This window comes from Jaculus jaculus, chromosome 2 (assembly GCF_020740685.1).
Source record: "Jaculus jaculus isolate mJacJac1 chromosome 2, mJacJac1.mat.Y.cur, whole genome shotgun sequence".
NCBI classification, from domain to species: Eukaryota; Metazoa; Chordata; class Mammalia; order Rodentia; family Dipodidae; genus Jaculus; species Jaculus jaculus.
Genome location: NC_059103.1, coordinates 65,528,355 through 65,600,443, shown reverse-complemented (window position 1 = coordinate 65,600,443; position 72,089 = coordinate 65,528,355). Strand labels below are relative to the sequence as shown.

The 72,089-nt window shown below is 40.8% G+C and overlaps 1 protein-coding gene across 1 annotated transcript; it reads left to right on the top strand.

Annotated features, from left to right (window-relative positions):
- Positions 1–35,701: 35,701 nt before the first annotated feature.
- Positions 35,702–61,341, top strand: LOC123458609 (zinc finger protein 26-like). Its single transcript, XM_045143033.1, has 5 exons — positions 35,702–35,928; positions 54,966–55,046; positions 56,550–56,676; positions 58,002–58,084; positions 58,306–61,341. Exons 2-5 carry the CDS (start codon positions 55,044–55,046, stop codon positions 59,734–59,736), a joined length of 1,644 nt encoding a protein of 547 aa, XP_044998968.1. The 5' UTR covers positions 35,702–35,928; positions 54,966–55,043; the 3' UTR covers positions 59,737–61,341.
- Positions 61,342–72,089: the final 10,748 nt, after the last annotated feature.

Genomic DNA, 72,089 nt, shown 5'->3' with positions numbered 1-72,089 from the left:
CAGTCAGAATTACTAGCAATGAAGAACACAGTTAATGAAATTAAAAACTCTGTAGAAAATCTCACCAGTAGGATGGATGAGGGAGAGGACAGAATATCTAAGCTAGAAGACCAGGTGGCAGACCTAATACAGTCCAACAAAGAGAAAGACAAACTTATAAAAAAGTATGAGTGGGAATTTCAAGATATTCGGCACGCTATAAAAAGATCAAACATAAGAATTCAGGGCATAGTAGAAGAATAATTCCACTCCAAAGGCATAGTAGGCATCTTCAACAAAATCATAGAAGAAAATTTTCCCCAACTTGGGAAAGAGGTGCCAATGCAGATACAGGAAGCCTTTAGAACCCCAGCCAGACAAAACCTGGATAGAACCCTCCTCGCCATATTATAATCAAACTTCCAAACACACACCAAAGAAAAAAATATTGAAACCAGTAAGAGAGAAAAATCAAGTTACCTACAAAAGCAAGCCCATCGGGATTACAGCAGATTATTCAACACAAACTTTAAAAGCCAGAAGGGCGTGGAGTGATATATTACAAGTTCTGGAAGATAAAAACTGTCAACCAAGGTTACTTTATCCTGCAAAGCTATCCATTCAAATAGACGGAGAAATAAAGACATTCCATGACAAAAGCAGGTTAAAGGAGTATTTGAAGACAAAACCATCACTACAGAAAATACTTGATAGAATCCTCCATGCTGAAGAAAAGGAAAAGCACACATAAGGAACCTAGAAAAAACAGTTAATGCTCAAATACTAGTTAACACAAGAGAGCACAGGTAGAACCAGAACTACAATAAATAAATAAATGGCAAACATAAATACACACCTTTCAATAATATCTCTTAATATCAACAGCCTCAATGCTCCAATGAAAAGACATAGGTTTGCAGACTGGGTTAAAAAGCAGGATCCTACAATTTGTTGTCTCCAAGAAACTCACCTTTCTACAAAGGATAGACATTATCTTAGGGTGAAAGGTTGGAAAACGGTGTTTCAAGCAAATGGGCCTAGAAAGCAAGCAGGGGTTGCTATCCTAATATCTGACAAGGTAGACTTCAGTCCAACATTAGTCAAGAAAGATAAGGAAGGTCACTTTATATTGATTAAGGGCACACTCCAACAGGAGGACATTACAATCCTAAACATATATGCACCTAACATGGGGGCTCCCAAATTCGTCAAACAAACACTATTAGAACTAAGGTCACAGATAACACCAAACACAGTGGTGGTGGGTGACTTTAACACCCCACTCTCATCAATTGATAGGTCATCCCGGGGGGGAAAAAAAAAAGAGGCATGTGTACTAAATGAGGTCATAGAAGGAATGGACCTAACAGATATATACAGGACATTTCATCCAAAGGCTGCAGAATGTACATTCTTTTCAGCAGCACATGGAACATTCTCTAAAACAGACCATATATTAGGACACAAAGCAGATATTAACAAATTCAGGAAAATTAAAATAATTCCTTGCATTCTATCTCACCACAATGTAATTAAACTACAAATCAGTAGCAAGAAAGGTATAGAGCATACACAAAATCATGGAAACTAAACAATATACTACTAAATGATGAATGGGTTAATGAAAAAATCAAGAAGGAAATCAAAAAATTTATAGAGTCATGGGCTGGAGAGATGGCTCAGCGGTTAAGTGCTTGCCTGTGAAGCCTAAAGACCCCGGTTCGAGGCTCGGTTCCTCAGGTCCCATGTTAGCCAGATGCACAAGGGGGTGCACGCATCTGGAGTTCATTTGCAGAGGCTGGAAGCCCTGGCATGCCCATTCTCTCTCCCTCTATCTGTCTTTCTCTCTGTGTCTGTCGCTCTCAAATAAATAAATAAATAATTTAAAAAAATTTATAGAGTCAAATGAAAATGAGAACACAACATATCAAAATTACTGGGACACAATGAAAGCAGTTCTAAGAGGTGAATTTATAGCCTTAAGTGCCTATATTAAGAAATTAGATCATGGAAAATGCTAATAAAAATTTTAAAAAATTAAAAATAAAAAAGATATTAGAAAGGTCGCAAGCAAACGACCTAATGCTTCACCTTAAAGCCTTGGGAAAAAAAGAACAAGGCAAACCAAAAATCAGTAGACGGGAAGAAATAATAAAGATTAGGGCAGAAATTGATGCAATAGAAACAACAACAAAAAAAAAACTCCAAAGAATCAATAAAAAAAGAATTGGTTCTTTGAATGGATAAACTAGATTGATAAACCCTTAGCAAATCTGACCAAAAGAAAGAGAGAAGGGATACAAATTAATAAAATCACAGATGAACAAGGTAACATCACAGGAGATTCCAGAGAAATTCAAAAAATATTAGGGACATACTATAAAAGCACATACTCCACAAAGTATGAAAATCTGAAAGAAATGGATGATTTCCTTGATTTATATGACCTACCTAAATTAAATCAAAATGAGATTAATCACTTAAATAGACCTATAACAAACATGGAGATCCAAACAGTCATCAATAATCTCCCAACTAAAAAAAGCCCAGGCCCAGATGGATTCACTGCTGAATTTTACCAGACCTTTAAGAAAGAGCTAACACCATTGCGTCGTAAGCTTTTCCAGGAAATAGAAAAAGAAAGAATTCTACCAAATTCCTTCTATGAGGCCAGCATCACCCTGATACCAAAACCAGGTAAAGATAAAACAAAAGAAAAAGAAAATTACACACTAATTTTCCTCATGAACATAGATGCAAAAATTGTCAACAAAATATTGGCAAACAGAATACAAGAGTATATCAAAAAGATCATTCACCCTGACTAAGTACACTTTATTCCAGATATACAGGGATGGTTCAACATACGCAAATCTATAAATGTAATACATTATATAAACAGGTTGAAGGACGAAAATCACATGATCATCTCATTAGACACAGAGAAAGCATTTGACAAAATCCAACATCCCTTCATGATAAAAGTCCTACAGAGACTGGGAATAGAAGGAACATATCTCAATATAATAAAAGCTTTTTATGACAAGCCTACAGCCAACATATTATTAAATGGGGAAAAACTGGAAGCTTTTCCACTAAAATCAGGAAAAAGATAAGGTGTCCACTGTCCCCACTTTTATTTAATATGGTACTGGAAGTCTTAGCCATAGCAATAAGGAAGAGACACATATAAAAGGGATACAAATTGGAAAGGAAGAGACCAAGTTATCATTATTTGCAGATGACATGATTCTATAAATAAAGGACCCTAAAGACTCTACTAGCAAATTGTTAGAGCTGATCAAAACCTACAGCCATGTAGCAGGATACAAAATAAATACACAAAAATCAGTAGCCTTCATATATGGTAACAACAACACACAGAGGATGAAATCAGAGAATCTATACCATTCACAATTGCATCAAAAAAAAAATCAAAGTACCTTGGAATAAATCTATTGAAGGAAGTAAAGAATCTCTACAATGAGAACTTTAATACACTCATGCAAGAAATTGCAGAAGACACTAGAAAGCAGAGAAACATCCCTTGTTCCTGGATTGGAAGAATCAATATTGTGAAAATGGCAATCTTACCTAAAGCAATCTACATATTTAATGCAATCCCCATCAAAATTACAAAGGCATTCTTCATGGAAATAGAAAAAAACAATCCAAAAATTCTTTTGGAATCACAAAAAAACCTTGAATATCTAACATAATACTGAGCCACAAAAACAAAGCTGGTGGTAGCACCATCTCTGATTTTAACCTATACTACAGAGCCATAGTAACAAAAACAGCATGGTACTGGCACAAAAACAGACATGTAGATCAGTGGAACAGAATAGAGGACCCAGATGTAAGCCCAAGTAGCTATAGCCACCTGATATTCGATAAATATGCCCAAAATACTCATTGGAGAAAAGACAGCCTCTTCAGCAAATGGTGTTGGGAAAACTGGATATATATCTGCAGAAGGATAAAAATAGATTCTTCTCTCTCGCCATGCACAAGAATTAAGTCCAAATGGAATAAAGATCTTAACGTCAGACCGAAACTCTGAAACTGCTAGAGGAAAAAGTAGGGGAAACCCTTCAACATATTGGTGTTGGCAAAGACTTTCTGAATACAACCCCAATTGCTCAGGCAATAAAACCACAGATTAATCACTGGGACCTCATGAAATTACAAAGATTTTGCACTGCAAAGCACACAGTGATAAAAGCAAAGAGGCAACCTACAGAATGGGAAAAAATCTTCACCATATATATATCTGATAGAGGATTAATATCTAGGATATACAAAGAACTCAAAAAGTTAAATAATAAGGAATCAAGCAAGCCAATCAAAAAATGGGCTATGGAGTTAAATAGAGCATTCTCAACAAAAGAAATATGAATGGCATGTAGGCATCTAAAAGAATGTTCTATGTCACTAGTCATCAGGGAAATGCAGATTAAAACTACATTGAGATTTCATCTCACTCCTGTCAGTTTGGCCACCATCATGAAAACAAATGATCATAAATGTTGGCAGGGATGTGGAGAAAGAGGAACCCTTCTACACTGCTGGTCGGAATGCAATCTGGTCCAGCCATTGTGGAAAACAGTGTGGAGGATCCTAAAACAGCTAAAGATTGATCTACCATATGACCCAGCTATAGCACTCCTAGTCATATATCCGAAGGACTCATCTATTCCTTAGAAGTACATGCTCAACCATGTTTATTGCTGCTCAATTTATAATAGCTGGGAAATGGAACCAGCCTAGATGTCCCTCAACTGATGAGTGGATAATGAAGATGTGGCACATTTATACAATGGAGTTCTACTCAGCAGTACAGAAAAATGAAGTTATGAAATTTGCAGAAGAATGGATGGACCTGGAAAGGATTATGCTACGTGAGGTAGCCCAGGCCCAGAAAGCCAAGCGCCACATGTTCTCTCTCATATGTGGATCCTAGCTATAGATGATTGGGCTTCTGCGTGAGAAGGAAAATACTTAGTAGCAGAGCCCAGTAAGGTAAAAAGGAGACAAGGGGAAGAGAAAGTAAGGGAGTTGTGTACTTAATAGGTTGATATTGTATATATGTAAGTACAATGATTGAGTTGGGGAAGTAATATGATGGAGAATAGAATTTCAAAGGGTGAAGTGTCAGGGGGGAGTGAGGGAATTACCATGGGATTTTTTTTAATAATATGGAAAATGTTAATAAAAATTTAAAAATTTTAAAAATTTATATATATATATTATACACACACACATATTTATTCTGAGCCAGGTGTGGTGGCACACACCTTTACACCTAGCACTTGGGAGGCTGAGGTAGGAGGATCACCATGAGCTTGAGGCCACCCTGAAAGTGACTACGTAGCGAATTTCAGGTCATCCTGAGCTAGCGTATGACCCTACCTCAAAACCAAAGAACAACAAAAGATCCTGAAGCTATAGAGATAATTAAGCTGCTTAAGGCACTGACTTTGAAGGCCTGACAGTCCAGGTTCAATTCCCCCATATGCACTTGAAGCCAGATGCCCAAACTGCCACATGTTTCTAGATTTGTTTGCAGTGTTGAGAAGCCCTGATGTACCCATACCCTCTTTCTCTTATTCATTCTCTCTCTGCTTGCTAAATAATATTACATATGTAGGCTCTGAAGTGAATTCCAGGTCAGCCTGAGCACAAGACCCTACCTCAAAATAAAAGTTTCTTAATAGTAGCAAAAACATTTTGTTTTCTGGGTATGGCTTATTTCACTTCATATGATTCCCATTTCTGTTTACTTTTCTGCAAATGGCAGAATTTTGTTTTTTATGACTGAGACCATTTTCTCAGTATGTATTATCACATTTTCTTTTTTTTCTCAATTTTTATAAACATTTTCCATGACAATAAAAAGTATCCCATGCTAATGCCTTTCCTCCCCCACTTTCTCCTTTGAAATTCCTTTCTCCATCATAACCCCTCCCCATCTCAATCACTCTCTTTTATTTTGATGTCATGATCTTTTCCTCCTCTTATGATGGTCTTGTGTAGGTAGTGTCAGGCACTATGAGGTCATGGATATCCAGTCCATTTTATGTCTGGAGGGAACACTTTGTAAGGAGTCACACCCTTCCTTTGGCTCTTACGTTCTTTCCACCACCTCTTCTGCATTAGACCGTGAGTATTGCAAGGTGTGATTGAGATGCTACTCAGTACTCCAGTCACTTCTTTCCAGTAGTATGATACCTTCTGAGTCATCCCAAAGTCACTGCCATCTGAAAAGAGATTTTCTACCCAAAGTGAGAGAAGTGTTAATATAAGGGTTTAAGTATTAAGAGAAGTGCTTACTTCGCAGTTTGATAAGCATAGCATATACATTTTTCCAGATATCAGCAGATATTACACCCCTAGGGTTTATGACTACCCCTGTTTTAAGTTTTCAGTATCAGGGATGTGTTTGCCCCCATGGAGTGGGCCTCCAGTCCAATTGGAGGGCAGTTGGTTCCCACCATGACAGTTGTGCCATTATTGCACCTGTTGACTCATTTGAGCTGGCTGGCCAATTATAAGGCTTGCAATATCCACTGTTTAGTATCTTCACTGGTGGTATCTCTTTCTCCCATTGAACTACATGTACAATGGCTTCTTCCAGCTTTCTGTCGGCTGGTCTACATGGAGGAGGTTATCAGCTCAGTTCCAGCAGGATTTCTCAGTGGCCTTGCAGCCCATGTATGTGGACTCTTCAGCAGTAGGGTCTTATCATCTATTCCTGGTGGGAAACCAAGAGCCTTGGCAATGGCCTATAATGTTTTGGGGACATCATGTACCTCCCTGGCCAACAACTCACTGGAGGTATCCCATCCCTGGCACTGAAAATTTTTTAACAATGATCTATGGCTCCTGAGTGTTCCATTGTCCGAAACCAGAGGATTCCATATGATTCATTTGCATAATCAGATTTTGATTAGCCCTCCCTCCACTTTTCCTTTACTCAATCTCTTCCCCTGACCTCACTTTGGGCCTTTTCACCCCCATTAACCTATTCTTCTACTTACATATGTACAATACCAACCTATTAAATACCATCCTCCCTTCCTTTCTCTTCCCTTTATGTCTCCTTTTTAACTTAATGGCCTCTGCTACTGGGTTTTTTCCTTCTCACACAGAAGCCCAATCATCTGTAGCTAGGATCCACATATGAGGGAGAACATGTGGCACTTGGCTTTCTGGGCCTGCATTACCTCACTTAGTATAATACTTTCCAGATCCATCCATTTTCCTGCAAATTTCATAACTTCAGTTTTCTTTACCGCTGAGTTGAACTCCATTGCATAAATGTGCCACATTTTCATTATCCACTCATCAGTTGAGGGCCATCTAGGCTGGTTCCATTTCCCAGCTATTATGAATTGAGTGGCAATAAACATGGTTGAGCATGTACTTCTAAAGTAATGGGATGCCCTGGCCAGCGGGGCATCGAACAAAGAAGTGAGGTGAAAATCAACCTGAATGAAAGTAGGCAAACAGACACAAGAAGGAGACCATGCTAGACATTTGTCACGGCCTCGAGAGTTTATTCTTACATGTAGGTTTATGAAGGGTTGTAGGGGGAAGGGGACGTGGTCAGGGCAAGGAGTTGTAGGGGGTAGGGGACATAGTTAGGGCAAAGATCACAGAGTTACTGGTTAAACCGCAATGCCTTTGTTTCTTCATTAGCTACCGGCAGGATGCGGGAATGTTTGGCCAGGTGTACGATCCCATTGTTTCTGGTAGTTGAATATTAGGTGAGGAAGTAGAAGCTTAACTTGCTATATGGCAGTCTTTGTTTCTGGTAGTTGAGTATTAGGTGAGGAAGTAGAAACTTTAACTTGCTATATGGCAGTCTCTGTTAACATGGCCAAGGTTTGGTTCATGGCTCCCAACATCTCCTTCCTTCTTTTATACAAAAAGAGGGGAAGGCCCGCTTTGCAGCAGTGGACATTAACTAACTGGGGGAGTAGTGACCTGACTCCTCCTGTGGGATGTCTTTTTCCCACAATCTTTGGCCCTTGGTACCTTTTGGGGAGGGGAGGCAGGGACTATGTGGCCGGAGAGCGAGGCACGGCCTTAGTGATAACAGTTTGGTACCATCCTCCATACAAGCCAGGTATATCTCTCAGGAAATTCAGAAGCGGTCAGATAGGGACCTTCCCTTGCAGTGCTTTGCCTCGCACCCACATTGGTGCCCATATCATATTCACTTTATTGTGAGCTGATATGTATAGGTCTGAATCCTATGCAGCTCCTAAAGGAGGGGTAGCTATTTGGCCAAGACAGGAAGACCACAGTGATAGCAGAGGTGTAGAAGACAGCGGTATAGTAAATGAGTACAGAATGTATGCAGTATAGAATGTAAGATCAAGGGAGAGTGACAACTTCAGGTGGTAGGTCTTCAGTGGCAACGCCTTGATCCACTAGCTCCAGTCTGTGATAATAGACCTAATGGCTTCAATCTGTTGACGTACAAAAGACATGATTTTATTTATAATAACAGGTCCAATTGTGAGAAAGAGGATTAAAATAAATACAGGTCCTAGTATTGATGGCAACCAGGAAAGGAAGGGGGAATTGGCCCAAAATTGAGAGGAGGAGGGATTATATCAGGAATGTAGCTCTCTACTAAGTTTTTGTAGGTTGTTTATGTTTTCCTCAATGATTCCAGATTCATTGACATAGAAACAGCACTCCTCTTGGAGAGTCATGCATGTTCCTCCTTTTTCTGCTGTAAGGAGGTAGAGAGCACGTCGATTTTGTAGGGCCACCTTGGCCAGGGAGGTGATTTGCCTCTGGAGGGATTCAAGACTATTAGTGGTGGAGTCAATCATCTGTTGTAGCTTTTCTAAAAACTCGCTGGCAGAATACAAGGAGTGCCCCAATGCTCTGCCTGCCACCCCTGCAGAGACAACTGATGTGGCCAGGCTTGCACCTACCACTAATGGAAGGAAGGCTGCTCTTTTAAGAGTGGTGTGGAATAGCCATGCAACTTCATCAGGGCTATACATGGTGAGTTGGGGGACCACAGCTACTAGAATACAGGGTCCCGTGGTGTTGCTATTAATGCGAGTAAACAGGGTTTCATTGCACCAGAAATAAATCAGTGGGGGGGATAAGTTCTGTAGTTACAGAGGTGCTTTGTGTGCAAGTAAAGTCAGTAGGTAGTGATTTGTTAGTAAGGAAGCAGTGCAACGTGAAAATGTTATTTATATAATGAGAGAGTAGTGGGACTGGGGAGACAGGAGGAATGGCCTTATGGTGAGACTGATTAAATGAAAGGTTGAGGGTAGAAGCGGCATTTAGGGGAGTTGCAGCAAGGATTGTACGTGAAAGGGATGCACAAAGCAAGCAAGAAGAGGCATTTACCTGGGAGGCATTAAGTAAATTGACAGCATATTGGAGATATATTGGCCAAGAGTCCCATTTTACCTTGTTACTATTTTGGAGGGCAGAGTGGAGGTTTTGTTCATTTTCTAAAATTATTTGATTTGCTTGATCCTTGGGGTCTGCAGGGACTAATTGCCTGGAGATATATATATATATATATGTGTATGTGTATGTGTATGTGTATGTGTATGTGTATATGTATATGTATATGTATATGTATATGTATATGTATATGTATATGTATATTTATTTATTTATTTATTTCCTGTGGGGTAGGAGGACCAGCCATGATTGTAAAGTTTGCCCGCGACTCCCTTTTCCCAGCGCTCATGCCAAGGGTCAGAGATAACAAGGATGAACTTATTTCCTTGGAGGTGGAGAATACCATTTTTAGCAAAGACATTATGAGTTCTGCAGCTCCAATATCTACAACCTCCATAGGTGGGTTCGTAATCTAAACAACTGCCCTTATTGTCATCAGAAAAGCAGGCAAAAGGGCTATATGTAGTAGTAATCATTTTGGGAGTGATTTTAAAGGTGAGGGCAGTCTGGCACCCTTTAAGAGGGCAGTGCCCTGAACCGATAAGGGTGGTGGAGTCCTGGTTGATGGGACTTTCCTTTACTTGAAATTCCCATTGAAAGACGGTAGCAATAGTTAGGGGGACGATGGGCACCAAGGAGCAGAGGAACAGTAGATGTCGAGGGTCGGCTGTTTTCATCTTGAATCTTGGGTATTGGAAACCTGGAAAAGAAAAGAGGGAGTTGCCTCAGGAACAGGGTGCTCTTGGGCGTATATTACTGAGAACTTATAGGTTCGTTGACTTGTTTGACTAAATGTTCTGGTAGCCATCTTGCGGCATCATTTTGAGTATCGAACATACAGACTGACCCGCGGCCCCAAATGAGGACTGGGTCGGGGCCATTCCATGATAGAGTCAAAGGGTCTTTCCACATAGCTTTGTTCAAAAGTATTTTTTGTGTTTGTGTGCCAAAAGCGATCAGCTGCTGACTTTCCTTGAGCGTCAAGAGTTAAAAAGTTTAGGACAAACAGTAAATGATGGAGAATGGTTTTTGGGGAGCCTTTTGTGGGGTATAAATCCCCCATTTTTAACTTTTGGAGGGTATGTTTAATAGTTTGATGGGCTTGCTCAACAATTCCTTGACCCTGGGGATTGTATGGTATGTCTGTAATATGTTTAATTTGTAATTGATGACAGAAAGTTTGGAATTTTTTTCCAGTATATCTGGGACCATTATCAGTTTTAATAATTTGGGGCTTTCCCATGACACCAAGGCAATTGAGTACATGAGCAATGACATTTTTTGAAGCTTCTCCAGCATGGAGGCTGGCAAAAATGAATCCACTAAAGGTATCCACAGTAACATGGAGGTACTTAAGATTACCAAATGAGGGAACATGTGTTACATCCATTTGCCAGATCTCATTGGGAATTAAACCTCTAGGATTTATGCCTAAGTGGGGAACGGGTAGGAGGGTGACACAGTTTGTGCATTGTTTGACTATCTGGCGAGCTTGTTCCCTAGTGATTTTAAAAAGAAGACGCAAGGTTTGAGCATTAAAGTGATGTACAGAGTGAGCTGCTTTGGCCTGGGCCACAGGATCGAGCTCAACAAGGAAGGCAAGCTGGGTGGCTTTATCAGCCATGGTTTTGCCTGTGGCTAGAGGCCCAGGGAGTCCAGAATGAGCACGAATATGGCCTATATAAAAAGGGTGTTGTCTAGAATGTATGCACTGCTGAATGGAGAAAAACAGAGGGGTAGCATTTGTAGTGGGTTTTATGTATGGCATGGTTTCTAAAAGGGGGATGGATTGAGCAATATAAGCACTATCAGTATACAGATTAAAGGAGGTATTTGGAAGTTGTTGGAAAACCTGTAAAACAGCAAAAAAGCTCCACCAATTGAGCAGAGTGGAATGGGGCTTGTAGGGAAGTGATTTGATTGTCTATAGTGAAGGCTGCCACTCCATTAGAGGAGCCATCAGTGAAAACTAGAGGGTCGGGGAGAAGTTAATGTAGGAAAAACAAAAGGCTGAATTCTTAGAAAATGTAGAAGTTTGTTAGTAGGGTAGTGATTATCAAGGGAACCCTGAAAAGAGGTGCAAGATATTGCCCAGTCATCATCATTCTGTACTAACCACTGTATTTGGGTAGTGGAATAGGGTAGAACGATTTTATCAGGGTCCTTACCAAATATTTTTCTGCTTTGGTCACATCCAATTTTTATTAACTCTGCCACCCATGAGGTGTAAGGGGTAAGGGCTCTGGGTGGTGAAGCGGGTAAATGGACCCAGAAGAGGGGCCCCTCTTGCCAGAACACTCCAGTGGGTCTAAAGTCATTGGCACAAATGACGAGGAGAAGAGGCTTTTCATAAGAGATAAAAGTGACCTTTTGGCTCAGAATTGCAGCCTCCACTATATTTAGGTATTCTAGGGCGGGGGCTGTTAATGAGTGGCCTGAAGCAGGATCTGGGTCTCCTTTTGGGATGTCAAACAAGGGTTTAAGCTCTCCAGTAGTTAGCTTAAGATAAGGCCTGAGCCAATTGATATCTCCTATGAGTTTTTGAAATTCATTTAAAGTTTTTAGATGGTTAGTCCTAAGTTGAATCTTTTGTGAAAGAATTTTGTTATGAAAAAGTTCAAAGCCTAAGAATAAGTAAGGGGGTTTTAATTGAATTTTATCAGGAGCTATCTGAAGACCAGCCCCAGTAAGGGCCTCAGAAAGCTCTTGAGAGCAAATAAGGAGTTCAGTGGGATCAGGACCGGCCAAGAGGATGTCATCCATATAATGAATGATATACAAAGAAGGCCATTTATGTCGAAATGGATCTATAATTTGGGCCACAAATTTTTGACACAGCGTAGGGCTGTTAGCCATCCCTTGGGACAACACTTTCCATTGCAATCTCTGCATAGAGCCTCTAAAATTTACCACAGGTAAACTAAATGCAAAATGCTGTCAATCTTCAGGGTGCAGGGGAATTGTAAAAAAGAAATCCTTTAGGTCAATAATGATTTTACAATATCCTGCAGGAATTGCTACTGGAGTGTGGAGGCCTGGTTGTAGGGCCCTCATAGGTACCATGGTCTTATTAATTTCTCTGAGGTCCTGGAGCAATCTCCATTTTCCAGACTTTTTCTTTATAACGAAGATAGAAGTATTCCAAGGAGAGGCAGTAGGTTCAATATGTCCTGCAGCAAGTTGTTCCTGCACTAACATCGTGGCTGCAATTAATTTTTCAGAAGCCAAAGGCCATTGAGCAACCCAGACTGGCTTTGTTGTTTTCCAAGATATTTTATCTGCATGGGGTACAGGCATGTCAACAGCCATTAGGATAAATTTTTATAGCCTATTCCAGCACGATCAGTCTTTATAGTAACTGCTATTGGCTCTTTTGTTCCCTGTGAATGTTTGCCCAATCCCTGTCCTGGGCGGAAGCCTTGGTTAAGCATTTGGTGAGCTACTAACTCATTAGGGCTGCACATAATAAGTTTCATTTGAGAGAGGATGTCTCGGCCCCAGAGATTAATGCGCAGGCCTGTAACCACATAAGGCTGAACAGTGCCTCGGTTTCCTTCCTCATCCTCCCATTGAATGACTTCAGATCTTTGTAAGGGGTTAGAGCCCTGTCTGATTCCTTTGAGATGAGTCATGGAAGCAGTGAGAGGCCAAGATGCAGGCCAATTTTTACTGGAAATAATTGTGGCATCTGCACCAGTGTCTATAAGACCTTCAAAGGTTTTTCCTTTTAACTTTAATTTAAGAAGGGGCCTTGCTTGAGTGACCTCTTATGCCCAATAAATGTCTGATGACCCAAACCCATAGGGACCTCTCTTTTGTTTCTGGCAGGGTGCTTTATTATTGAGGGGCAATAGTATTAACTGAGCAATTCGTTGTCCAGGAAGAATGGTAATAGGCCTCTGAAGGGCGGTGGCCATGAGTTTAATTTCCCCAGTATAATCATTATCAACGACCCCTGGAGAAATGGCGAGGCCCTGAATGGTTGAACTGGCACGTCCCAAGATAAGGCCAAAACTGTTTTTTTGGCAAGGGACCAAAAACTCCTGTGGCCAGGACCTGAGTCCCCCCCTCTGGCATTAGTATTGCTCTGGAGGCAGAACAGAGGTCCAGTCCTGCACTGCCAGTGGTTGCCTGGGAGAGGGCAGAGATGTCACACTTTGGGTAGACTGGGGGACGAACCTGATAGCCCTAGGGTTCTGTCCGGGGATCATCCTGGGGCCCTGAGGTAGGCCCTGTGTTAAGTTTCCCTGCTTTTGTGATAAGGGGTTTCCCTGGATATTTGTTTTAGAATGACACTCAAAGGCCCAATGTTTGCCACGCTTACAACGTGGACAGAGGGAGGAAGGAGGCGGGCATATAGCCCTAGGGGTGGTACATTCTCTGGAAAAATGACCTGGCATTTTACATTTAAAGCAAGTTTTATTGTTGTTTCCCTGTGTGAAACCTTTCAGGGCGGCTCCTATTGCTAACCCAATGCTGCGAGAAGTAGGGTCCATTTCTGCACATAATTGGATAAAGTCAGAGATACTTTTATCATGGCAGGAGAGGCGGATGGCTGCCTGGCAGGCTGAATTGGCATTTTCAAAGGCGAGATGTCATGAATTCATTATCTGTTTCTCCCCTTCCCATAAGCTGTTCTGCAGCCTCAGTGAGCCTCGCGACAAAGTTGCTATATGGCTCATTGGCTCCTTGTTTTACTCTGGTCAAGGAAGTCATAGTTCCTTTAGATGGGAGATTTTGCCATGCCTTAAGGGCAGCAGAATGTTGCATTTGTGAGAGTAACCCAGGGGAGAATTTTGCCTGGTCCTGATTAGTATCATAAGGAGCATTGCCCAAAAGTTTGTCTAGTGTCCAGGACTTAGAAGAGGATCCAGCAGACGCGTTGCAGCAGGAGGTATCCCGACATCTCTCAGTATAATCAGTCTGCCACAGGAGGAAATCTCCTTGTGTCAGGATAGCCTTGGCAAGCATTTTCCAATCATTTACCAAAAGCCAATCATCACTAAGGGCCTCTAGTAAGGACATGGTAAAGGGAGCAGTCGGTCCATAAGAGGAAACAGCATTTTTTAGTTCCTTGATATGTTTAAATTTTAAAGAGTGATACTGTTGGGGCTTAATAACAATATTTTTGCCAGTAGCTGGCTCACTGTCCTCATCCAAACAGGAAGATTGTTCAGAGGGTTCCTCTTTTTCAGATTCTTTTTCCTCTGATCCAGATTTAGCTCCGCTTGATTTAGGTGGCAGGCTGGCTAAGGAATTGGTTTTAGTTTTAGCTTGAGCACGCGTCATAGGAAATGCATGAAGGGTCTTAGGAGGTTTGATTTTAGTCTTTGTATGTCGGACGGGGACAGGAGCAGGGCAGCGGATTTCTAAGTCTAAGTCATGGAGTTGTTTAAGTAAGGTGGCCTTTTCTTTTTTAACTGCAAGGAGGGTTTTTAGTGATTGGGCTTCCCGGGAGAGTTGGTGGATCGCCTGTTGAGTTATTGCTTCTAAATCACAGTCAAGGGTTACAGAGGCACAAGGCTGATGTGGCTTGGGTATGCAAAGATGAGGTGGGGGGTCTGCTATGGGGGCTGTAGGAGGTGACCAGTCAGAGTTATGATACTTGGTGGCTTCACCCTCTGGCGCTGATTCCTCATCTGGGGAAGGAGGAACATTGGGGGAGGGGGTAATATTAGATTTGGAGAGAATAGGATAAATAGATTTAGGAGCAGGTGGATCATCCTCAGACGTAGGAGTAATGACAGAGGGGCTCTGTGCAGGGGGACCATTTGTCCCGCCCAGCGCCTTTGCCTCAGGGCTGTTGCTGCTTGGCAGGCGAGGTGTTTTGGGGGAGGGAGGTGTAGCTGCCTCTGCTGCAGCCGTGTGGAAATCCTGAGGGTGAGGAGTTAGTTTATGAGTGGAAGGGGTATGGATAGTTTTAAGATTACTTTTAAGAAGGAATTCTCCATCCCTAACAACTTTTGTAACGTCTGGTTGACTCCGGTAAACTTGGAGAACATCGTTTACTAAGTTCCAATATGAGAAGATCTGAACCGGGACTTTCTCAGGGCCAAATGTCCAATAATAATCTATTAAACAATCTCCCACTGTCTTCCACCTTTTTTCATCAATGGTACCTTCCTGGGGAAACCATGGACATAAGTTTTCTAAGAAGAGGAAAAAGCAAACAAGATCTTTTTTCTTAACCTTTACCCCACGAGTCTTAAGGGAGTGTTTAAGTCCCTGGATAAAAAGTTCCTGTTTACTTAGGGTCTGTCCCATGATAGAAAGGGAAAGAGGAGAAACGGCAAGACCAAAGAGCAACATTCCTGGCTGGAGAACCAGCACGGGGGGGTTCCCCGGTGGGCCTACCGAAGCCTAACTGCAATGTTAAGAGCTGGCAGCCACTCTAAGAGCATTTACTGGCTGTTGCGTACCCAGTTTTGTTGATAGGAAGAGAGGCTAGATAGGAGGTCTTTGCCAACACCCAAATGGGCTGTCGGGATTCACACAGGGAGCTAGGGGCCTTCAGCCAATGCCAGAGGGTAGACCTGGCCAAGAGGCTTCAGTTGCCCTGTCGCTGTGTTGCAATTCCCCGCAATGGCGCCAACCAAAAGTAAGAGGAGGAAGAGAAGTGCAAAAAGGAAGTCCTGCAGTTCTTGTGCTTTGAAAAAAATGACTCAATAGTCTTTACTTTAATTGCCTAAAATTTGTCGCTTACCTCAAACGGATCAGTTTCGCAGGTGGGCTTTTTCTGCGTCGATCGCAGTGCAGGTCTGTTTTACAGGTGTATTGCCTGTAGTGACCTCTATGCAGACCTTCATTCACCCCTCCGGTGGGGTGGCGGTCTAATGGCTGGGACAGCCGTCCACTCCAGCGATGTTCAGGTCTTTCTTCGTACCTCGGGCCTCATGTTCGGGTGCCACTTGCCCCAGCGAGTGGGGAGTCAAACAAAGAAGTGAGGTGAAAATCAACCTGAATGAAAGTAGGCAAACAGACACAAGAAGGAGACCATGCTAGACTTATGTCACGGACTCGAGAGTTTATTCTTACATGTAGGTTTATAAAGGGTTGTAGGGGGAAGGGGATGTGGTCAGGGCAAGGAGTGGTAGGGGGTAGGGGACATAGTTAGGGCAAAGATCACAGAGTTACTGGTTAAACCGCAATGCCTTTGTTTCTTCATTAGCTACCGGCAGGATGGGGGAATGTTTGGCCAGGTATACGATCCCATTGTTTCTGGTAGTTGAATATTAGGTGAGGAAGTAGAAGCTTAACTTGCTATATGGCAGTCTTTGTTTCTGGTAGTTGAGTATTAGGTGAGGAAGTAGAAACTTTAACTTGCTATATGGCAGTCTCTGTTAACATGGCCGAGGTTTGGTTCATGGCTCCCAACAATGGGATGAGTCCTTAGGTAGTGTCAGGCACTGTGAGGCCATGGATATCCAGGCCATTTTGTAACTGGAGGAGCACATTGTAAGCAGTTCTACCCTTCTTTTGGCTCTTACATTCTTTCTGCCACCTCTTCCACAATGGACCCTGAGCCTTGGAAGGTGTGGTAGAGATATTGCAATACTGAGCATTCCTCTGTCACTTCTCAGCATCATGGTGCCTTCTGAATCATCCCAAGGTCATTTATATCTGAAAAGAGAGCTTCTATAACCAAAAGTGAGAGTAGCATTGATACACGAGTACTTTATTTTCTTTGATGCAATTGTGAATGGAAGTGATTCTCTAATTTTATCCTATGTGTGTTTGTTGTTAGCATATAGGAATGCTACTGATTTATGTGTATTTATTTTGTATCCTGCTACATGGCTGTAGGTATTTATCAGCTCTAACATTTTGCTGGTAGAGTCTTTAGGGTCCTTTATGTATAGAATCATGTCTTCTGCAAATAATGATAACTTGATCTCTTCCTTTCCAATTTGTATCCCTTTTATGTGTGTCTCTTGCCTTATTGCTATGGCTAAGACTTCCAAAACTATATTAAATAAAAGTGGGGACAGTGGACACCCTTGTCTTGTTCCTGATTTTAGTGGAAAAGCTTCCAGTTTTTCCCCCTTTAGTAATATGTTGGCTGTAGGTTTGTCATTAACAGCCTTTATTATATTGATATATGTTCCTTCTATTCCCAGTCTCTGTAGGACTTTTATCATGAAGGGATGTTGGATTTTGGCAAACGCTTTCTCTGCATCTAATGAGATGATCATATGATTTTTGTCCTTAAGTCCATTTATATAATATATTACATTTATTGATTTGCATATGTTGAACCATCCCTGCATCTCTGGGAAAAAGCCTACTTGGTCAGGGTGAATGATCTTTCTGATATATTATTATATTCTGTTTGCCAATATTTTGTTGAGAATTTTTGCATCTATGTTCATGAGGGAGATTGGTCTGTAATTTTCTTTTTTTTGGTCTATCTTTGCCTGATTTGGGTATTAGGGCGATGCTGGCTCTATAGAAAGAATTTGGTAGGATTCCTTCTATTTCTATTTTATGGAAAAGCTTAAGAAGCAATGGTGAAAAAAAAAAAGAAGAAGAAGAAGCAATGGTGTTAGTTCTTCCCTGAAGGTCTGGTAAAATTCAGCAGTGAATCCATCTGGGCCTGGCTTTTTTTAGTTGAGAGATTTTAGATAACTGTTCGGATCTCCATGTTTGTTATAGGTCTATTTAAGTGATTAATCTCATTTTGATTTAATTTAGGTAGGTCATATAAATCAAGAAAATCATCCATTTCTTTCAGATTTTCATACTTTGTGGAGTATATGCTTTTATAGTATGTCCCTATGATTTTTTGAATTTCTCTGTAATCTGTTGTGATGTTACCTTTTTCATGTCTAATTTTATTAATTTGTGTCTCTTCTCTCTTTCTTTTGGTCAGATTTGCTAAGGGTTTATCAATCTTGTTTATCCTTTCAAAGAACCAACTCTTTTTTGTTTTAAATATTTTTTTGTTCATTTTTTATTTATTTATTTGAGAGTGACAGACACAGGGAGAAAGACAGATAGAGGGAGAGAGATAGAATGGGCGCGCCAGGGCTTCCAGCCACTGCAAATGAACTCCAGACGCGTGTGCCCCCTTGTGCATCTGGCTAATGTGGGACCTGGGGAACCGAGCCTTGAACCAGGGTCCTTAGGCTTCACAGGCAAGTGCTTAACCGCTAAACCATCTCTCCAGCCCCCAACTCTTTTTTTTATTGATTCTTTAGATTTTTTTTTTTGTTTCTATTTCGTTAATTTCTGCCCCAATCTTTATTTTGTCTTCCCATCTATTGATTTTTGGTTTGCCTTGTTCTTCTTTATCCAGGGCTTTAAGGTGAAGCACTAGGTCAATTACTTTGGCTTTTCTAATTTCTTAATATAGGCACTTAAAGCCATAAATTTACCTCTTAGGACTACCTTTATTGTGTCCCAGATATTTTGGTATGTTGTATTCTCATTATAATTTGACTCTATAAATTTTTTGATTTCCTTCTTGATTTCTTCATTGACCCATTCATCATTTAGTAGTGTGTTGTTTAATTTCCATGGTTTTGTGTATGCTTTATAGCCTTTCTTGCTATTGACTTGTAGTTTGATTCCACTGTGTTCAGATAGAATGCAAGGGATTATTTCAATTTTCCTGTATTTGTTAAGATTTGCTTTGTGCCCTAATATATGGTCTATTTTAGAGAATGTTCCATGTGCTGCTGAAAAGAATGTATATTCTGCAGCATTTGGATGAAATGTTCTGCATATATCTGTTAGGTCCATTCCTTCTATGACCTCATTTAGTACAGATGCCTCTGTGTTTTTTTTTTTTTTGTTGTTGTTGTTTGTTTTTTCCCCCCGGGATGACCTGTCAATTGATGACAGTGGGGTGTTGAAGTCCCCCGCTACCACTGTGTTTGGTGTTATCTGTGATCTTAGTTCTAACAGCATTTGTTTGATGAATTTGGGGACCCCCATGTTAGGTGCACACATGTTTAGGATTGTAATGTTCTCCTGTTGGAGGGTGCCTTTAATTAATATATAGTGACCTTCCTTATGTTTCTTAACTAATGTTGGACTGAAGTCTACCTTGTCAGATATTAGGATAGCAACCCCTGCTTGTTCTCTAGGCCTATTTGTTTGAAACACCATATTCCAACCTTTCACCCTAAGGTACTGTCCATCCTTTGTAGATAGGTGGGTTTCTTTGAGGCATCATATTGAAGGATCCTGCTTTTTAATGCAGTCTGCGAACCTGTGCCTTTTGGTTGGCACATTGAAACCATTGATATTAAGAGATAATATTGAAACATGTGTATTCATTTTTGCCATGTTTTTGTGGTTCTTCTGGTTTTACCTTTGTTCTCTTGTGTTAACTAGTATTTGAGTATTGTTTGTTTTTTCCTGATTCCTTATATGTGTGCTTTTCTTTTTCTTCAGCATGGAGGATTCTTTCAAGTATTTCCTGTAGTGCTGGTTTTGTCTTCAAATACTCCTTTAACCTACTTTTGTCATGGAATGTCCTTATTAATCTGTCTATTTGAATGGATAGCCTTTCAGGATAAAGTAACCTTTGTTGACAGTTGTTATCTTTCAGAACTTGGAATACATCACTACATGCCCTTCTGGCTTTTAAAGTTTGTGTTGAGTAATCTGCTGTAATCCTGATGGGCTTGCCTTTGTAGTTAACTTGATTTTTCTCTCTGACTGCTTTCGATATTTTTTTCTTTGGTTTGTATGTTTGGTAGTTTGATTATAATATGGCAAGGATAGGTTCTTTCCAGATTTTGTCTGGCTGGGGTTCTAAAGGCTTCCTGGATCTGCATTGACACCTCTTTCCCAATTTGGGGGATGTTTTCTACTATGATTTTGTTGAAGATGCCTACTATGCCTTTGGAGTGAAATTCTTCTCCTTCTACTATGCCCTGAATTCTTATGTTTGATCTTTTCATAGTGTCCCGAATATCTTGAAATTCCCACACATACTTTTCTATAAGTTTGTCTTTCTCTTTGTTGGACTGTATTAGATCTGCCACCTGGTCTTCTACCTTAGATATTCTGTCCTCTCCTTCATCCATTCTACTGGTGAGATTTTCTACAGAGTTTTTTAATTTCATTATCTGTGTTCTTCATTGCTAGTAATTCTGACTGATTTTTCTTTATTACTTCTGTTTCCTTATTTATGTCTAGTCTTAACCTCTTTACTTCATTAGTGTCCTATGTTTTCTTTGATTCCTTTGGTTTCCTCTTTGACTCCTTTGATTTGTTCTTTGACTTTTTGAACATGTTTTTCAATCATTGTTTTGAAATCTTTCTCAGGCATTTCCTCTAACTCGTTCACATGATGTCATTTCTGATGTATTAATACTTTTTGGGGGATTTATATTGTCTTGATTTTGGTGTTTCTTGTGTTATAATGTATATTTTTTTGCATCCTGGATTAGTTAATGATTGGAATTTCTAGTTAGCTAGGTATTATTAGATGTATCAGACAATCTGATGTTATATAACTTCAGAGTAGCAATTTAAGGCATTAGGTGTAGCTCTCAAGACTCTCAGAGTATTTATCCATGAGTAGGTATTATGACAACTAGGTCCTCTAACTTTCCCTTAGGGTGTGTGGTGCCCTACTTACACCCTTAATCCTCACAACAAGGAGGTTAACAGTATGTACAGGTACCTACATCTGTGTCAGTGTAGATTGCTTATTGTCTTGAATATACCTATTCTAACAGGTCAGGTTGAATCTTAGTTTTATTTTCTCAATCTCTGATGGCTAAAGATGATGAATATTTTTCATGTACTTATTGACTTCATTCATGTATTCCCATTTTTTTCCAGGCAAGGTCTCATTCTAGTCCAGGCTAACCTGTAACTTCACTCTGTAGCCCCAGGCTAGCTTGAACTCACAGCCATCTGAAGGGATGAGCCACCACACTCAGTTTATGTAATTTTGCTTTGGACAACTGCCTTTTCAGTTATTTCTGGCAAATTATTATTGAAGTATATTGACAAGGTAGAAGTCAGTGTGGTGTAATGTTAGTGGTGGGGTAGCAGAAAGAAGCTGAGTGTATATGAGCTGGCTCGAAGTAATGCCACTATCATGGAGCAGATTTTTTTTTTCCAAATTTTTATTAACAACTTCCATGATTATAAAAAATATCCCATGGTAATGGCCTCCCCCCCAACCAATTTCCCGTTTGAAACTACATTCTCCATCATATCCCCTACCCCTCTCAATCAATCTCTCTTTTATTTTGATGTCATGATCTTTTCCTCCTATTATGATGGTCTTGTGTAGGTAGTGTCAGGCACTGTGAGGTCATGGATATCCAGGCCATTTTTGTCTGGGGGGAGCATGTTGTAAAGATTCCTATTCTTCCTTTGGCTCTTACATTCTTTCCACCACCTCTTCCGCATTAGACCCTGAGCCTTGGAAGGTGTGATAGAGATATTGCAGTACTGAGCACTCTTGTCACTTCTTAGCACCATGATGCCTTCTGACTCATCCCAAGGTCATTGTCATCTGAAAAGAGAATATTCTCTACCACCACCAAAAGTAAGAGTAGCATTAATATATTAGGGTATGAACATTAAGAGAAGTGCTTACTGTGCAGTTTGACAAGCATAGTATATACATGTAGCCAGACAGCAGTAGATATTACACCCCTAGGACTCATGACTACTCCTGTTTTAAGTTTTCAGCATCAGGGATGTATTCCCTCCCATGGAGTAGGCCTCCAGTCCAATTAGAGGGCAAGTGGTTTCCACCATGACAGACATACCACTATTGCATCTGTTGGCTTATTTGGCCTGGCTGGCCACATAGGCTTGCAGTGTTCACTGTTGAGTATCCTCACTGGTGATTTCTCTCTCTCCCATTGAACTGCATGCAGAATGCTTCTTCCACCTTTCTGTCAGCTGGTATACATGGAGGAGGTTATCAGCTCAGTTAAAGCAGGATTTCTCAGTGGTCTTGCAGCCCAAGTATTTGGAGTTTTCAACAATAGGGTCTTACCATCTATTCCTGGTGGGAAACCAAGGGCCTCGGCAATGCCCTGTAATGTTTGGGGGGCAACAGGTATCTCTCTGGCCAAAAACTCACTGGAAGGTATCCCATCCCTGGCACTGAAAATTTTCTAGCAACAATCTACGGCTCCTGAGTGTTCCATTGTCCAAAAAAGTACATTTCCATATGATTTGTTTATATCCTCTTAGATTTTGATTAGCCCTCCCTGCACCTTATGGAGCAGTTTTGAAGGCCCTGCTTCCCACTAAGTGCCTCTTGGTCAGTGATACCATTACATTTATTTTATTTTATTTTTTGAAGGGTGTTGGAAGAGAATTGGTGTGCCAGGGCCTCAGCCACTGAAATTGAACTACAAATACCTGTAACATCTAGTACACATGTAAAACCTTGCACTTGAGTCACCATTGTGCATCTGACTTACGTGGGGTCTTGAGAATGATTGAACATGGGTACTTAGGTTTTGCAGGTAAATACTTAATTGCTAAGCCATCTATCCAGCCCCATTACATTTTTTTAAGTAGCATAGCTGTTATTTTTAATATTTAAAAAATTTATTCATTTGACAGAGAATGAGAATGGGCATGTCAGGGCTTCTAGCCACTGCAAATGAATTCCAGAGGCATGCACCACCTTGTGCATCTGTCTTATGTAGATACTGGTGAATCAAACTGAGGTCTATAGGCTTTTCAGGCAAGTGCCTTCTGAGTAATCTCTCTAGTCTGGTACATTTTAATGGGCTATGGTAAGTCAGGAAGATGCATCACAACTGAATGGACCAGGGAACAAGAAAAAAAGTCTGTTACTTCAGTCTGGTCTTGTAGGGATTGTGCAGGGGGCAAACCAAGTCTCCTCCTGTGCTTTGCGAATGTATTTTTCCATGAGTTCCAGGAGAGCATAACTAGAGTGCCATTCCCTACAGGGACTGTCTTCTTAGATGGCAGAACAACTGAGTTTGAGTCTGAGATACAGCTTGAGAATAGCAGTCACAGCCTGGCCCCCATACACTATCAGTGTATTAATTCCCTTCTTGTTGCTTTTACCAAGATACTTTAATTTTCTTTGTTATCTGCCCCAGCCAGCGGGGAGTCAAACAAGGAGCCAAGGGGAAATTAACCTGGATGAGAGGAAAGAGACACAAAGAAGGAGACCAAGTCTATGTTCTGATCAAGGTCTTCAGATTTTTATTTTTTACACAATGGTTATATAGGGGAAGAAAGCGGGGAGTTAAGCTGGCTGACGTGATTTAGGGCCGAGGGATTGTTAGGGAACCTAGAGGAGATGTAACCGAGTGTTTGCCTAACTTTACCTCAATGGCTTAACAGCCTGGCCTCAACGGCCTAACAGCCTGACTGCATCAGTCTTGACAACCTGACCGTAAACTGGCCTTTTGCAAAAGATAAGATTCTGCAAACAGTCTGCTGACCAACATTCCTAATTGCAAACTGGATGGACCAGCTTTCTAATAAATGAGTCAACTTAAGAACAGGCCCAGGCAAAATGGAGAAGCTTTTGCTCTATGGCTCCCGACATCTCCTCCCTTCTTTTATACAAAAGAGGAGGAGGCCTGCTATTCAGCAGTGGGCTTTTAACCACCTGGGGGAGCAGTGACCTGACTCCACCTGTGGGATGTCTTTTTCCCACAATCTTGGCCTTTGGTACCTTTTGGGGAAGGGAGTCAGGGCCTATGTGATAACAGTTATGGTACCAACCTCCATGCAAGTCAGGTTTTTCTCTCAGGGAATTCAGAAGCGGTCAGAAAGGGACCTTCCCTTGTGGTGCTTTGCCTCGCACCCATGTTGGTGTCCATACCGCACTCACTTTATTGTGAGCTGATTTGCATACATCTGAATCCTATGCAGCTCCTAAAGGAGGGGAGTCATCTGGCACATAGAAGCCCTGATCAATCAGGTCCAATCAATGATGGTGGATTTGGATTGGCTTGGAAATGGCACTGTCAATCTGTTGTTTAATAAAACCAGTGAGGTGTCATTGTATTATTTCTGTCTAGGAAGAAGTGTTTGCAGGGTTAAAGTGAGTGCAACACATAGACACATGAGCACAGCACACAGAGGGCCCAATGGAGAGCTATGTATCCTTGATGGCCAGATGAGCCTGTATCCTCCAGGGACAGTTCAATGATGCCAAACAAAGTGCGAATGGGAGTTGGCCTCTCCAGTAGGTTAGCTGTGTCCTCCAGGGTAGAGTTGTCTTGAGGTCCTTCCAGATATATCCTGTCAGGGAAAAAAAAAAAAGATTTTCTCAGGGAAGTGTGTCTTCCCTGACTATGTGAGATGTCATTGGATGGTCATCAGCTTGTTTTACAAGTCTCTCTGGCAACCATCTCACAGCATTTTCTTTGGTGTCAAACAAGCATACTGATCCTCAGCCCCAAATGAGTACTGGGTCTGGGCCATTCCATTTTAAGGTTAAAGGATCTTTCCAAGTGGCTTTGGCAAAGGTATTTTTTGTATTTGTGTGCCAAAAGTGATCAGCAGCTGAATTTCCCTGAGTATCAAGGGTTAAAAAGGTTAGGACAAACAAGGCATGATGAAGGATATTTCTTGGAGAGCCTTTTATGGGATAGAAATCCCCCGTTTTTAATTTTTGGAAGGTATATTTAATAATTTGATGGGCTTGTTCAACAAATCCTTGACCTTGGGGATTGCATGGTATGCCTGTAATATGTTTAATTTGTAATTGATGACAGAAAGTTTGGAATATTTTTCCAGTATATCCAGGACCATTATCAGTTTTAATAATTTGGGTCTTTCCCATGACACCAAGGCAATTGAGTACATGAGCAATGACATTTTTTGAAGCTTCTCCAGCATGGAGGCTGGCAAAAATGAATCCACTAAAGGTATCCACAGTAACATGGAGGTACTTAAGATTACCAAATGAGGAAACGTGTGTTACATCCATTTGCCAGATCTCATTGGGAATCAGACCTCTAGGGTTTACGCCCAAGTGGGGGATGGGTAGGAGGGTGACACAGTTTGTGCATTGTTTGACTATCTGGTGGGCTTGTTCCCTAGTGATTTTTAAAAGAAGACATAAGGTTTGAGCATTAAGGTGATGTACAGAGTGAGCTGCTATGGCCTGGGCCACAGGATCGAGTTCAACAAGGAAGGAAAACTGGGTGGCTCTGCCAGTTATGGCATTGTCTGTGGCTAGAGGCCCAGGGAGTCCAGAATGCGCATGAATATGGCCTATATAAAAAGGGTATCGCCTAGAATGTATGCATTGCTGAATGGAGAAAAACAGAGGGGTGGCGTTTGTAGTGGGTTTTATGTATGGCACAGTTTCTAAAAGGGGGATGGATTGCGCAATATAAGTGCTATCAGTATACAGATTAAAGGAAGTATTTGGAAGTTGTTGAAAAACCTGTAAAATAGCAAAAAGCTCAACCAATTGAGCAGAGTAGAATGGGGATTGTAGGGAAGTGGTTTGATTGTTTACAGTGAAGGCTGCCAATCCATTAGAGGAGCCATTAGTGAAAACTAGGGGTACATGGGGAAGGGGTTGGGGAGAGGTCAATGTAGGAAAAACTAATGGTTAGGTTCTCAGAAAGTGGAGAAGCTTGTTAGCAGGGTAACGGTTATCAAGGGATCCCTGAAAACAGGTTCAAGAGATTGCCCAGTCATCATCATTCTGTATTAACCACTGTATTCGGGTAGTGGAATAGGGTAAAATGATTTTATCAGGGTCTCCTTTGAGGATGTCAAACAAGGGTTTAAGCTCTCTGGTAGTTAGCTTAAGATAAGGGCTGAGTGAATTGATATCTCCTATGAGTTTTTTTTTCATTAAAAATATTTTTCTTTTTTTAATTTTAATTTTTATTAACATTTTCCATGATTATAAAAATTCTCATGGTAATTCCCTCCCCCCCAACACTTTCCAATTGAAAATACATTCTCCATCATATTACCTCCCCATCACAGTCATTGTACTTACATATATACAATATCAACCTATTAAGTATCCTCCTCCCTTCCTTTCTCTTCCCTTTATATCTCCTTTTTAACTTACTGGCCTCTGCTACCAAGTATTTCCCTTCTCATGCAGAAGCCCAATCATCTGTAGCTAGGATCCAAATATGAAGGAGAACATGCACTGCTTGGCTTTCTGGGCCTGCATTAACTCATAAAATCCTTTCCAGGTCCATCCATTCTTCTGCAAATTTCATAACTTCATTTTTCTTTACCTCTGAGTAGAACTCCATTGTATAAATGTGCCACATCTTCATTATCCACTCATCAGTTGAGGAACATCTAGGCTGGTTCCATTTCCCATCTATTATAAATTGAGCAGCAATAAACATGGTTGAGCATGTACTTCTAAGGAAATGAGATGAGTCCTTTGGATATATGCCTAGGAGCGCTATAGCTGGGTCATAATGTAGATCAATCTTTAGCTGTTTTAGGGACCTCCACAATGATTTCCACGATGGCTGGACCGGGTTGCATTCCCACCAGCAGTGTAGAAGGGTTCCTCTTTTTCCACATCCCCACCAACATTTATGATCATTTGTTTTCATGATGGTGGCCAATCTGACAGGAGTGAGATGGAATCTCAATGTAGTTTTAATCTGCATTTCCCTGATGACTAGTGATGTAGAACATTTTTTTAGATGCTTACATGCTATTTGTATTTCTTCCTTTGAGAATGCTCTATTTAGCTCCATAGCCCATTTTTTGATTGGCTTGTTTGATTTCTTATTATATAACTTTTTGAGTTCTTTGTATATCCTAGACATTAATCCTCTATCAGATATATTGCTGGCGAAGATTTTTTCCCATTCTGTAGGTTGCCTCTTTGCTTTTTTCACTGTGTCCTTTGCAGTGCAAAATCTTTGTAATTTCATGAGGTCCCAGTGATTAATCTGTGGTTTTATTGCCTGAGCAATTGGGGTTGTATTCAGAAAGTCTTTGCCAACACCAATATGTTGAAGGGTTTCCCCTACTTTTTCCTCTAGCAGTTTCAGAGTTTCAGGTCTGATGTAAAGGCCTTTAATCCATTTGGACTTAATTCTTGTGCATGGCAAGAGAGAAGAATCTACTTTCATCCTTCTGCAGATATATATCCAGTTTTCCTAACACCATTTGCTGAAGAGGCTGTCTTTTCTCCAATGAGTATTTTGGGCATATTTATCAAATATCAGGTGGCTATAGCTACTTGAGCTTACATCTGGGTCCTCTATTCTGTTCCACTGATCTACATGTCTGTTTTTGTGCCAGTACCATGCTGTTTTTGTTACTATAGCTCTGTAGTATAGGTTAAAATCAGGTATGGAGATACCACCAACCTTATTTTTGTTGCTCAGTATTATTTTAGATATTCGAGTTTTTTTTTTTGTGATTCCAAATGAATTTTTGGATTGTTTTTTCTATTTCCATGAAGAATGCCTTTGGAATTTTGATAGGAATTGCATTAAATGTGTAGATTGCTTTAGGTAACATTGCCATTTTCACAATATTGATTCTTCCAATCCAGGAACAAGGGATGTTTCTCCACTTTCTAGTGTCTTCCGCTATTTCTTGCATGAGTGTTTTAAAGTTCCCATTGTAGAGATTCTTTACTTCCTTCATTAGGTTTATTCCAAGGTATTTTATTTTTGATACAATAGTGAATGGGAGTGATTCTCTGATTTCATCCTTTGTGTGTGTGTTTGTTGTTAGCATATATGAAAGCTACTGATTTATGTGTATTTATTTTGTATCCTGCTACATGACTGTAGGTTTTGATCAACTTTAACAGTTTGCTAGTAGAGTCTTTAGGGTCCTTTCTGTATAGAATCATGTCATCTGCAAATAAAGATAACTTGATCTCTTCCTTTCCAATTTGTATCCCTTTTATGTGTGTCTCTTGCCTTATTGCTATGGCTAAGACTTCCAAAACTATATTAAATAAAAGTGGGGACAGTGGACACCCTTGTCTTGTTCCTGATTTTAGTGGAAAAGCTTCCAGTTTTTCCCCGTTTAGTAATATGTTGGCTGTAGGCTTGTCATAAATAGCCTTTATTATATTGAGATATGTTCCTTCTATTCCCAGTCTCTGTAGGACTTTTATCATGAAGGGATGTTGGATTTTGTCAAATGCTTTTTCTGCGTCTAAGGAGATGATCATGTGATTTTTGTTCTTCAACCCGTTTATATAATGTTTTTATAGATTTGTGTATATTGAACCATCCCTGCATCTCTGGGATAAAGCCTACCTGGTCAGGGTGAACGATCTTTTTGATATACTATTGTATTTGGTTTGCCAATATTTTGTTGAGAATTTTTGCATCTATGTTCATGAGGGAGATTGGTCTGTAAATTTCTTTTCTTTTCTTTTTTTTTAATCTGTGCCTGGTTTTGGTATCAGGGTGATGCTGGCCTCATAGAAGGAGTTTTGTAGAATTCCTTCCTTTTCTATTTCCTGGAAAAGCTTAAGAAGCAACGGTGTTAGCTCCTCCTTAATGGTCTGGTAAAATTCAGCAGTGAATCCATCTGGGCCTGGGCTTTTTTTAGTTGGGAGATTATTGATGACTGTTTGGATCTCCATGTTTGTTATAGGTCTATTTAAGTGATTAATCTCATTTTGATTTAATTTAGGTAGGTCATATAAATCAAGGAAATCATCCATTTCTTTCAGATTTTCATACTTTTTGGAGTATATGCTTTTATAGTATGTCCCTAATATTTTTTGAATTTCTCTGGAATCTGTTGTGATGTTACCTTTTCCATCTCTGACTTTATTAATTTGTGTCTCTTCTCTCTTTCTTTTGGTCAGATTTGCTAAGGGTTTATCAATCTTGTTTATCCTTTCAAAGAACCAACTCTTTGTTTCATTAATTCTTTGGATTTCTTTTTGTTTGTTTCTATTTCATTAATTTCTGCCCTAATCTTTATTATTTCTTCCTGTCTACTGATTTTGGGTTTGCCTTGTTCTTCTTTTTCCAAGGCTTTAAAGTGAATCATTAGGTCGTTTACTTGTGACTTCTCTAATTTCTTAATGTAGGCACTTAAGGTTATAAATTTACCTCTTAGAACTGCCTTCATTGTGTCCCAGAGATTTTGATATGTTGTGTTCTCATTATTTTTTGACTCTACATTTTTTGACTTCCTTCTTGATTTCTTCATTGACCCATTTTTCATTTAATAGTGTATTGTTTAGTTTCCATAATTTTGTGTATGCTCTATAGCCTTTCTTGCTACTGATTTGTAGTTTAATTCCATTGTGGTCAGATAGAATGCAAGGACTCATGCGTTTTTGAATATCATTTACAGTTTTTAGATGATCAGTTCTAAGTTGAATCTTTTGTGAAAGAATTTTGTTATTAAAGAGTTCAAATCCTAAGAATAAATAAGGAGGTTTTAATTGAATTTTATCAGGTGCTATCTGAAGAGCAGCTCTGGTAAGGGCCCTAGAAAGCTCTTGAGAGCAAGTAAGGAGTTCAGTGGGATCAGGACTGGCCCAATGATGTTGTCTACATAATGAATGATATACTAGGAAGGCCATCTATGTATAAATTTATCTATAACCTGGGCCACAGTTTTTTTTAACACAGCATAGGGCTTTTGGCCATCCCTTGGGGCAAGACTTTCCATTGGAATCTTGGCATAGGACCTCTAATATTTACCACAGGTAAACTAAATACAAAATGCTGATGACCCTCAGGGTGCAAGGGAATTGTAAAAAAGTAATCCTTTAGATCAATAATGATTTTAGAATATCCTGCAGGAATTGCTACTGGAGTGGGGAGGCCTGGTTGTAAGACTCACAAAGGTATCATGGCCTTATTAATATCACTAAGGTCCTGGAGCAATCTCTATTTTCCAGACTTTTTCTTTATAACAAAGATAGGAGTATTCCAAGGAGAGGTAGTGGTTTCAATATGGCCTGCAGCAAGTTGTTCCTGCACTAACATTGTGGCTGCGACCAATTTTTCAGAGGTTAGGGGCCAATGATCAATGCTAACAGGTTCTGTTGTTTTCCAAGATATTTTATCTGCATGGGGTACAGGCATGTCAACAGCCATTAGGATAAATTTTCATAGCCTATTCCAACACTATCAGTCTTTATAGTAACTGGGATTGGCTCTTTTGTTCCCTGTGAATGTTTGCCCAATCCTTGTCCTGGGTGGAAGCCTTGATTAAGCATCTGGCAAGCTACCAACTCTTCGGGGCTGCACATAATGAGTTTCATGTGAGAGAGGATGTCTCGGCCCCAGAGATTAATGGGCAGGCCTGTGACCACATACGGTTGAATGGTGCCTCGATTGCCCTCTCCATCCTCCCATTGAATAACTTTAGAACTTTTAAGGGGTTAGAGGCCTGTCCAATTCCTTTGAGATGGGTCCCGGAAGCAGTGAGAGGCCAAGATGCAGGCCAATTTTTACTGGAAGTAATTGTAGCCCCTGCACCAGTGTCTATAAGACCTTCAAAGGTGTTTTCTTTAAACTTTGAGAGACCAAATATAACCATTTTAAGTAAAAAAAGAGCCCAAGCCTGATTTAGATAGAGAACTAGCCAGCTAATATGCTGACCTTTTGCTTCTGTAAACTTTGCTTGCTTAATTGTTGCTTTTTCCCTTAATGTTTCTGAGCAATATCCATTTTAAGGGCATTCCATAAACACTCCACTGCGGGGGGACTCTGGCCTCTGACCACCTGCTTAGATAAACCTATCATTTCAAAAGTCATAAAGTACCACTGTTTGTTTAGCCCATCACAATGGAGATTACTTCCTCCTCAGTGCTTTCTGAGCCAGCAGGTTTCTCTGTTTCAGATTCTCCCTCTCCTGATCTTACCTGTCTCTGGCTACCAGCTGGACAAAATTCAGGGAGAATTAGGATAAAATCTGAGGGAGCCAAGGACATGTTCTATAGTGCGTAGCTCAGACCCCTGTGCAAACATTCACAATAGACTTCATTAGACACTTGAAGAAAATAGGCAATAGGCATAAGCAAAGCAGAAGGCAAACTCCCATAGCTGCAAAGCTGCCTATCCAGTAATTTAGAGAGTCCCAACCAGGCAACACATACTTAATTGCAGTAAGTAAATCATTAGTAGCTTTAGTGGCATCAAAATCAAGATGACTATTCTGTATAGCTAGAATTTTTGAATTTAAGTTAACCAAATCTAACGAAAAGTCATCCTGATGCCAAATTCCTTCCAAGTGCATTTTGACCTTTACCCTATCTTCATAACCAGCATTGTAAGTTTTAGAAGTGACGCAGCTCCATTGGTAATCTGCATGGCATTCCAATCGAGCTCTAATCTTTATTTTTTGAATTTGCTCTCCCAGGGCTTGGCATAGTCCTCCTTGTTGTAGGAAGAGTAGATCTAATCCCCTTTTATTTTTCCCTCTCATGAGAAGACACTCTAACTTCTTTAGGGGACTGGGTTGATGACATCAGATCATTTACTATTTCCTGCTGAACGGACACAAGTGGGGACTTGTTGCAGTTAGAGTCTCTCCCAGAGAGGGGAACTATTGTAATGGATCCCAGAGTGTAGGAAGATAGTCTTGAAAGAGAACATTGGGGAGAAAAAATAAAAGTAAGGAGTTAATGAGAAGTGAGCACACAAACTGGTCTGTTTGGAGGTTGAGGGAATCCATGTAGACAGGCTTCGATCATCTCAGGACCATCTGAGGACAGCTGGCTGAGATTCTCTTTTAGAACTGTTCATTAAATGGCACAGTAGTATTTAACATGGCTAGAAAATCAGATGAGATGTCAACAGAGTTATCAGAAACATATACACAACATTTAATCTTGATAATAAAGAGCTATTGGGTGTCATTAAAGGCTGTACAAATATATTTTTGGTCTCAGAACTTATTTACATATTTTAGATTTGAAAATAAGCCTTTGAACATCTATAGTTGTTTTTCTTTATTATAGAATTAGAACTGTGGGGAAAAGATGTCTTAATATTTTTTTGTTTCCCCTCTTGAAAAGCTCTTGTGTTACTTAATAGGCCATTCATATATTTAAGGTATTTTTTGTCTTTGGTTATACATTTCCCTCTGAGTGTTTAAGACCATGCAGATAGCCAAAAGTTAATTAAGGATTAATTTTAGAGGTCATTAATGGCTCTCCAAAGAGACTTTAGGGGAGTATATTCCAATGATTCCAATTGGCTTGGGCTTTTACATAGGTGATTTACACACTTAGAAAGGAAGTTACACCAGCCTGTATGTATGTACATATAGAGCACATTTAATTACTGAAATAGACTATGTTAAAGAATGGCACAAGGGCTTCTAAAATCATTTTGTCCTATCTTTAAAATTTTTTGTTGTACTGTGGCAGTATAAGCCATGTCTGAGTTATAGAAAGTAGGCACATCTCACATTTTAAATATCTAACATTTATAAATATAGGCAGAACCTGTTACCAGTCTTGACAACAGTACCAATTGACTTACAAACTTAATTAATTTAACCTAGACATTGTCAGAAAAGGACAAGTAAGAGAGTATAAGGTCTTAGCACCTGTGTGAAAACATATTTGATTAGTTCAGATACGTGTGGGATACAAATTACCCACAGAACATTGGAAACAGAACCATGGAGCTTGAAAAAATATATATATATGTATGTATGTATATACATACATATATATATATATATATATTTTCAGATGAGGACCATTGTTTGAGCATAAGGCTTTACCCTAAAGTAGAGAATATGTCTTAAGAGTTAATTTTGTTATAAGCACTGGACTTAAGATGCCAAAATTGAGACAGTTACTTTACATACAATAGAATAGAATCTGGTCTTTTCTAAGCCAAAACAGCTAACTAAATGTTAATATAACTGTTGATTAACTTTTTTTGAAAGAAAAAACATTATTTGACAACCAGTGATGTTGGGTTAAACTTGATAGCTATTGATTTTGTGTACCACATATATTGTTATTAACATAAAACAATTTTATGTTTTACCCATGACTTAAATTGATAAAGCTTAAGCAAGCTATCCCAACATAGTTTAGCCTAAAAATTTCTTTTTTTACATCTGTACACCTTTATTTACATACTTTAACATTCTGGTCTAAGTACTTCTCAAAAGGCTTTTTTAACAAGCACTCTATGTCCCAACATTGGAAAATTCCTTCCAATGCTCTCACTGTATTGCCTAGCCTATACAGCCCTCCTCAGGCATCCATGAATAAAGTCTCTCTGTGCTATTAAGTCTTTTCTCTCTCCTTTTATTTTCCTGCTTTTTCTAATAGGGTACCCCCCCAACACACATACACACATGGTGGGCTACAGTGAGACCTACCTCAAAAAACAAAACAAAAAAACAACAAAAAAAGATTTTTAGAAAAACTTTAGACATTCCTAGCCAGGTGAGTGGCACACATCTTTAATTCCAGCTTTGAAGAGGTTGAGATAGCAGAATTGCCATGAATTTGAGGCCTTCCTGGGCTTCAGAGTGAGTTCCATGTCAGCCTGGGCTAGAGATGGTTTAGTAGTTAAGGTGCTTGCTGGCAAAGGACCCAGAACCCACATAAAGCCAGATGCAGAAAGTGGTGCAAGCCTCTGGCATTTGTTTGCAGTGGCTAGAGGCCCTAGTGGTGCACCCATTCTCTCTTCCAACTAAATATTTTTAAAAATAAAGGAAAAAAAGCCAAGTATGGTGCTGCACCGCTTTTATCCCAGCTCTCAAAGAAGAGGTAGGAGAATCACCATGAGTTCTGAGGACACCCTGAGACTACATAGTGAATTCCAGGTTGGCCTGGGCTAGAGAGAGACCCTACCTAAAAACAAACAAACAAACAAAAAAAAAAAAAAAACCAAGGAAAAATTAGGTATTTTATGGGAAATTTTTGGATATTTCTGCTCAAGTAGTGGGAAATGCCTTATAATCAGTGCTATTTTACAATGCACATTGACAGAACCTGCACTCATGGTAGGATAAAAGAAACTTTAGGTCTGGATTGATGGTTTAGTGGTTAAGGCACTTGTTTGCAAAGCCAAAGGACCCACGTTTGATTCACCAGGACCCACATAAGCCAGATGCATAAGGTGATGCAAGCATCTGGAGTTCCTTTGCAGTGATTGGAGGCCCTGGTACTCCCATTCTCGTTTATCTCTGCCTCTGTCTCAAATAAAGAAAAATAAAAATGATAAAAAGAATTTTAAAAAATCAGCTTACAATTTATAAAACAAAGTTTACAACTTATAAAACAAAGTATAAGGTTGTGGAGAGGGCTGAGCCATAACAAGTGTTTGCTGTGCATGCATGGGGGCCTGAAGATTTGAGACCACCTGCGTTTGATTCTCCCATCACCCATGTAAATAACCTAGCATGACCATCTACACCTGTGACCGGAATGTGTGTAACATCAGTTATGTATGGAGACAGGGAGAGACCAGAGAATTGATAGTGCTTGCTAATGAGAATGGATGGGACGCAGGCTCTGGATAGATGGAAAGAGACTGTCTCAAAGAAGCGGGTGGGTGAGTGAAGAGAGGAAACCTGACATTTTGGCTTGCACACCCTTGCATTTGGCATCTCATCTGCACACATGCACATATACTATGCGCACATCACGTCACACAACACTGCACAAACACATACACACATGCGCACGTCAAACTTTTTTTAAACGTATTAAGCCGGACATGGTGCTGCATGCCTTTAATCCCAGCAGTCAGGAGGCAGAGGTGGGAGGATCAACATGAGTTCCCGGCCACCCTGAGACTACATAGTGAATTACACGTCAGCCTGGACCAGAGTGAGACCCTACCTCGACCCCCCCAAAATAATAATAATAAATAAATAAAATATTAGTACAAGGTGGGCGTGGTATCGCAATCTTTAATCGCAGCACACAGGACACTGAGATAGAAGATCACCGCGGGTTCTAGGCCAGCCTGGGACCCTGCCTGGAGAAGCAACAAAACAGCGTACACACTGACCACACTAGACGCCACGGCTCATAATGATCACCAAGTACAAAAGGTCTAGGCTTAAGAAGACCGGCTCCATAAGGGACTCATAATTTAGTGGTGAAGACCTCGCCTGGGGTCGCGAGGGGGGTGGTGGAAAAGGGCGTCCGAGGCCCGAGCACCGGCCGTAGGCGGCGGAGAGCCCCGCCCACAGGCCGCAGGCGCTCCGCTCTGGGCGCACCCGGGCCGACCTGGGCCTCAGCGGGCTAAACTAACGTTCCACCGGGCTTCCAACTGCTGAGGCCACCCTCCACTGACGCAGGCCGCTGGGGCGGGGCAGGAAGTGACGTCAGCCCCGCTCGCTCCTCTTCCGGGACTTGCCCGCGCGGCGAGGCGGGGCGGCAGGGCGCGGACCGGGAAAGGCCGCATCTCCCCGCCGAGGACGACCCTCCTCCGCGGGCCGGCGGGTCGCGGGCTGGTGCTCCTGAGACCCGGATCTTCTGCCGGCGACCTCGTGAAGTCAGCTGACGACTGCCATCGTCCCTGGCCCCAGAGGGCGAGTGGAGGCCCGAGGCGCAGGAGTAAAGCGACCCCAAGGAGGAGTTGCCCTGGGAAAGAGGAGACGGTGAGAGCTGACACATCCCTAGGCACAAATGAATCAGCTACTAATTTTTGTCCTTTTTTTTGTTTTTGGTTTTCAAGGTAGGGTCTCACTGTAGCTCAGGCTGACCTGAAATTCACTGTGTAGTCTCAGGGTGGCCTTGAACTCATGGCGATCCTCCTACCTCTGCCTCCTGTGTACGTGCGCCACCAAGCCCTGCTAATTTTTCTCTTTTTTTAATTGACAATTTCTTACATGTAAGTAACGTAGTGCGATCACATTCCTCTCCTGTTACCTTCTCATCCCCTTCCTGCTGAAACCCGACTTCCTAACTAGCCCCCCTCTTTCATGTATTTAAAAAACTTAGCTGGGCTAGAAAGATGGCCCAGTGGTTAAGTGCTTTTCCTGTAAACACGAGGTCCTGAGAGGGCCTGAGACTGCAGAAGCAAAACTACTAAAAGGTTCATTGACAATTCCGCTTTGTTACCTTCTCTTTTTTGTCATCGCCCTTCCCTTGCACCCATTTATTCAAACAAGTCACTCTCCTACTTTGATGTTTTTGTTTTTTCCCTGCACCATTGAATGTTTACAGGTGTAGTGCTCTACAGGTTTTGTGTAGTTAACAGTCTGTGTAAGGTAGTACTGCAACTGGCTATATAGTGTCTGGAAGACAGCTTTCTACACTACTACGCATTATCTGGCAGGTCAGCCTGGGCTAGAGTAAGACCCTGCATTAAAAAAAACAAAAAGAGAAAACATAATAAAGCAAGAATATTTTAATTTTCATGAATAGAAAATTAATCCAAGAAATTAGAATCCTTGGCTGATTAAAGAAATTCACAGTGCTAGAGAGATGGCTTAGCCATTAAGGCATTTTTGCTTGCAAAGCCTAAGGACCTAGGTTCAGTTGACCAGTACCCCCATAAGTCACATGCACATGTATCCTGAGTTCATTTGCAATAGCTATTTCTCGCTCTCTCAAATAAATAAATAAATTCACTACCAGTACTAGTAATGATGAATGTTCTGGCAAAGTCTTTTTTTTTTAAATTCCTTTGTTTATAAAGAGATGTGTGATTTTTCCTTTATTTTTGGTATTCCCTGAGGTAAGTGGATAGGGGTGTGTGTGTGTATCCAATATATGTAAGTTTTTCAAGGTAGAGTCTCACTGTAGCTCAGGCTGACCTGTAATTCACTATGTAGTCTCAGGGTGGCCTGGAACTCCTACCTTTGCCTCCTGAGTGTGCCACCACGTCTGTCTGTGTTATATGTTTTGAAGGGAACAATTTTATTTTTAGTTTATGGAGGAAACAGTTTTAAGTAATGGCTCAGTAGCTTATAAATGCAGAGATGGAACCATTTATTGGCCAAGATATTTAGCACTAACACTACTGCCTGATGTTTGTGTTTTGTGCCCTTTCCTTTATAATGGACATGTTGCTAATGGATGGAAATGAACAATACTCTACAAGCTCTATTAATTAATGATGGTCAATAAGTACCATTTGTATTGGCTACATACTCTTATTTACTCAGTTCATCTCGTGGGGCTTTCTCAGTAGTCAAGCATTCTGTAAGGGATTTTGTCTCCAGCACTCTGATGTCTGGTAAGAGATTCCCCTACCCTCTTTGCTGTTTTTTTCCCCCTCCTTTTCTACTGATCCTCCTGCCTTAACCTCCTGAGCAGCTGGTGGTTTAGGGGCCTACCACCATGGTGTGCACTCAGTATCTCTCTGTTTTCTCCATCCTTTTCTTTGCCAGTAATAGACATGCCTGCTGATTTTAGTTTGGAAGTAAAATTTATAAATGAGTTGTATGTTGTCACCAGAACCTCAGTGTACTCAAAGATAAAGGAGTTACATGTCCTTCATGAATGGTCCTGAAGAGGGTGGATGTTGTTAAGAACTTGTTTGATTTGTTTGTAAAGATTGTTGGATGGTCTAGGAAAGGTGTTTTTGTGTCACTTCAGAGGTGAAAGTAAACTGTGGCTCAGATGATGTTGGAAATACACACTGAATGGAACATATTAGCCAACTTTATAAGAGTACAGTGTTTACCAGTTAGATCAGTAATTGTAGAAATGTTGGATATTAAGACTGTATCAGCTACTTTCTCACTGCTGAGGCAAAATATGTGACATCTTAAGGAAGGAAAGAGTTTATTTTTGGCCTATGGTTTCAAAGGGAAGTCTGTTGTAGTGGGGAAATCATGGCAAGAGCAGACAGCCAACATCAATATCATCATATTAACAGGAAGGAAGTAGAGTTAGCAAGTAGGGCTGGGCTGTAATAAAGTTTTAATCTTTGAGGCGCTCTTTTTACTACATGGTACCATATTAGCTGTTTTAACTGAAGTCACATTTTACTAAGTCCATCTGCTCATTTCTTCCTTTCTCCCTTCCTCTCTCCTTCCCTCCCTCCCTCCTTCCCTTCCTTCCCCCCTCCCCCCAAGATAGAGTCTCACTCTAGCTCAGGATGACCTGGAACTCATTCTTTAGTTCCAGTCTGCCTGGAACTCACAGTGATCCTCCTACCTCTGCCACTGGAGTGCTGGGATTAACAGTCTGTGCCACCCTGCCCAACTACCAAGCCAATTTCTAAGTATCAAAATCATTAATTTTATTTCTTTAAAAAAATGGGCTACAGAGATGGCTTAGCAGTTAAGGCACTTGCCTGCAAAGCCAAAGGACCCATGTTTGATTTCCTAGGACCCACATAAGCCAGATGCACAAGGTGGCACATGCATCTGGAGTTCATTTACAATGGCTAGAAGCCCTGGCATACCCATTCTCCCTCTCTCTTATCTGCCCCCCGTCAAATAAATAAGTTAAATTAATTTTATTTATTTGCAAGGAGAGAGGGAATGAATGAGAATGGGCATGCCAGGTCCTCTAGCTGCTGTGATCAACCTCCAAATGCATGTGCCACTTTGTGCATCTGGCTTTTCATGGGTACTGTGAAATCAAACCCAGGTCATTAGGCTTTGCAAACAAGCTCCTTAACCACTTAGCCATCTCTCCAGCCCTAATTTAATTTCTTATATTAGAGTTTTATGCCTAATATGGAATGCTTTAGGAAAATGGATTCTATGAGTATGGTTAAGTTAAATGTTGGCACTATTAAAGTAAGGTGTGCCTTTTAAATGAAACATTTAGCCACTTTTTTTTTTTTTTTTTTTTTTTTTTGGTTTTTTGAGGTAGGGTCTCACTCTAGCCCAGGTTGACCTGGAATTCACTATGGAGTCTCAGGGTAGCCTTGAACTCACAGCAATCCTCCTATCTCTACTTCCCGAGTGCTGGGATTAAAGGTATGCGCCACCACGCCCGGAACCCACATTTTTAAGATTTCAGAGGGCATGTAGTTTAAATTTAGTGCGAGTCCTTAATACAATTATAATTTCAGCTGGAGACTAAATAAGCTCATGTCCTTTTGTTAATCCAAAATTACATCAAAATCTAATTACCTTTAAAATTTTCTCCTTGTATCTCTATTTTTTTTTTCTCTTCCTGCAGATAGGATCTTGCTGTGTTGTCCAGAGTGGCCTTTGAGTATACTCCAGGGTTCAAGTGATCTCTTTTACTCACCTGTCTGTACAGCTGGGACTACAGTATACAGTGAGGTGTTAGGTATCTGCTTTGTTTTTAAATTACCAAGTAATTTAATGCTAACAGCATTATGTTATTAGACTTGCCATTGTCTCAATTAAAAGTTTAAACCCAGTCTGATCTCTTGATGAGAATCACAAGTATTAATGGACACTATAGATGGACTTCTCAAAGGTGAGTGTTCATTGAAGAGAAAACCTGGTTAGTGACAGATACAGTAAGCTTTGAAGAATAATAAGTGTGTCATAATCAGTTACATGCTGCTAGGATGAATCACCAGACCAGACACAGTTTATGGGAGGAATGGATTTTTATTTAAGGCTTATAGATTCAGGACAAGTTCCATAATGGTAGAAACTGGCCCCCACTACCAGTCCACACAGAGAAAAACCACGAGCAGCACCACAAAGCAACCAACCAGCAACAAAACACCAACAGCAAAACAGCAGGGACCAAGGCAGAACTCACTCTGCATACCTTAGGCTGGAATTCAGATCTGTCCTCAGGGCCCCTCACTCCCCCAGTAGGAGGAGTTTTCCTGCTATGGGCAGAAGGTGCAAACTGAATTTGAATAACATCTGAGTCTATTGGGGGACATAGATTCAAACTACCAGAATAAGGGAACTTAAAAAACTTTTTTTTTGACAACTTCCATGATTGTAAACAATATCCCATAATAATTCCCTCCCTTCCCCCACTTTGCCCTTTGAAACTCCATTCTCCATCATATCCCCTACCCCTCTCAATCAGTGTCTCTTTTATTTTGATGTCATGATCTTTTCTTCCTATTATTATGGTCTTGTGTAGGTAGTACCCGGCATTGTGAGGTCATGGGTATCCAGGCCATTTTGTGTCTGGAGGAGCACATTGTAAGTAGTCCTACCCTTCCTTTGGCTCTTACATTCTTTTTGCCACCTCTTGTGCAATAGATCCTGAGCCATGGAAGGTGTAATTGAGATATTTCACTGCTGAACATTCCTCTGTCACTTCTTTTCAGCACTGTGGTGCCTTTTGAGTCATCCCAAGGTCACTTGCCATCTGAAAAGAGAAGGTTCTCTAACAAAAAAGTGAGAGTAGCATTAATATATGAGTATGAACATTAAGAATGTTCTTACTGGGTAGTTGGGTGAGCATAGTATATGCATTTGGCCAGACACCAGCCGATGTTATATACCCCTAGGACTCATGACTACCCTTGTAGGTTTTCAGTATCAGAGATGGATTCCCTCCTATGAAGCAGGCCTCCAGTCAAATTAGAGGGTGGTGGTTTTCCCCCATAACAGATGTGCCACTATTGTAGCCGTTGGCTCATTTGGCCTGGCTGGCCAAATATAAGGCTTGAAGTATCCACCGTTGGGTATCTTCACTGGTGATTTCTCTCTCTCTCATTGAACTGCATGTAGCATGGCTTTTTCCAGCTTTCTGTCAGCTGGTCTACATGGAGGAGGTTTTCAGCTCAGCTCCAGCAGGGTTTCTCAGTGACCTTGCAGCTCAAGTATATGGAGTCTTCAGCAATAGGGTCTTACCATCTATTCCTGGTGGGAAACCAAAGGCCTCAGCAATGGCCTGTAATGTTTTGGGGGACATCAGGGACCTCCATGGCCAACAGCTCACTGGAAGGTATCTCATCCCTGGCACTGAAAATTTTCTAGTAACAATCTGTGGCTCCTGTGTGTTCCATTGTCCAAAAAAGTAGGTTTCCATATGAAACCGTATCCTCTTAGATATATAAATGAGTCATATGGAAACCTTATATCCTCTCTCCTCCTTTCCTTTCCTCAGTCTCATCCCCTAACCTCACTTGGGCCTTTTCACCCCCATTAATCTGTTCTTTTACTTACATATATACAATACCATCCTAGTAAGTACCCCCTCCCTCCCTTTCTATTCACTTTATATCTCCTTTCTAGCTTACTAAAACCTTTTTTGTTGTTGTTTGTTTTTGTTTTTCAAGGTAGGGTCTTACTCTAGCACAGAATGACCTGGAATTCACTCTGTAGTCTCAGGGGGGCCTTGAACTCACAGTGATCCTTCTACCTCTGTCTCCCAAGTGCTGGGATTAAAGGCATGTGCCGCCACACCCGGCTACTAGCTTACAAAACCTTTTTATTTATTTATTTTTTTAAAAATTTTTATTTATTTATTTATTTGAGAGCGACAGACACAGAGAGAAAGACAGATAGAGGGAGAGAGAGAGAATGGGCGTGCCAGGGCTTCCAGCCTCTGCAAACGAACTCCAGACGCATGCGCCCCCTTGTGCCTCTGGCTAACGTGGGACCTGGGGAACCGAGCCTCGAACCGGGGTCCTTAGGCTTCACAGGCAAGCGCTTAGCTGCTAAGCCATCTCTCCAGCCCTACAAAAACTTTTTAAAAGATATTAATTTATTTATTTGAGAGAGAGAGAGAGAGAGAGAGAGAGAGAGAGAGAGAGAGAGAGAAAATGACTTGCTTGTGCAAGCAAACCCCAGATACATGCACCCCTTTAATGCATCTGGCTTTATGTGAGTACTGGGAAATTGAACCCTGGCCATCTGGCATTGCAAGCAGGTGCCTTTAACTGCTGAGCCATCTCTCTAACCCAAGGGAACTTTTTATGATGCATTTCTTCTTAGAATTGATACTATTTATCCGAGATGTTGGGCTAGCTGAACTTCTCATACTCTAGTTGAGTATGCTTGCCTATAATCCTAGCACTCATGAGGCTGTGGCAGGAGGACTATGAGTTTGAGGCCTGTCTGGGCTAATTAGTGAGTCCTTGCCTCAAGAAGAAAAAAATAAAAGTTCTGTTTTTTTTTTTTTTTAACTTTTTCCCTTTTTGGGTGTTTTTTGACCTCATGAAATGATATATATTTTCTTCAAGTTCATTTTTTTTTGTTTGTTTGTTTGTTTTTCAAGGTAGGGTCTCACTCTGGCCAGACTGACCTGGAATTCACTATGGAGTCTCAGAGTGGCCTTGAACTCGGTGATCCTCCTACCTCTGCCTCCCGAGTGCTGGGATTAAAGGCATGCACCACCATGCCCAACTCCTCATTTTCTTTTTTTAAAAAATGTTTATTTATTAGAAAGAGAGTGTGTTGCAATCAGGTTCACATTGCTGGTAGAAATCATCTAACCAAGAGCAGCTTGTGGGGAAAAAAAGGTTTATTTTGCTTTACAGACTTGAGGGGAAGCTCCATGATGGCAGGGGAAAACGACGGCATGAGCAGAGGGTGGATATCATGCCCTGGCCCACATAAGGTGGACAACAGGAACAGGAGAATGTGCTAAACACTAGCAAGGGGGAGCTGGCTATAACACCCATAAGCCCGCCCCCAACAATACACTCCCTTCAGGAGGCATTAATTTCCAAATCTTCATCAGCTGGGAACCTAGCATTCAGAACACCTGAGTTTATGGGGGACATGTGAATCAAACCACCTCAGAGAGAATGGGCACACCAGGACCTCTACCTACTGCAAACAAACACCAGATGAATGTGCCACTTTGTGCATCTGGCTTATGTGGGGATTGGATTGGGGTCCTTAGGCATGTGCCTTAACTGCTAAGCCATCTCTCCAGCCCACAAGCTTATTTTCTTAATTTATCCTCTTTGTTTTTTCTGATTTTTTAAACTATTATTTATTTATTCATTTTGAGAGAGAGAGAGAATGGGTGCTCCAGGGCCTCTTTCCATTCCAAACAAACTCCAGAAGCATGCACCACCTTGTGCATATCACCTTATATGGGTACTGGGGAATTGAACATAGTTCCTCAGGCTTTTTAAGCAAGTGCCTTAACTGCTGAGTCATCTCTCCAACCCCTACTCTTTGTTTTTGGTATGTGTGATGTGTGTATGCATATATGTATGGTGTATGTACATATGTGTGCAGATACATGTTGCTCTTGCTCATTTTAGCAGAAGTCCAAGGAGGTTGTTGAGCATCCTCTATTGTTCTTCTGCTGTATTTCCGTATGACAATCTCTTGTGGAACCTGGAGCTTGCTGATATTCAAGTTAGACTGCCTAACCAGGGAGTCCAAGTGGTTCTGTCTCTTTCTTCTTTAGCACTGGAGTTACAGGCATGTGTGGCCTTTAACTGCTTTTTATGTGAGTGATGGGGATCAAAACTTACATCCAGGCAGCAGGTATCACTCATTTGCCAGCTTCAATGGGATGTTGGGATTGTACCATGCTATGAGTTTTGGGAAGGAGCAGAGGCTGCTGCTACTTTGCTGTCTCAGTGCTCTCCACTTTTCTCACATCTCTTGTATGATTTCATGGTACCAGGAACAAATTTTTATGCTTTTTGCCCCAGAGTTGGTTGGGCTTGGGCCTTTGTTGCAGAGCCCATAAAACCATTGGAGGAACTAGAATCTTGCTACAATAAAAATCTTGAAGGAATTCCAAACTGAAGCAGGCAGGGTCTGGAACCCAAAGAACAACGTTTTTTTTGTTTTGTTTTGTTTTTTTGTTGTTTTTGTTTTTTAACCAACTTCTTTTTTTAAAAATTTTATTTATTTATTTATTTATTTGAGAGCGACAGACACAGAGAGAAAGACAGATAGAGGGAGAGAGAGAGAATGGGTGCGCCAGGGCTTCCAGCCTCTGCAAACAAACTCCAGACGCGTGCGCCCCCTTGTGCATCTGGCTAACGTGGGACCTGGGAACTGAGCCTCATACCGGGGTCCTTAGGCTTCACAGGCAAGCGCTTAACCGCTAAGCCATCTCTCCAGCCCTAACCAACTTCTTAATATTTACAACTTCCCAGTTCTATTTAAAGTCCAAAAAAAGAAAAAAAAAAGTTTTCCAGTATTTCAAACTCCTCACTGTAAAGATTTGTCATGAGGAATGTAATTGGGGAATTACTGTATATTTTATATTGTTGTCAACAAACTGTAGATTCTGTCTGTGCTGTTTGCTCCTTCCCCGATGCTCATGTTCAGTAGTTGGCATTTCAGGATTGCCCATGTACTTTAACACTTTAAATTTCCCATTTGCATTACTTTGTGAGATCAAGGTGATAGACTGCTTAAGGTCTTGGTATAACCTATCCTTTACCTTTTGAGACATTATTTTTTTTAATTTTGCAGTTTATGGTTCCATGTATAAGTGTTCTGTTTTGTTTTGGTTTACCTTACTAGACAGTTAAAGAAAATGTTCCATGCTTTGAGGACTCCATTTCATACTTTCTTATCACTAAAGGCAAAAATCAAAGCACAGTTATCCATAAATACTCACAAGTTAGTTATGGGTTTATAAATCTACAATCCTATATACTGAAAATATTTACTGTGTAAATGTGAAGTAGCCAGTATCTTAATAGCAATGACAGTATCTCCAGTAACCTTTGGAATGGCAAAGCTTAAAGCTTTAAGACACAGGTCATTGTGGTCAGGGATTCAGGCCCCTGTACAGAGATGTTTCCGGGGAATGCTCTTTCTAGTGATTTGTTCACCATTTATTATAAAATGAACTATAGGACAAGTACAAGCTGTCTGGTAGAGTTTATCTATCAGAGGGATACATACAGCTATAACATATATGTTATGGAATTGACGGAATTCCTTGCAAAAGGCTGTTTCCCACTGCTAACATTGGTGTTTCTTGTCTGGGAAGAAGTGGTCTCTGTTTTGGATGCTTATCAGACAGCTGTGTTTTCAGGATTGTGTTTGCCTAAAAGGGGAAGAAATAGAATTTCCTATAGCCACAACTGTGAGGTCTGATTGTTGTATTAGTTACTGATTTGTCTTTATGAAAGTACCTTTGAGTATCATATCCGAGGAAGCTATAACTTTGAAGGTAGTTAATACCTGTCTTGTTCAAAGATGTAAACAGAAGCTGAGTGATCCTAATTTTGCCAAGTGGTCATTACTGGGTTTTTCATTTAGGTTTTGTAAAGGAAATAATCTGGCTTCATTGTCTTTTGTCCTTAGGGAAGCAAGCCTGATAACCTCTGTGCTTCCTTAGTATAAAGCTGTGTTGAGGGACTCCATTCCCAGTTTCTGGGTAAAGAGTAAACCCCAAGTTGTAGGAATGGAATCTTTTATTTGCAAACAATGCTGATACCATTTAGAAACATGTGCACTGCCTAAATTTTGTCTTAAAAACTATCCACCTATAGAAAATTGCCTTGAGGGCTGGAGATATGGCTTAGTGGTTAAGGCGCTTGCCTGCAAAGCCAAAAGACACAGGTTTGATTCCCCAGGACCCATGTAAGCCAGATGCACAAGGGGTACACGCATCTGGAATTGGTTTGCAGTGGCTAGAGGCCCTGGTATACCCATTTTCTCCCCCCCCCCCGTACTTGTTTCTTTATCTCTCTCTCTGTGTTTCAAATAAATAAATAAACTTTTAAAAACTTACCTTGACAAACAAAAAAACCTTAGGGTTGGGTATGGTGGTGCACACCTTTAATCCCAGCACTTGGGAGGCAAAGGTAGGAGGATCATGGTGAGTTTGAGGCCACCCTGAGATTACATAGTGAATTCCAGGTTAGTCTGAGCCAGAGTGAGACCCTACTTCAAAACAACAACAACAAAAACAAGTTAGGTCCTCATGCTTGTGCAGCATGAGCTATCTCTCCAGCTCCTTGTTATGTACTCTTTAAAAAAAAATTTTTTTTTAATTTATTTATTTGAGAGCGACAGATACAGAGAGAAAGACAGATAGAGGGAGAGAGAGAGAATGGGCGCGCCAGGGCTTCCAGCCTCTGCAAACGAACTCCAGACGCGTGCGCCCCCTTGTGCATCTGGCTAACATGGGTCCTGGGGAACCGAGCCTCGAACCGGGGTCCTTAGGCTTCACAGGCAAGTGCTTAACCGCCAAGCCATCTCTCCAGCCCTAAAAAAATTTTTTTAATGCTTATTATTATTAAGATGTTTTGTATTGATATACCATATGTTAGTACCCTCTTTTCTCTCATCCCTGCCCCCATTCCACTGGGGAAGCTCCTCAGTGGGGTTGTAGGTATTCCCCATGGGGTTGTAGTTTATGCATTATGGGAGCAGTAGCCAGCTATTTGGGGGGCATGCCTCTGGGCATAATGTTTCAACCTGTGGCTCTTACAATCTTCTCACCCCCTCTTCCACAAAATTCCCTGAGCTGTGGTGGTTGAATTTTAAGTCTACTTCTGGTGACCTCTGGATCTCTGCTTTGGTAGGTGTTGAGTATCCTCAGGGTCTGTTTACTACACCCTGGTGCTGATTATCAGGAACAACAGCAGTCTTACCTTCTCAATTCATCTATGGATTCACCTGGGGCTTGGCTGAAATGTGAAGAGAGCTTATCTCCTCTGGTCTCTCTGGAAAAGAAGAACATTTTCCAGTGGAGAATGAAGTCAGCATAGTTCGAATGGGATAACCATTATTAATTTAGGGAGAATTTGATGTGTGTAATCCCTCTTTTACCCAAAGACTAGTGAGAGCTTGACACTGGAGAGCATAGTCTTTGTTTCTATAGGATTCTGATCTGGCTCTCAATTCCAGATACAGGTTCCTTTATACTGAGCGGGTCTCTTAGCCAATCAGAAAGCTATTTGTTACCCACTGAGGTGGTATGCACTATTGCAGTGGCGTGTACATCATGTTAAGGTGTTTGCTTCTAAGTAGCTTAGACCTTTGGTTGCTCAAACTGTTGTTGGCCATTTTCGTCCAGTAGCTCATATAGTGTTTTCCAGCATTATAGAGGCTGTCTGGGAACTGGCTATGTTTTGAATTCTAGCCAAGTGTCTCTGTGCCCTGTGTCAGCATATAGTGTCTTCAGCAATAGGGTCTTAGATTTTGCCTCAGACAGGTAATCCTGTGCTTTGACAGAAAGCTGTCTAGATTTGGCGACCTTGTAGGTCTCTCTGAACAACAGCTCAGTGTGGGTAGTAACCAGTCTCTGGTACTGAGAGTTACAGGTCAGACAGAAAAAAAAAAATTATTTTAACCTTAGCCTTTATTCCACCTTCACCAGAGCTCTACTTTTCAGGTGCTCCTTACTCCTTTTGAGGGTTATATCTTTTAAGCTATCTCCAAGAATAAAGATTTCTATGGTATCAGCTCACTTTAGATTTAATTTTGTATTTGTTTCCTCCCCTTTTCCTGTCCCCCAAACATTTCCATTCCTATTGTCTGGTCCTTGAGTTGCCTATCAGGTATGACAGTAACTTGAGCAGGTCCAGGTTAGGAAACGCAGATAAGTGACACATCATGTGCCCTTTGTCTTTCTGTGATTGTTTGAGTTCCCTAAGTATGATCTATTCTAAGTCTCTCTATTTTTCTACAAATTTCATTGTATCATTTTCTTCTTACTGATTGTGTAAATGTACCACAACTTTGCTATCCAGTCGTCTGATTATGGACATCTGGGTTGATTCCAGTTCTTAGCTATAATGAATTGAGTAGCTAGAAACATGGTTGAACAAATATCTCGTATTGATGCATGGAGCATTTAGGATAAATGGAATTTAGGATAAGGGAATAACTGGGTCTGTTGGTAGCTCTGTGTTCATCCTTTTTAGGAATCTACACATTGATTTCCATAGTGGTTGTACAAGTTTACATTCCTATCAACAGTGGGTGAGGGCTCCTCTTTCCCTACATCCTCACCAACATTTGTTGTTGTTAGATTTTTTTTAATGATTGACATCCTTACTGGAGTAAGGTAGAGTCTCATGGTTGTTTTAATTTGCATTTCCCTAATAGTTAGTGATGTTGAATTTTCTTTGTAATTCTTCCTCTAAGAATTCCCTGTTCAGTTCTCTGCTCCATTTTTGGAGTAGGTTATTTGATTTTTTTATTGTTTAGCTTTATGAGTTCTTTGTAGATTCTAGATATTAGGCTTCTCAGTGGTACAGCTGGCAAAGATTTTCTCCCATTCAGTGGGTAATCTATTGTTTCTGCTTGTAGAATGTTTATATGTGTAAAAGCTTTTTACTTCATGAGATCCCATAGATTGAATGAATGTTTAGTTTCCAGGGCACTAGGGTTTTGTTCAGGAAGTCTTTCCCCACCCTGTGTCATTGAGAGTGCCTCTTATTTTTTTTTCTTCCAGTAGGAGAAGAGTTCCAGGTCTTAGAGGTCTTTAATCCATTTGGACTTGATTTTTATATATGGAGAGATGAGTTTTATTTTTCTACATATGGTCATTCATTTGTCCAACATCATTTATTGAAGATGCTTTATTTTCTCCAGTCTGTATTATAGGAACCTTTGTCAAAGATCATGTAGCTCTAGTTACTTGACCTAAGGTCTGAGTCTTCAATTCTGTTCCAGTGCTCTATGTTTCTGTTCTAATGCCAGTACCATGCTGTTTTGGTTACAATGGCTTTGTAATACAGCTTTATATCTGCCATGGTGATACCTCCAGAGGTGTTCGCTTTGCTGAGGATATGTTTGGCTGTCCAAGGCCTGCTGCTATTCTATATGAATTTTGAGATCAGATTTTCAATCTTTATGAAGAATGGTCCTGTATTTTTATTGGCATTGCATTGAATCTGTATATTTATTTTGGTAGAATTGCCATTTTTACAATATTTTAAAAATGTATTTTTATTAGATATGGACCTACTTAATATTTAACCAACACATGTTGGTACCATCCTTTCCTACCTCTCTGCCCCTTTTCTGAAGAGGCCTTCCTCATTGGGGATGCATATCAACCCCATGGGGATTTCTCTCTTGTTGCTTTTAGCACTTTGTGTTTATTTTCATAGTTAAGAGTTTTAACTGTGATATGCCTTGGAGTGTTTTTTTTTTTGTTTTTGTTTTTTAATTTTCTCTGTTTGTTTGGTATTCTGTGGGCTTCTTTTATCTGGATGGGCCTCTACTTTGAGAGATTGGGGAAATTTTCTTCAGTAACTTTCTTGAATATGTTCTCTATGTCTCTGGTCTTGATTCCTCCCCTTCTGATTTTGATTTTGGATTTTGATTTTGATTTTGGTCATTTTAGTGTATCCCACAGTTCCCTCATATTTGGTTCACTTGATTTTTTTTTTTTTTTTTTTTTTTTATGAGGTAGGGTCTCACTCTAGCCCAGGCTGACCTGGATTTCACTATGGAGTCTCATGGTGCCCTCGAACTCATGGTAACCCTCCTACCTCTGCCTCCTGAGTGCTGGGATTAAAGGCATATGCCACCATGCCTGGATCACTTGAGTTTCTGAATTTAGCAAAGGTTTTGGCCTCCAGTAAATTACTTCTATCTTGTCTTCCAGGTCAGAGGTTTTGTCCTCCACATAAGTAATTCTGTTTGTGAAGCATTGTAGAAAGGTTTTTTTATAAACCCTATTTGATTTTTATTTTCTGCTGTGTTATTTTATTTTTATTTTTGTTATTTTTTTTGAGGTAGGATCTCACTCTTGCTCATGCTGACCTGGAATTCACGGCCTCAAACTCACAGCGATCCTCCTACCTCTGCCCCCTGACTGCTGGCATTAAAGGCATGTGCCAACATACCTGGTTTGTTGTGTTATTTGCATCAAGTCCATCTCTGTTTTGAGGTATAGTTTCAGTTCAACTTTTGAATTTCTTTACACTTCCTGGAATTCATTCTTATATTTGGTCAAGTCTTCATTAAGCTTAATCAGTTATTGAGATAATCCATTTCTTGACTCAGCTTCAATTCATTCATGTATATTTTGAGGGTTGTACCATTTTCTTCAATCAAGTTTAGCCTATTGTCAAAACCTGAACACTCTAAGAGATGATTCTGTTCTATTTTATTGATACAATTGTTGGTTTTTTTGATGGGTTTGCTTCAAGTTCAGCAATTCTTTTTTTTTTGGTTTTTGAGGTAGGGTATCACTCTAGCCCAGGCTGACCTGGAATTCACTATGGAGTCTCAAGGTGACCTTGAACTCATGGCAATCCTCCTACCTCTGCCTCCCGAGTGCTGGGATTAAAGGCGTGCACCACCACGCCCGGCTCCTAAGTTCAGCGATTCTTTTGATCAGGGTCTCATTGGTTGTTGTGTTTTCATTTTGGGATTGAATTTCATTTTTTTTTAAAGAAAGGTTTTTTTTTAAATGTTTTGTTTATTTTTATTTATTTATTTGAGAGTGACAGAGAGAGAAAGAGGCAGTTAGAGAGAGAGAGAGAACGGGCACGCCAGGGTCTCCAGCCACTGCAAATGAACTCCAGACGCGTGTGTCCCCTTGTGCATCTGGTTAACGTGGGTCCTGGGGAATTGAGCCTTGAACCAGGGTCCTTAGGCTTCACAGGCAAGCGCTTAACCGCTAAGCCATCTCTCCAGCCCTTTTTTTTGGTATTTGTAGCAGACAGCTTCAGGATCGCTGAGATGAACTTCCAGACCAGGCACCGATACGGAGGAAGGGATATTTACTGCAGCCTACAGATCCAGGGAAAGTTCCATAATGGCAGAAGAAGCTGGCCTGCCTTCACAGGACCAAGCAGAGAGAGAGAGAAGTACAAGCCAAAAAGCCAAAAGCCAAATAGCACACTTTAGGAACTCCAGCTAGGCACACTTTGAATATCTTTAGATTGAAATCTGAAACCCACCACCACACCTTAAGATCCACCCAGTGACACTGCCTCCAGCCTGGTGGCTACAAATGCACCACATTCCACCCCTGGCCCCCAATAGATTTCTAACCATCACACATTGTAAATTGTACTCAGTTCAATTGCAAAGGTCACCATAGTCTTGACCAATTTAAGATATTAAGACCTGTAAAGTCAAACAAGTTAAACACTTCTAACATATAAAGGCACAGAGTAAACATTTTCAACTGGTATAAGACATAGCAAAGAGGGACTAAAACAATGCACACTTAACCACCATCAAACAAACATCAAACTTCTGCAGTTCAAATTCAACATAACCATAGACTGAGTGTCTCCAGATTTTCCAGTTCCGCCCCTCCAGCTGGGCAGAGTAGCCAGGGAACACTTCCATCCCAGGCCAACAATGCGCTCTATGGTAGTCCTTGCACAGTCCTGGTATATACAAAACGTCTTCAGGTCTTCATGCAAACTACAGTCCATCTTCCAAAGGCTCTTTCAGCCAATCAGGGCATAATGCCCTGCCTCATGCTGCGTCTCAGCAACAGCTCCTGGAACCGTGTGCAATTCATGACCACTCCTCACATTTTCCAAAGGCTCTTTCAGCCTGTCAGGACATCAGGCCCTACCTCGTGCTGCATCTCAGCATCAGCTCCTGGAAGCATGTGCAATTCACGACCACTCCTCGCATTTTTCATGCTTCTGAAACCAGTACCAGGTGTGTAGGACACAGCCATATTCTTAATTCACAGACAAAATAAATCATAACCTTGAAAAGCAGGTTCCTTCTCAAGTCAGCTCTTTTCAAAAGTGTTGGCATTTCTATGATAGTCTTTCCTCAGGCATCCTTTCCATGGTAAAGCAACTGGGCCATCTTCCTTTAAGATTGCTAATGTGTTTGACAATAGCAGATCCAGTAACCTAAAAGCAGTCGCAGTGCCTATAATTTTAACTTGTTTTAGGTTTTCCAGCTTAAAATCTTAAATCTTAATTCTTCAATATCTTCAGCCAAGCACATCAGTCCATTACAAATTTAACCTTGATTAAACTCTCTGGGCCTGGGCATCAGGACGCAGCGGCCCTTATGCCAGTAGCCCAGTTCCAACAAAGTCCTCTACAGTCTTTCCTTCCCCTTAGAAAGCTCTTAAGCCAACCCTCGAAGTTCAATGCTGTTTGTACTTAGCATTCTCAGACTCTCATCAGAACAGTCCATAAAACTTAGCTTACCACTCCAGAAGACATCTTCAGTTGCAAGCACCAAGTCCATGCCCATTCCTCCAAAACAAAGGTTTGAAAAGATCAACATCCACATGGTCAGGTTCATCATACCCCACTCCTAGTACCAAATTCTGTAGCAGACAGCTTCAGGTTCACTGAGATGAACTTCCCGACCAGGCACAGTTATGGAGGAAGGGATTTATTGAAGCTTACAGATCCAGGGGAAGTTCCATAAATGGCAGAAGATGGCCTGCCTTTATAGGACCAAGCAGAGAGAGAGAGAGAGAAGGAGGGAGGGAGAGAGATACAAGTCTAAAAGTCAAAAGCCACAGCACACTTTAGGAACTCCAGCTAGGCACACTTTGCATATCTTTAGATTGAAATCTGAAACCCACCACAACACCTTAAGAGCCACCCAGTTACATTGCCTCTAGCCAGGTGACTGCAGATGCAATCTACAAACAAATAAACAACTGAATATATTGGGGGCCATCTATTCAAACCATTACAGTATTTATTTATTTATTTATTTATTTATTTATTTATTTATTTATTTATTTATTTATTTATTTGAAAGCAACAGGCAGAGAGAGAAAGAGGCAGATAGAGAGAGTGAGACAGAATGGGCGTGCCAGGGCCTTTAGTCACTGAAAACAAACTTCATATGTGTGTGCCTCTTGTGCATCTGGCTAACGTGGGTCCTCGGGAATTGAGCCTCAAACCGGGGTCCTTAGGCTTCACAGGCAAGTGCTTAACTGCTAAGCCATCTCTCCAGCCCCTTGGGATTGAATTTCTGTTGAAATTTCTCTATGACTTCATTGACTCTATGAATTTTTCTATGACTTCATTGGAGGCTTCCATCGTGGGACTAGGCATCCTTGGTGAAGATCTCAGTCTTCTGACTTTTATTGGCTTTTTTGTGTTGCAGTCTACCCATCTTGGGGGGAGGGACTTCATTCTATTGAGGAGGATGCAAGATTTGTCCTTATAGGATTTTCAGAGGGTGTTCTGTTTTAAATGTGAACTGGATCGGTGTACTGGTTATAACCACAGATGAGCAGATTGTGGAGTTTGCGGGTACATCAAAGGTACTTGGGGAACTGTGAGCTCTGGCCTACTCACTCTACTTGCATGTGCTTTTCAGCACATAGGAGTCATGGGTTGGGGAACCAGGAGCCAGGAAGCTAGAGAGCCAAAGGTAAGAGGATTGCTCCTACAGTGGCCCTTGTAACCTCTGACACGGGTGATTAGGGTTGTCAGTATCTATGGGCCAGTCAGGGTACTAGAGCAAAAGGCCTACTTTCACAGCCTCCACACAGGGTAAGGCCCCCCCAAGCTAGGCACAGGGGGACCTACCAGGACCAGGAATCTGGGAAGAGTCAGGGAACAGGGATCTGGTCTTCTCACTCTGTGCCACTACACCCTTCATTCAGGCATCATCTGTATAACCATAGATTCTTCTTTTTTAATATTTAAAAAAAATATTTATTTATTTATTTTGAGAGGGGACTATGGGCATTGTAGGGCTTCCAGCCACTGCAAACAAACTCCGTATGCATGTGCTGCCTTGTGCATCTGGCTTACATGGGTACTGAGGAATCGAACCTGGGTTCTTAGGCTTCATAGGCAAGCGCCCTAACTGCTAAGCCATCTCTCCAGCCTGAAAAACTCAATTTGTTTTTTGCTTTGTTTTTCTAGGTAGGGTTTCACCCTAGCCCAGGGATTAAAGGTGTGCACCACCATGTCTGGCACAAGAATAAATTTTTAACAAGTTTTTTCAAGCCTTGGCTTTTCATCCCATTCAGTGATGGAGTTTTTACATAATCTGAATTCTAAAAGGGTTGCTTATTTTTCAGTTTTTTCTTTTTATTTGACTGAGAGAGAAGGAGGGAGAGGGAGGATGGGGGAGAGAGAGAGGGAGAGAGAGAGAATATGGATGTGCCAGAGCCTCCAGCCACTGCAAATGAACTCCAGACAAATGCATCAACTTGTGCATCTGGCTAACATGGGGCCTGGGGAATCGAACATGGGTCCTGTGGCTTTGCAGGCAAATGCCTTAACCACTAAGCCATCCCTCCAGCCCACTTCTTTTTTTTAAAGATTTTTTAAAGATATTTTTATGTATTCATTTATTAGAGACAGAGAGGGGTGGGAAGGAGAGAGAATGGGTACACCAGGGCCTCTAACCACTGCAAACAAACTCCAGACACATGTGCCAACATGTGCATCTGGATACGTGGGACCTGCAGAATTGAACCTAGGTTCTTAGGCTTCACAGGCAGGCTCCTTAACTGCTAAGCCATCTCTCCAGCCCAAGTTTACTTCTTCTAATCCTTAAATTCTCCTTTTATTTGGGTGTGGTGTTGCATGCTAGTAGCCCTAGCTACTAAGGAAACTGATAAAAGCATATTCATTGAACCCGAGAATTAGAGCATATCCTGGGAAATACAGTTAAAGAAAGTTTCAAAAGAAAAAAACTGGGATTTTCACCCTGGTGGAGTATATAGTCCATTGGTAGAGTGTTTGCCTAGCATGACTAAATGCACTTGATTTGATCTGGTACTATGCAAAAAGAAGGAAACAAAACTAAAAGTTACCTTTGTTTCTCACTGGTTGTGTGTGTGTGGTTTTTTTTTTTTTTTTTTTTAATTTTAGCACCATACTTATTGTAAAGACAACTATAAAGTAATTTTTTTCAGTATATCATTTTTTTCCCCTAAACCTAATTTTTTTTCTTTTTTTTCTGTTTAATTTTAGAATGGGAAATGCATTGAAAACCATTGGCTTAGCAGAGCACAGGATTTATTGAGGGCATACATTTCCTATGAGATACAAATGGTAAGTTTAACAAAGAATATATATGTATATGTTTTGTTTTTTGAGGTAGGGTCTCACTCTAGCCCAGGCTGACCTGGAATTCATTATGGGATCTCAGGGTGGCCTCGAAATCATAGCAATCTTCCTCTGCCTCCCCAGTGCTGGGATTAAAGGCATGCACCACCATGCCTGGCAACAAAGAATATTTTTCCTTTTCCCTTTCTCTTTTCCTTTTTTTTTTTTTTTTTGTTTGTTTCTTCTCTCTCTCTCTCTTTCTTTCTTTTTTTTTTCTTCTTTTAGCTCTGGAGTCTGCATCAGGGCCTTATGGTCTTTCACTGAGCTGCAAACACATTGAGGTTCTACTGATCTTTCCTTATTATTTTTCTTTCACTTGTTTTGAGACAGGACATATTAGTTACTTTCTTGTTATAAACAGTAACTGATCAGAAGCAACTTAAGGAATGACGGACCTTATTATGACTTAAATTTACAGAGTGTGGAGTCTTTCATGGTAGGGAAGGCATGGCAAGCTGGAGCAGAAGCAGAAGTAGGGCCTAGCTGTATAACCTCAAAGGCCTACCTTCAGTGATCATCTCTTCCAGTAAGTCTATCTCCCAGAGGTTCCACAACTTTCCCAAACACCACAACTAAGCTGGAGACCAAGTATTCAAACACATGACCCTATGGGATACATTTTCATATTTAAACCACAATATAATGTTTCTCAATGTAGTCCAGGCTAGCCTAGAACTCACAGTCTTCTGCCTGAGCATCCTGAGTGCTCAGATTGCAGGTGTGCATCACACTTAGCCCAGGATATTTTATTGGAAAATTCCATCTAGACATGAAAATCTAGACATGAAGAGTTACTTAAGAAAGAGAATTCATACAGGATAGTGCAGTGTCTCTTAAGAAGCACCATAATAATGATGAATTCAGGAATAACTAGAGCTGTCATAAATTCTATTAGTATTCTTCCAAAAATGTCATAATTGGACCAATGGAGGACACATTTTATTGTGGATAGAACTAACCCAGAAATCATCAGAGTCAAAAACTTGGTATATTAGGACTGGCTCCTTAGGTGAATCTCCCTAGAAATTATTGGTGAGGGATTAGAATTAAAGTTATCTCATTATTTTAGTAATCATGTTAATCTGAACTTTACTGTTGCTTATTGCATATTTTTGGGTGTTTGGCAGTTGATAAGGAAGATGCAAGTATTCTTTCTCTGAAAATTTATTTATATGTCATGATTTATCAGGTCTTTGAAATGTGCTTAGGAATATCTACAGTAATAGGAAGTAGGGCAAAAGAGCTACTTGTATAGTTGTGGTGGGTAACATCATGAATAAGAGCTACCAAAAAAATATGATTAGAAAATATCTTTAGAGTGAGTTTGGATAGAGAGTTCTTTTAGGGCCTTTGAGGTCCAGAATAGAATATTCTATTGGTATATTGTTCTGTAGTGAACATAGGTGGTTATGTTTCTTTGCTCGAATTAGCATATATGTGATGGTTTAGGACTTGGTGACCTTTGAGGATATAGTTGTGGACTTCACTCAGGAAGAGTGGACTTTACTGGACTCAACTCAGAGAAACCTATATAGAGATGTGATGTTGGAGAACTACCAGAACCTGGCAACATTAGGTAAGAGTATTAACACCTCTTGTAGCCTCTTAGGGAGCAGAAATGTATATATAATGTTAACGTGAATACAGTGGGAAACAACAGAGGATTGTTCCTGCCCTTAGCATTTTAAATTTTTTTGTTTTGTTTTGTTTTTTGAGGTAGGGTCTTGCTCTGACCTTGAATTCACAATGTAGTCTCAAGCTGGCCTTAAATTCATACTGATCCTCCTATCTAAGCCTCCTGAGCAAAGGAATAAAGGTGTGCAGCACCATGCCCAGCTCCTAGCATATGTCAGTCCATTACTGGTGGTGGTTGAGGCAGGAGGAATGCTATGTGTTCAAGTTCAGCCTGGAATGTATAGGAAATACCAGGCCAGCCAGGGCTGTATAGCAACGCCTTGTCTCCAAAAAGAAAAAAAAAAAAAAAAAATCTAAACGAAAGAGGTAAAAACTGTTGCTGTAGTTATTTCCCATGAGAATGAACTTCTGTCTCTACTTCTGTTATATCTAACTTGAAAAAATCTTACTGATTGTTGTAGTTAGTTCTGTGCTGCTGGACAAACACTTGAGGAAAGGGGTTTCTTTCAGGTTTACAAATTTCAGGGGAATACCATCAATGGCAGAAGCAGCTGGCTCACTTCCACAGATGTATAACAGAGATATCAGCAAATAGCCAGAACCACAAAACTGAACAGCCAGAACCAATATTGTAGGTTGCCCTGTTTTTTTAAAAAATATTTTATTTATTTATTTGAGAGAGAAAGAGAGGGAGGGAGAACGAACATATATATATCAGGGCCTATAGCCACTGAAAATGAACTACAGATGCATACACCACCTTATGCATCTGGCTTACAAGGGTACTGGAGAACTGAACCTGGATCATTAGGCTTTGTAGGCAGGTGCCTTAACCACTAAGTATCTCTCCAGCCCTGACCCTGGGTTTTGATCTTTAGTACTACATAAATTGGCCATGGGATGCCTGTAAATATAGCACTTTGATGACAGAGGCAGGAGGATCAGAAGTTCAAGACCAATCTTGATTCATACTGAGTTCAAGGCCAGTGTGAACTATATAATATTTTGTCTCAAAAATACTGTGAATGAACTACATTTTTTTTTTTAAGGGGAAAAAAGGAGTCTTTATTGAGGATTCTACCTGAACTACATTTTTTGACACCATATTCTTGATTATTCAATTTTTGACCTAGGCAAGATACTTGAATCAATCTTTGCTTTATTATTAGGATATTTAATATACAGTGAGTTTTTATTATTTTTAACTTATTTAGCATTCCATTTTGTTGTGAAAACATGTTTTTATTTACTTATGTTTTATTTTAGGATGTAAAATACACCTTAAAGCAAAAGGAACAGCACTTCAGAAGGATACTTTCTGGTCAAATATATCAAATTTACCACAGTTGGTAAGATTAACAAGGGAATTTCTTAGTTTACAGTATCAGAGAATATTGGTAATTTCATGGTAGAAATCAGCATGAAAGAGAGAGATTACCCATGGGGACTTACATTTTTGAAGAGCTATCCCAAACATAGGGTGAAACTTTATATTTTAGAATTCTCATGAAAACATATTTCCTACATATCTGAAAAATACTTTAATTTTCATTCATCCCTTTATCAACAGTCAGGAAGCCACAATAGAGAGGAACTTTGTATCTCTAAGAAAGTTGGAAACGTCTTCAGTGAATACCCATGCTTGCAGACACACATGAGTACTCTAAATACAGAAAACACATCTGAGAATAATTTGTATAGAAAAGACTTACTTCCTTTGCTCAGGAAAACCTCTACTGAAGAGGAACTTTCTTTGTTGATTCAACATGAAGAAGTCTCGGCTCTGAGTTCAACAGATGTTTACCAGAGAACATGCATTCAAGACCAATCCTTTGAACAAAATGATGATGGAAAACCCTTTGTTAATCACTCACATCTTCAGGCACATAACAAAGCTGACAATAGAGAAAATCCCTATGAATGGGACCAATGTGAAAAAGCTTTAATTCAACCTACAAGTTGTTCTACTTATGTTCAAACATATCCTATAAAAGAAACCTATGGATTTAGAGATTTCGTCAGAAATCCTTTCTACCTGAATAATGATATGGGAACTCACATGTTGGAGAAACCCCATGAATGTAAGGAATGTGGAAAAGCCTTCACTACAAACTCAGGCCTTACTACACATATACGAAGCCACAGTAGACAGAAGGCCTATGAGTGTAAAGAGTGTGGAAAAGTATTTGGTAAATCTTCAGGCCTTATTGAGCATATGAGAAGTCATACAGGAGAGAAGCCCTTTGAATGTAACCAATGTGGGAAGGCCTTTGCTTCTTCATCATATCTAATTGCACATTTGAGAACACATACTGGAGAGAAGCCTTTTGAGTGTACAGTATGTGAGAAAGCATTTACTCGTTCCTCCTACCTTCGCATTCACATGCGAACACACACAGGAGAGAAACCATATGAATGTAAGGAATGTGGGAAAACCTTTGCTGTGCGCTCATGCCTTAATATACATTCACGAACACACACTGGGGAGAAGCCCTATGACTGTAAGGAATGTGGGAAGGCCTTTACAAGTTTTCGTCAACTGACTGAACATATGAAAACTCACACTGGTGAGAAACCTTTTGAATGTCAGGTATGTGCAAAATTCTTTAGAAATTCCTCCTGTCTTAAGAAACACTTTCGAATTCACACAGGAATAAAACCATATCAGTGTAAAGACTGTGGAAAAGCCTTTAGTGGTCGCAGTGGCTTTACAACACATGTACTGACTCACACTGGGGAGAAGCCATATGAGTGTAAGGAATGTGGGAAAGCTTTCAGAACATCCTCAAGTCTTATTGAACACATAAGAACTCACACTGGAGAGAAACCATTTGAATGTCATCAATGTGGGAAGGCCTTTGCATCTTCTTCATATCTTACTACACATTTGAGAACTCACACTGGAGAGAAACCATTTAAGTGTTCGGTATGTGGGAAAGCATTTACACGTTCCTCCTATCTTCGTGGACACATACAAAGTCACACTGGAGAGAAACCTTGAGTGTGTAAGAATTGTGGAAAAGCCTTCACTGAGTGTTCATGCCTTACACTCATATGGCTTATTGAACACATGAGGAAGAACACACTTGGGAGAAGCCCTATCGATGTCAGTAATAAAGGAACACATTCATTAACTTTCCTGAACTTATTGAAAGTTTGAAAACTCATACTGGTAAGCTTTTTGAATGTCAAATATGTACAAGTCTTAGAAGTTCCTTATATTTTGAGAAGCACTTCTGAATTCATATGGTGATAAGACCATGTCAGTGTAAGGACTGTGAGAAAGCCTTCAGTAGATGTACTGACTTTATGACACATGTACTGACTCACCCTGGGGAGAAACTTTATATGTGCAGAAAACGTGGGAAAGCCTTCACTGCTTCCTCCCACCTTCAACATTTAGAAATCACATAGGAGAGAAATCTTTTGAATATGACCAGTTTGGGAAGGCATTTGTTTCCTCCTCATCTCTTAAGAACTCACACTGAAGAGATGCCCTTTGAGTATACATTGTGTGGCAAAGCATTCAAGTGTTCCTCCAACCTTTGTAGTTACATGAGAAAACACATTGGAGAGAAAAACCTGCGTTAGCATCATGGAAAAGCCTTTATTGAGCACTTAGGCCTTACTAAACACATAAGAACACTGGTTTCTGAGGAGATGACCCAGCAGTCAGAGGCCCTTGCTTGCTGAGCTTTCTGGCCTGGTTTCAGTTCCATAGTACTCATTTAAGGCCAGATGCACTAAGTGGCACATCCATCTGGAGTTCATTTGTAGTGGCAAGAGACATTGGAGTGTGTACTCTTCCCCCATCTCTTTAATGGGAATATTTTTTTAAAAGAAGGATATAACACCAGAGAGAAGCCCTATGGATATGAGGAATGTGGGAAAGCTTTCACTGTTCCTTCATATTTATGTAACCATATAAGAATTCACAGTGGATATAAACTAAATGGAAAAACTTCACGTGTTCTTTTAATCTTGCCGAACAAAATTACTGGAGGGAAATAATTTGAATGTAAGGAATGAGGAAAACTTAAGTGCTCACTTCTTGGTAATGACATTCGTATTTAGTGAAGAAACCTTATCATGGTAAGCACTGTGGAAATGTATTCAGCTGATCCTTTCACTTTAAAGGCTTGTTGGACCTCATACTCAAACATGTCTTATGAGTGTAAAGAACTTGGAAAGGTCATTAATGTCCACTTACAATGTGGCTGAGGCCATACAGTGTAAGAAAAATGGAAAGTCTTCTGTTTCCTTGGCTTTTACTAAATATATGTACAATTCCAGTACACTGGAAACTACTGATGTATTATATGTATGAAACTTATAGTTCTGCTAAAATAATTTGATATTCACTTATGATCTCAAAGTAGAAAAAAAAACTTCATGCAATGTAATGCTACTTTTAAATATTCCTCTACTTTTGCTAAATGTGGTTATCCACACTGAAGTGCATATGCATACAATCAATATGGCAAATGCTTCCATTGTCCTGAAATTTTGTGTACTGACAGTGATGTATTTCTAGGTGGCTCTACATATTTACTTTCAATGTTTTGAATATTTCATATATTTCAATATATGCATGCATTTTTAAAGACTTCTGTTTTGCTAACTTCTCTGGGGGAGATGTGAACAAACATCTGTTCACCCCAAAGAGGGAACTGACAACATACCAAAGAACTAATCCCACCAAGGTCTAGCTTGATGAACCAATGAGATTATTGGGGTTACTTACAGGAGCATGGGTGATTCAAAGACAGCTGCCTCAGTGAAATGCCCACCCCAGCATGGAAGAAAACTCATAAAAGCTGTATCTGTGAGGCTTCTTGCAGACTCAACTGGAGAATCTCCTCTCCCCAATAATTGTGTTCTGCCTTTACAACCTTGGAGGGAGGCTTTGTGAGTCTTGTAACTTTCTGAACTTTTTTTTTTTTTTTTTGAGGTAGGGTCTCACTCTAGCCCAGGCTGACCTGGAATTCACTTTATGGTCTGAGGCTGGCCTCAAATTTACAGTGATCCTCCCTACCATGGCCTCCTGAGGGCTGAGATTAAAGGTATGTGTCACCACACCTGGCCAAATCTCACAACTTTCTGACATTCTTGTTCCTTGTTTCATTAACTACCTGAGTTTTGTGAGCTTCCTTCCTCCCTCTAGGAGAGAATATTTCAGTTTGGAGGAAATAGCTATACAACAGTCCATCCCTGCATCCAGTCCCTGCATTCCTTCTGCCCCATTTTCTACATGGTTTTCTTAGCCAGTATTCCATTTACGACTGAATATTGGGTCATTGTGCTACTTATTCTCAGAGCTTTACTAGCTAGCTATGAGTCTCCAGCTAACCACTACCCACTGCAAAAAAGAAAGTTTCTCATGTGGATCAGGCCTTAACCCCAATCATAAAGCAGTTTGTTGTAATTTTGCCTGGCATGTTGCTAGTGTCATGTTGCTATCAAGTAGGGTCTATATCTTATCTGAGCAAATCTGTTGGTGGCATTCAACCTTTAGCAGCCTGCCCAATGCCTTCTGGTACAGAAGCCACACTGTGGAGAAAATATCCAAGCCCAGGTTCAACATGATTCTTCTGTGTCATGAATCCAAAGTGTGTGGTATATTAATCAGTAAGTACTTAAGGACATACTACTTTGTTTTGGTATGCAGTCATCAGCAACAAACATTATTGGTTTGGGAAGTCTCAGGGGAAACTCTGGCTAAAATCATAGAGAGATAGCCTGCCTCTGGCACTGGGATTTTCCCCCAGTAACTTTATAGCTTCTCAGAGAGCTTGTTTGCACCTATTCATGGTGTCTTCAGTTAAACAATTCAACAGAAATTTCACTGTTGATACTTTTACAAATCTGTAAGACATGCAAGGTTGATTATGTAATGAAACTTCTTTTGGCAAAAATTAGGGTGGATAAGATCTCTGAAAGTCCACCGCTGGCTGCTCCAAGCTAGTGGCAGTTGGGCTTGGATTATTATGAGCATACTTAAAATGAGCCAGGCATGGTGCCTCAGTGAAATGCCCACCCCAGCATGGAAGAAAACTCATAAAAGCTGTATCTGTGAGGCTTCTTGCAGACTCAACTGGAGAATCTCCTCTCCCCAATAATTGTGTTCTGCCTTTACAACCTTGGAGGGAGGCTTTGTGAGTCTTGTAACTTTCTGAACTTTTTTTTTTTTTTTTGAGGTAGGGTCTCACTCTAGCCCAGGCTGACCTGGAATTCACTTTATGGTCTGAGGCTGGCCTCAAATTTACAGTGATCCTCCCTACCATGGCCTCCTGAGGGCTGAGATTAAAAGTATGTCCCTGCTTTTGGGAGGCAGAGGTAGAACTGCCATGAGTTCAAGGCTATCCTGAGACTACATAGCCAATTCCAGGTCATCTTGGCCTAGAGCAAGACCCTATCTTGAAAAACCAGCCAACCAATCAATCAATAAATAAAAGATATACTAAAAATGTAATGTTAACAGTGTCTAATGTGCCATGGATGATTTCATCACTTGTGTCAGTTGTTTCCTCCAAACAGCTCTGTTGGGTTCAGTGGTCTGGATGGGGAATACATGATGATTACAGTGAGACCACTTGTGTTGCTCAGCCTGCCTTGGGGTCAATGGGGAGCAGGCCCATTTTTGACCTTTCTGTTCCTGCTACTGGACCTGGATGACTCCTTGGATCTGACTCTTCAACCATCAAGGCCACAACTGGTTGCTCAAAGGACCCCAGAGCGGGTGACGTGAGAGTGCACATATGTGTGTGGAGACTAGAGTTGGGTATTTTCCTGAGGAACACAATCACCTTTATTAAAGATGGTCTCTTGTTGGCTTGAAGCTCACCAATTTGGTTGGGCTGGTTGGTCATCAAAACCCAGGGACTGTCCTGTGTGTGCCTCCCCAACAGTTTAATTACCACATGCCCTACCATACCAAGCATTTTTACATAGGCTTTAGGGATTGAACTCAGGTCCTCATGCTTGGGAGGCATGCACATTATGGAGTGAACTATCTCCCCAACCCTCTAGTATATGTTTTTGCATAGGGGAAACGTACAGTGTGTAATCTGGGGGAATAACTGTCTCCCACTAGAAAAAGCATGCTTTTCACCAACACTTTCTATTATTTTATTTTTATTTATTTGAGAGAGAGACACAGAAATAGGCAGGGGGAGAGAAAAGAGAGAATGGGCATACCAGGGCCTCCAGACACTACAAATGCACTCCAGATGCGTGCGCCCCCTTGTGCAACTGGCTTATCAAACCTGGGTCCTTAGGCTTTGCAGGCAAGCACCTTAACTGCTAAGCCATCTCTCCAGCCCCTCACCAACATTGTTTTATCATTTATGTCTTCTGTGAAATGTTGCTGAGGAGTCAGAATTCTTCCAGAATCTTCATGTCATAGCATTTAGCTTTCTGTTATTTTTTTTTTTTTTCTGTAGAAACTGGTTTGACACAAATCTTGCCATATTTGCCTTTTTAAAAATTCTTTTTTAAATTTTTGTTTATTTTTATTTTATTTATTTGAGAGTGACAGGGAGAAAGAGGCAGAGAAAGACAGAGAGAATGGGTGTACCAGGGCCTCCAGCCACTGCAGATGAACTCCAGATGCATGCACCCCCTTGTGCATCTGGCTAACGTGGGTCCCGGGGAATCGAGCCTCAAACCAGGGTCTTTAGGCTTCACAGGAAAAACCGCTAAGCCATTTCTCCAGCTCCATATTTGCCTTTGAGTGGCCCCCACAGACTCCTTTGCACACTGTGTCCTTGGCTCATCCCCTCTTGATTGTTTTAGCACTTTACAAACCCAATTAACATCCATGTGTCATTCAAATATGCCAGAGCTTCTCCTACCTTGTAAGGATTACATCCTACTATGGGGCTCAGCAAAGCCATCAACTTCATATTAGCTGCAGAGTCCCTGCTCAATTGATTTCTTATTTGTCCTGAAAACACAATCTTATCCAGCCCAGCAACATGGGCATAATACACTGCCTGTTGCACGTCCATTTCCAAAATAATGTTTGTCATTTATGTCTTCCCAAATACATGCGGACATCAGCCACCTTGTGCATCTGGCTTACATGGGCATTGGGGAATTGAGCCTGCATTCTTAGGCTTCTCAGGCAAGTATCTTAACTGCCAAGCCATTTCTGCAACCCAAAAGTCTAGGATAAACATAAGAAAGCATACTCTATTTTTATCTTTCTGAGTCATGATTTCCCGTTCCATCTATTTTCCTGTAGGTGTCATCATTTCACTTTTCTTTATAGCTGAATACGTTTTTATTCCTTATTCATCTGTTTCTAAATCTTTAAGATTTATTAGTGTGGGTGTGTGTGTGTGTGTGCGCGTGCGCGTGTGTGTATGCACATGCTCAGTTTCTCTTACCCTCTTATCGCTGCCAAAAAAAATGCTCAAATGACTTTATGTGAGTGGCTGTGGAATTGAACCCAGGATAGCAGGCTTTGCAAGCAACTACCTGTAACTGCTAAGCCATAGCCCTTGCTCTAAAGATTTAGTAACCTCCGTGTCAGAGAATTGAATCTCTTGAGTGACAGGCAGGGATATTAACTATACTAACGAGCCATCAGTTCACTAGTTGATGAATATTTAGGCTGGTCCTTAGCTAGTTCAGAAATAAACATGCATGTGCAAGTATCTCTGTGTTTGGACTTAAGTGTGTGTGATGGTTAATCTGATTTCAATTGGGCTGGATTTAGGAAACAACCCTGTTTGTATGTGAGGTCATGTCTATCAAGGTGCAAAGCACACCCTGAATGTGGGCAGCACGATTCAATCAGCTAGGGCACTGGACTAAGAGAAAGCTAGTGAAGCACTAGTATGCATTTCTGTTGGCTATGCGATTGTGGAAAAAATGATCAGCATGCTTGTGCTCCTGCCACCATGCCTTCCTTGCTATGTTAGACTGTACCCTCATACTGTCTGCCAAAATAAACCCTCCTTTCCTCAGGTTCACTTTATCAAAGCAATGAGAATAGAAACTGTGATAGTTAAGGTGTTGTCAACTTGATCTGTTTAGTAATCCACAGAAATCCCTTTCTGGTGGGTCTCTGAGGTTGCTTCCAGGAAGGATCAACTAAAGGATGAAGTCCTTCCCCCAGAGTGAGACCTTCCCCCAGAGTGGGTGGCCCCTCTCAGAGGGGGACTTGATATAAGGAAGCTCTGGGTAAAAAGAGCCCCTTCCTCCCTTCCTTCCACTTGGCTGCCGGAGCTGCTTGCTACCTTCCAGCATGGATTGAAGACTGGCGCAGACTGAAGACCCATGTGGATCGAAACCCAGTAGCTCCTCAGGAAGCCTCCAGGCCTTCTGGCACTACCTGCAGTGCCAGGTCGGGACTGCTGCGGCATCTGGCCACGTGGACTGAGCAGCTACCAGGTTCTGTGATTCTCGGCCCTGCAACTGCTATGGGACTACCATAAGTTAATTCAATAAATTCCCTTTTTAAAATAATTCATCCTAGCAGTTCTGTTCCTCTAGAGAACCCTGACTAATACAGTAACTAATACAGTATCTTAGCTCTTTTCTAAACTTAACAGCAATGTAGGTGCTGTTTTCAGTTGCTTTTCACTATATGGTAATCTCTGGCTGTCATAAATGTCCCCAGCACTCAGGAGGCAGAGGTAGGAGGATCCGCCATGTGTTCAAGGCCACCCTAAGAGTTACACAGTGAATTTCAGATCAGCCTGGGCTAGAGTGAGACTCTACCTTGAACCTCCCCATTGCTCCCAAAAAGTTTCTGTTACTGCTATCTGCTTTGTCATTTCTATCAGTAATAGCCATAAACTTAAGAGAAGGCTGCCCATAGTGAAAACCTATGAAATAAAGTAGTGATAAAGAGGGAGGGAAATTCTCAAAGACATTCATCATCCAGAGATGTATAAATTACAATATAAAACCCAGAGGAAAAAAATTTAGGCAATATGACTCCTTCAAAAGCCCATAACTACTCAATAACCAAGTTCAAAGATACCAAAATAATTGAAGTCTTAGAAAAACTTTCAAAAGTCTAGCTTTAAACATGATCAGTGAACTCAAAGCCAGTTGCTTCTGGACAAGAAAGTTAGCAATCTGGATAAGACATTTATCAGAGAAACTTTGATTCTTGGTGTGGTGGTTTGAATTAGGTGTCCCTATAAACTGATGTGCTTTGACCTCAGGTGGTGATAATTTTGGAATTGGAACCTTGTTGGAGGATTAGTTGCCCTAACTTGCCAGTGTTAGGTTCACTCTCCTGCTGTGGCAGAGTTGATGTCCACCCTGTGCTCATACCAAGGTTTCCCTTGCTATCTTGAAGTTTGCTCTTGAAACTGTAAACAAAAATAAATACCTTTCCTCCATCAACTGATTTTGACCAGGTGCTTTGTCCTAGCAAGGAGAAGGTAGCTAAAACACTTGGAAAAAACAAATGGTGGAAATGGAAAACTAAAAAAGTTAAAAAGCACAGTTATAAGCATTACGATAAACACCATCAGATGGAATAAAGATGTAAGATTGAAGACAAGTTTGATAATTTAGACAGCAGTATAGGAAAAGGGGGGAAAGTGGGAAAAAGTACCCTGCAGGGGTGGAGAAAGCATTATTCTTAACCCTGGGCTGTTGCTGGTAAATCCTAATGCCAGAATTGGGTCATACCCCACAATGAGCTGTGGGTAAAGGAAGCCCCCAAAACAATGTAAGCAACTGCCAAAGCACTTTGCTACCTACCAGATTTAAATGGTAAGACCTTATTGCTGAAGTACCCACAGGCTGTAGTCACAGGACTTGAAGAAATGACGTTGAAGCTGAGATGGAAGCCATCTCCCTGCCAGCTATCTAGCTGTGTTAGTCAAGGTTCTCTAGAGAAACAGAACTGATAGAATGAATTTTATATTAAAAGGGAATTTATTGGATTAGTTTATAGCAGTCCAGTAGCAGTTGCAGTACTGAGAATCAAGGAACCTGGAAGCTGCTCAGTCCATGTGGCTAGATGCCTCAGCAGTTCCAATGCAGCATTGAAGACCTGTAGGCTTCCTGAGGAGCCACTGATTTTCACTCCACATTGGTCTTCAGTCCATGCTGCAAGGCAACAAGCAGCTCTGGCAACCAAGTGGAAAGAAGGGGATTCTTTTCATCCAGAGCTTCCTTATATAAAGTCTGCCTCTGAGAGGGGCTGCACACTGGGAAAAGTATTTCCTCCAATTAATCCATCCTGGAAGCAACCTCAGACACCCACCCAAAAGGGATTTCTATGAATTACTAAACAGATCAAGCTGGAAACAGCTTAACTATCACACTATCATAGTGCTGGAAAGTGCTATGCAAACTTCTAGAGGATAATGTTTATGGGCAGCATGAACAAGTACTGGATCCTAGAAACTGTACAATTAACTAGACAGGTAAAATGTTCACACTGGTGTAATAGTGTCACACAGGCTATGGGGCTAATTAACTGCTCTCTAGTTGGTTGTGAGGTCCACTCAGTTGGTAATTCATATCTAGTACTGAGAACCAAGTCTTTGCTTTGAAGATCATAGACCCTGTAGGTAAGCTTCCATTATTCTTCAGCTAAAAAGAGGTTATGCCTGTCAAAAATCCTCTGTTTATCCCCATGGATCCATGCTGCTCACTCTCTTGGTTAGAGAATCTGCTTTTCACATGTTTAAGTAAATATTGAAACTCAAGACCCATCTGTATGAAAACAAAGGCAATTGTCTAGCATGAGAAAAGTCATGTATGTCACACCAAGGGCCCAGGAAACATTACAGACAATGTGGTAGATTCAATATAAGTGCTTTTCTCACAGCTGGACTGAGAACTACTCTAGGGAGATGGTGGTAGACACTGAGAAGTTTCAAAACTTATCAGAGTAGAAATTCAGAGGCTTCTGAGAGCTTGGCCCTAAAGAAGACTTACAATATGCCCTCCAGGTTTCATGGTACATTGAAGAAGAGAAAGGGGAAAGAATGTAAGAGCCATAGGATGGTAAAGTATATTCTGAGTCATTGTTCCCTCCCACAGAGACTGGTGCAGTCAGATCTCACAGTGAATATTGATAACCTCACTGAGGAGGTCCCTCAGTTGATTGTGGGGGGTGGGGGAAGGGGACATAACAGCATAATCCAATAGGAATATGACCAATAGGTAATAGGGTCATATGGTAAAGTTCTCAATAAAAAAAAGTGGAGAGTGTTATAATTAACATTGATTTGGAAGTAAGAAGAAAAGTAATGACTTTTCCAGAACTCTGGCACATGTTTGAGAGAAAAGACTCCAAGGGTCAGAAGGAGCTGAAATATAAACTAAAGCCATAGAAACCTATTAAAGTTACAGCAAAATATTCCTTAAATGCCATGAAGCATGTTGTCAGTGCCCTGTTGCTGGCAGAAAACACTTGACCAAAAGCAACTTATGGGAGAAAAATAGTTTATTTTGGCTTACAGACTCCATGGGAAGTTCTATAATGGTAGGGGGAAGTAATGGCATGAGCAGAGAGTGGACATGTCTTCCTGGCCAACTTCAAGTGGACAACAGCAGGAGAATGCCAAACACTAGCAAGGGGAAGCTGGCTATATAATACCCATAAGCCTGCCCCCAACAATACATCACCTCCAGGAGATTCCAATTCCTAAATTGTCATGAGCTGGGAACCTGCCATTCAGAACACATAAGTTTATGGGGGAACACCTGAATCAGACCACCACACATGTAGACAAGCAAGAATCCCCTAAGCCTAGGGAACATATAGACAAGCAAGGAGGTACTTAGAACCTCTGATAGATATGGCCACAAAAGAACCTGTCCAGAATATGTTAGAGTTAAAATACTAAAATTACTAGAGAAAAATTATACCTCACAAAGGAAAGCTAATCAAATATATTACCATGGTTGTAGACAATTTCACATTGCTGGAATGAGCACCCAACCAGACACAGTCTATGGGAGGAAGGGATTTATTTCATGCTTACAGTTCCAGTGGAAGTTCCATCAATGGTGGAAGAAACATACATCCAAACTGGAGCAAAATCCATCACTAGAAGACAACATCACAAGCAAGCACAGCCAGAGATAAAACCTCTCTGTATACCTTTGGGCTGGAATTTAGATCTGGTCCTAGTGACACCTTAGGGCTGGACTCAATGTCTGCTGTCTGTGACACCTCCTCCAGCCAGGTGCTTTTATTATTATTTATTTTTTTTTTTTTTTGGTTTTTTGAGGTAGGGTCTCACTCTGGCTCAGGCTGACCTGGAATTCACTATGTAGTTTCAGGGTGGCCTCGAACTCTCAGAGATCCTCCTACCTCTGCCTCCCGGGTGCTGGGATTAAAGGTGTGCACCACCACGCTTGGCTTGCTTTTATTATTTTTTATTAAAAGCTTAATAAAACTCCTGAGTCAATGGGGAACATACACTCAAATTATCATATTGTGCCCATGGCACCCGTTGACTCATAATCATCTCCTAATGCAAATTGCATTTAGTCCAACTTTAAAGGTCTCATAAACTTTTCTATTTTTAACATGGCCTTCTTATTTGTTTATTTAAACAGATTTTATTCACTTAACACTTAATCCCTCTACCTCTGTTCCCTCTACCCAGTTCCCAGTTCCCTGGTACCATCCTCTGTGGCATTATGGGATTTACTGTGGGGTCATGAAAGCCTCAGTCCCAATGGATAGTGGGGCAGGGGGCTGGGCCTCATAGTATCTTGCCCCGACCCCCACCACTCTGTGGGTCTTACAATCTTTCTGCCCTCTCTTCAACAGTGTTCCCTGAACTGTGGCAGGCCCATTGACAGTCTGATTTAGTGTTGAGTTCTTTATAGTCTCTGAATTTCTGCTTTAATAGGATTTGCTTGATCACTGGTTATCAGGCTAGAAGTCAGTGTTGTGTTCATGGCACTAATTCAACTGCAGGTTCTTTTGGGCCCTGGCAGATGTGGAAGATGTGGCAAGTCTCTTAGTGGGCAGTTGTTTATCTTCTTGTCTTTTTGATTGATTTCAACTGTCTTCTCTGCCATCTGTAAAATAAAGCAGACTTTCCAACCAACAGCAAGAGCAGCTTGGATTTAAAGGCAATAATGCAAATTTATTTGAGAGATTTTTGGTGTGCAAGCCCACTCTTCTCCAGAGTTCATAGTTATTTGGATTAACATTTCTCTGATGATGAAAGATGTTGAACATCTTACATATTCAATAGCCATTTGTATTTCTTTGAAAGTTCTCTGTTCAAATCTCTGGGTGTTTTTTTTTATTGCTTTGTTTTTGAGTTCTTTGTAAATTCTAGATAATAGACCTTTGTTGGAGGTATAACTGATAAAGATTTTCTTCTATCCTGTGGGTTGTATCATGAATGTTGATGTTTTGCTTAGCTGTACAGTAGCTTTTTAGTTTCAGTAGGTCCCAGTGGTTGAGCATTGATCTAATTTCCTAGGCTACTGGGGTCTGATTCAGGAAGTATTTCCTTAACCTTATATTGTGGAATGTACTCCATGTTTGTCCTTCTAATTGTTTTATAGTTCAGGTCTTATATTGAGGTGCTTAATCCATTTGGAGCTTACTTTTGTACAGGGTGAGAGAAGTGGGTCTAATTTCATTCTTCTACATGTGGTTATCCAATTTCTCTAACACTATTTGGTGAAGAAAGTGTCTTTTCTCCAGTTTATATTTTTGGCCCCTTTGTCAGAGATCAGGTATGTGTATTTGCTTGGATTTAGAAGTGGGTTTTGTATTCCATTGATATGTATGTCTGTTTTGTGCCAGTACAATGCTGTTTTAATTACAATAGTTTTATAATATATCTTAAAATCAGGCATGGTGATATCTCCAGACAGATTTCTTTTTAGTTTTTTTTTTTTTTTTTTCTTTTTGGGATATCTATGTTGCCTCCAAAACATTACAGGCTATTGCCAAGGCCTTTGGTTCCCCATGAGAAAGAGTTGGTAAGACCCTATTGCTGAAGACATCACATGCCTGAGAGCAAAGTCACTGAGAAATCAAGGTGGTGCTGAGCAGAAATCCTTCTACCTGTAGCCCAGCAAACTGAAAGTTGGGCATAGCTGCACTGTACACAGTCTTATGTGAGATAGAAGTCATCAGTGGTGAAAACAGTGGACACTGGAAACCTCAAGTTTGGCCAGACAGGCCAAATGACTGAATGAGTGCAATAGTGGTATGCCTTCTCTGGGGAAACCAACTGCTCTCTAATTGGACTGAAGGTCTACTCTATGAGATGGAATACGCACCTGGTACTGAAAACCAGATCAGGAGCTTATGGCAAAAGAGGTTATGAGCCTTAGGGGTATAAAGCCTGCTCTTGTCTGGATAAATGCATATATTTCCACACCAAATTGCCC

Excerpts from the sequence above, each read along its gene's own strand:
- LOC123458609 (XM_045143033.1), top strand. Across the intron at positions 56,677-58,001 it reads CCAGAACCTGGCAACATTAG|GATGTAAAATACACCTTAAA; the intron begins GTAAGAGTATTA and ends GTTTTATTTTAG. Across the intron at positions 58,085-58,305 it reads TATCAAATTTACCACAGTTG|TCAGGAAGCCACAATAGAGA; the intron begins GTAAGATTAACA and ends CTTTATCAACAG.